This window comes from Athene noctua, chromosome 3 (assembly GCF_965140245.1).
Source record: "Athene noctua chromosome 3, bAthNoc1.hap1.1, whole genome shotgun sequence".
NCBI classification, from domain to species: domain Eukaryota; kingdom Metazoa; phylum Chordata; class Aves; order Strigiformes; family Strigidae; genus Athene; species Athene noctua.
The window spans coordinates 84,470,965-84,543,053 of record NC_134039.1 but is presented as its reverse complement, the minus strand read 5'-3'; the positions used below and the strand labels follow the sequence as shown (position 1 = coordinate 84,543,053).

Sequence of the window (72,089 nt, the reverse complement as noted above, 5' to 3'; positions counted from 1 at the left end):
CAGGGAAAGGCTTTATCTCTTCTTTGACTGTTTCTGATAAAATTTGAAGAATCAGACCTGCAGGAGCACGGGAAGAGCTGGAAGGGGCTTTGGGTCTCCAAAGCTTGTTAGTATTCTCAATAATATCAGCTGGTGTAAAAAAACCTTTAACCTTACTTTAGGGCTGCTGCAGTTGGCTGAGTATTTCTGAATATATTAAAAATATTTACTTGAGAGTACTGTATGTGTTTATGGTTTAGCACAGAAGTCTTTCCCATTTTGGTCAAGAAATCAGGATGTTTTCCAGTGGTATTTTAGATAGCAAGCCTTACAGATCGTCCTGATTCACTCGTAGTAGGCAATGGCAAATTTTAAAGATAGATGCTTTTAACTGTCTTGAGCAGAGCATGTACTATGTGATAACAACATCTATATTAAAATTGTAATAACAAAACCTAAGAGTATTCTGAATTTGGTTTCACACTGGCTGACAAGTGGACTCATTAAAAGATTTGCATGAGGTTTTCTATGTATAGTTGACTCAACTTTAAAATATGTTTAAGTCTGCAAACTGTGTCTCAGCCTGCTTACTAAGGGATGAGTTTTTAGCACACAGGTTTTGAAATTATCGATGACTCCAGTTTGTCAAACAGCCTTTGTGTGGTGCTTTATTTATAATTTTCCTATTAATTATATGAATGTCACTTTAATTTATACCTGTGTCTCTTTTTTCTGAAAAGTTTAAGTAATTCTACAGACTTGCTTTTTATAGATACTTTCTATTTAAAAAAAAAAAAAAAAAAGTGGTAGAACATGTGTCAGGCATATGCAATTCCTTCAGCATCATGTTTTCCACACTGATTTAATAGCTATTGAGTCTCCTCAAATATTCTTGTTTCCAAGACCTGTTTTATGGTAATAAATCTTCTTGGCTGTAAAATTCTTGAAATGATTCAGTAGGACGATTGTTTCCTTAGCACATTCCCTGAGAGATCATAGTTAGAAATGGAAAAGTTCTTAACCAGGTCAACTTTTTCCCTGCAATACATACAGTCAGTGCTGGAAGTGATAACGAAGTCGCCAACGTTTGTTCTGGTGAACTGCTGTTGCCCAGTGCTCCCTGCTACCCTGATTTCTCTCTTGGTATTTTACAGTAAGCTTTTCTGTCAGAGTGTCATGTTCAACTACATTGAGAAATGCCTAGCCAGGTAAAGAACAAAAGCTGTGGTGTAGTGTGATGCAACCCTTCATATAAAGAAATGGTTTGTCTCAAAATTAATATCAAAACCATTAATGAAATGACCAAAGACTTCCCTTAATTTCCCTACCCATTTGCACATGAGGCTAGGAGATGGTGCAGTGTGCATAGTTGCCTTTTTGTCATAAATGGTGGTACAGTGAAAAAAGATTCATCCAGGAGAGTTATGAACACCTTGCTTGTATAGACTGAGTGCCATTTGTATTTATTGGGTTCTCACGGTGTGTACAAACTGTAGCAACACTTCAGTGTGTGCTGTGTTGTGTTGCCAGCCTGTGCCCGTTTGGGTTTGTCATCAGGGTGCCCTTCAGAAACAGCAGGGACCGCATGTGGGACAAATCCAAAGTGAATGCTGCAGTCCTTGAGGTAGGTTGTAATTCAATAAATTGTCGGGCGTGCAAGGATGATTAAGTTGTGATACGTGGTTTGTTGATCTCTGGAGGGTCGCCACACATCATATAACCTGTGTGGCTTTCTCACAACTGGAAAAGGCTGTTAAAATTGGGCATTACTTACTGGGAGCAGGTAAGAAAGGAATTCTGCCAGGAGCCCGTAAGGAGGCCTCAGCATTATGTTTCCAGGGCTGTCTGTTGAGTAGTTCATCTGGAACATCATGTGTGCAAAGGAAAGGGAGATGTTCTTGCCAAAAGTCTCTGCACAGCTGCAGCTCCAGGTGAAAACACCAGGTTTATACCAGGAGAGACTGAATCCCTTGATCTTAAAATTTGTTAAGTTTCCAAAATACTGTTTTCTTTTTTTGATGTTTTCCTAGTTGGACATCCAATGCTGGAATCATCCTTTAGGTTGTTCTATGCTGAGGGAAGCAGTAAGTTCTGGGGTTAGTTCCTTCACGGGCATTTCCTTGAAGTAGTCAGGCTTTGGGGTCTGGGATTCTTGATGCTCTTCCCTACCTCAGGATAGGAAATGAACCTTTGCGGTTCCCCCAAGATCTATGGCAGATTAGTGTCTTAAATCTGATTTTACCTCAGTTTTGGAAAAGGGAACCTTGTATGCTTACAGTCCTCAGCCAAATGGAGAGATTTCCATTTAAACTGTGTGTTCTAATCAGACGCTTTTACTACAAGGCATAAACCTTAGGGTTTTCAATGTTGTACTTTAAAATGATCTAAAATAGCTTTTGTTACATTCATAGATACTGCTAGTCGTGATAGGGAATAACCTCTGCACTTAAAAGGTGGGCTCAAAGATTACTTCTTCTCTGTAGGATCACAACAAGAGTTTGTTGTGCCATATCCACATACTCATTGCGGTTAATGTCTTACAGCAGAAACGGCAATGTTTGGGATTGTTTTATATACGTGTGTGTATGCACACAAACTTTTTGGGGATTGGTAGAAGTATTTGCTGCCATAGTCCTCTTTGAATTGTTGGTTGGTTGTGTGAAGATGGGGGATGGTCTAATAAATGGATCAGATGAGGAAAAGCTTTTTATTGACAGTTGAAGTTCTGCTGACTCGTGTACCTTCCACAGAGTTGCTTTGTCAGTTGTCTGTCACTTGTACCTGTGAAGTGAGGATACCATGTCTGCTTCAGGTTTCAGATACAATATTAATATTTTGACTTTTCAGCAGTAAAAGCCTAATGTCTGACCTCCTGAGGCAGCCGGCTCCTTGCACATGTGTGAGCATTTTGCCATTCAGTCTGATAGCTGAGGGACGTGAATGATGAGGAAGGCTTGAAGAGAAAAGTACAGGCAGTAATGGTAAAGAAAGCAATTTTCCTCTTCAGGTGTCTGTTTTATTCTGAGAAGGTCCACTATCTCGTGTGGCCTAAACGGAGGCAACAGAGAGGTCAGCGTTAGTGGATGTGGGTGAAGTAGCCATTAACACAGGCAGTGGGTATTCAGAAAGAAACTCCCTGTTTGACAGTGCTGTCTTCTAGATGACTTAGAAACATAAAAACACAACTTATTTTTAAAAGAGCACTTTTAATTTTTGTCAGATATGAAAGTACCTGTAAGTTTTAATGTGTGGTTTGCAAAGAGAGGAGTGCGCTAAGACTAATTTTATCAGATTTCCATTTCATGAGTGGTGTTTGTGGTATGATGGCTTCATATACAAAATTCTGGCACCACCATTAACACTGTGATATTTTTATATGCACTTTGTAGGAGCACTGCTCTTGTGCCACCTCAATAGGAGCCGTGTGCTGTAGTGATCTGTGGTGCTCACTCTGCTTCATATATAGGTTAAAGGATGGGCTGTCAATCAGTTTTGCATTCTCTGCAGCCATATTCTAGGATACAAGAAGCCCCAGAGAGTGGGACTCTTGTAGCTTCCCCCCCTCCACTTTCCCACAGTAATACAGCTGCTAAAACAACTTCTCTGCAACTGTAAATAAATAAAAAAAAAAAAGTCATGTATCAACCAGGAATATATACACCTGTATTCACAGGAGCTGGTTTATACATTCCCAAGCCAAGTGGTAAATAGGATGTGTTCTTGCCTTCCTCACCAGTGCGCTCTCTGTTAATCAGAGTCTGTCTGATAATCTAAAAATTCAGGTTTTTTAAGATTTCTAGTGTTTGAAATTGGAAGACACCTAGCAGCAAACCCTTTCTTTTTTTTTTTTAATTACTTGCTCAAAAACCAAGATAAAATTACTTCCCTTCATATCTTTTTAGATATGTAAGATACAGAATTTACCTAGAAATTGACCTTTGACCAATCTGCAACCTGAAAACGCAAATTCAGAGGTCAGTTAGGTATCCAACTTGCAGCGGTGCTCACTCTGTCTTCCTCAGTTCTCTCGGGCAGATACATCTGCACATCAACACCCACGGAGTAGCGGAGGAGTGCAGGATCTTAAATAAACTTTCTACCTGTATAAGCTGCAGCTGTATTTGTCTCTTTGTGCTGGAAAGAGTGAGCATCAGGCAGAGGATGGGGTACTGATAGTCTTAAACCTCTTTCTGTGGAAATGTTGGGTAAAAAAAAAAAAAATCTTGATTATAGAAATATTTGTGCATTTATAGTACTTGTTAACATGAAGCTCTGAGGCTAACACATCATTATTAGACTTTATTTAGATTTTATTTTCCCCTAGCTGAGGCTCGTTTCTATAGCTCAGGGGTGGGAGCCGATATCCTAAAGGCTTTATATGACTCACAGCTGTTTCCTATAGCCTACTATCACATTATTTTTTCACATTATGTACTCACATTAATACAGAGCAGTACTGACATGTTTATTAACATATGGACATGGCTTGTTAAACATGTTTAAAAGCCTTGGCCTTTAGCTAGAAAAAAAATCTCAGATGTTGCTGTGAACTGTTATATCACAACCCATTTTCACTTGCAAAGACACCAAGTGTTCATGAGCAGACTTAGTCATCGAGTTCCACCTGCGTATAAACCAGCATGGGATGGGCAGAGAAATCACTGCTCCTAACATATACTCTCTGAGGGATGGAGGCCGTACAACCTGTTTACTTCCACCTCAGAAATCACCAGTTCAGCCTTCTTGCGCCTACAGTTTCATATACTGTATTTATGTCACACAATTTAATTTGCTTTGTGCTTGGAGTCTTGCATGAAAGTAGTGGGGAAAAATGTAACTTCATACAAAAAGAAAAAAAAGAGTATTTTTAAAAATTTAAAACATCAGACCATTACAGATACATAAAGTGGTGAACATGCCTGAAGGGCACCCCTTTCTAGTCTTCTAGCACCTCTTCTGTGAGGCTGAAGTCTCTCATCTTCTATAGAAGAAATTCTTGCCTTTTTCCCCTTCACCCTGGCTGCTGTGTTGTCATGAGACAAGCCCTTTCTTCGATAAACATCCTCTTTGGTTCACCGGCTTGGAGGACTAGAGTGACTGCTCAGACTGAAAAATGACAACCAGCTCTGTCAGCCTTCCAGGAGAGCTGCTGTCCCTTTTAGTGGGGTGATTGCTACGTGGATGGTCCTCTGGGTTTCTTTCGCTGATAATCCACTGTCTGCAGTGTCTTACAATCCTTCTGGATGGGGCAGACTCTGGAGGAGACTAAGCTTGTCTGAAACAGGTGGTTTTCTCTATGTGGAATCAGCTTCCGAGTGACAGGACAAGGCAGAACAGGGGATGCAGAGGGGAAGTTCACGTCTTGGTGGATTTATCTGTCATAAATAATCACGGAGATTTCCAGTGTCTTAGGAGTTTAGGTATATATTACTACCTTCAGTGTAACATAAGAGTTTAAATAGCCCGGATGGCTTTGAAAATCAAGTACTTAATGTTGCCTTGTGTACAAACAATTATTCTGCAGATTGTTACTCTAACTCTGATAATAGGGGAGAAGAGCTTTAGAGAGAGGACTCACGGTGTAGAGGTGATGTGACAGGTATGCAGCGGTGCAGGGACCAGAACCCAAGGACGTTTTCAAATGCTCTGTGGCCAACAAAGGCACCACAAGCCATATTGTACATTCTTCAGCGTGACAAACTCTGCCCAATCTATTTTGTGTCGTTGGAAAGCCGGATATATTAGTCTGAGCAAAGCACAGTGCAGATGGCACATGTACCGCTTCTGATACCCAATCTAGCTCGTTTACAGCTAGCTGATGTCTCTGGATGCTACTGTATTAAGCTATGTAAATTCTCAGGAGGCCTGCCACCCACTGCTCTACTTGTAAGTGCAAAACTGTCTGCGTCTAAGCTACAGAATGCATGTGTAAGAAAAGTAAATCTGTTATTAAAGGGATGCTCTTAAAAATTGTCTTCATCCTTATAGTTCCCTCCAAAAGTATAACACTGATGATGTGGATTTGTCAGCATTTTTTTGTTTGTTTGTTTGTTTCATGACTGCCTGCAGTGAAATGTATATGTAACTGGACAGATAGTACATAAAATACACTCTACATCATATTAATGCGGGGAATAGGAACATTTTAAATATATACATTTAGTAACCTCTTAGTACTTTTCATTTTCCTGCAGTTTCAAAGCAGTGTTTTCTTTCCTCAGTAAGATCAGGAATGAGTGTTAGTTCAAACCTGTATTCAGTATGTCCATACAAAAAATAATTTGCTTTTCGATTTAAAATTTAGGATTGTCTGTCTTTTTTTCTCTTGGTTGTGAGATACTAAATCTCTTCTGTATTTTATGTATATAGAGTAGAAGATAATGGGTGAGGTGATGTCACATCAGAAAAAAAAAATCTCCGGAGGTGGTGTTCGGAATTAACACTTAAACCTATGTGGAAAACCTTGTTGTAGTGCATAATTTTTATTTTTATTAATAAAAGGGTAATAGGGTACAGACATGGAGCCTGGAGACCTGTATTCTGTTTGTACTTCTGTTGCATGAGCTTGGACAAATTGCTTTGCATTTTCCTGCTTCATTTCTTCTGTTAGAAAGATGTATGTTTTACTTGCTGTTGGTAAAGCAGTTTACAATCTTGAATTAGTATGGTTATAGACTTCTGTAAGCTTGCTTAAAATCCTTTTCCTCCTCACTTATGCTTTCCCAAAGACAAGAATTAAATGGGATTTTTTTTTTTTTTTTTTTTTTACAAATGGTATTGATTGACTGAGACTCTGCAGCTGCTTAAAGTAGGATTTAACTGATCCTTTCTGTTGTCCAAACATCTACTGAACAGCTTCAGATTGAGAGTACGGTTGGGTACATTGCGTCTCTAATTCTGTTAGGGGCATGGTCTGGCAAGACTTATTTCCTCGTTCATTTTACTTAGCAGGCTGGAGTTTCAAAACATCGTGGTGTAACAGACCTTTGTAGAGTGCTTTACATTAATATCAGCTAATCTTACACATCAGTCCACTAGAGCTTGGAGTATCAGGTGGCTGACCTATAGCCTGATGATGGAAATACAGATAATATCACCAGAAAGCACACTGTCAGGCTATTAATGTACTCTGCATCATCATCGGGTCCTGTGGCCCAGCACGTCAGCAGCATTCCTGAACACCTAATCACCTCCTGGCCCTCGGATGGGAAAGGCTGATGTGCCCTTACCCAGCAGCAGTGGACAGTTTGCCCAGGTGTCGTATGAATCTCTGTGCAGGGAGAAGTTCTCCTCTTTAGATGTTCCTACTGTTGCAAATGCGAGGGGTGAATTCAAGCAGGCATTAAACTGCGCGGATGCAGTGTTTAACCAGGAAAACACATCCATCTTGCACAGCCAAGTGTTGCAGAGATAATTTAGTTCAACGGAGTTAAATCTCCACGCTTAAAAGAAGCGACTATCCAGCGAAACACCCCTGTTCAGAAGCAGCCTGACACTCTGATGTGCAGCTTTGCATTCTCCGTTAACATTACCAATGTCCTGGCAAGGATCCCATGTACAGAGCTGAGGAAGTAGATGGTATAAAAGCAGAACTCTTTGGGCTTTTTGTTCTGCACTGATCCGTCCGCCTTGCTGCATCTGTACTGTGACAGAGCATCTGTATTCCACGTCTAGAAACACAGAGAGAGTGTACTCCTGAAGGGTGGCTACTGAGCATCGCTGTGTTTCAGTTCAGGGGTGTTAAAAGCCCTGCAGTATGTATACAAGCTAGCTGTCATTTATTTTAATTAAATACAATAGCTGCATACACACTGCAGAAGGGATAAGACAGGGATTCCCCACCTCCATTTGTTGTCTTGCTGTTTGGATTTTTTTGCTATTGTCTTCCCTCTCACAGATTTGTGTAGAGATGTCTCATCCTCTCCCTCCTGTGCTGTTACCGATGGCATCTGTCCTTTGAAATACAAGAAATTTTGCTAAACTTTTTCTGTTGTTGAGAAGCTATTCTTGCTGTGTGTTAGCAGAGGCACCCCTGTCCTTCCTGACACGTATACCTACACAGGATTTATTTTAATTAGAGAGCTACAGGAAGCAGAATCCCCATCCCATGGGAGCCTTCTCTTATCTGATTTTTATTTTTTGAATTAGGGAGCTTGGAGTACCCACCCTAAGGCTGGCAGGCAGCCTGGCAGGAAGCTGGACAGACTGTCCTGCCGGCCAATCTTGTTGCCTTTTATAGAGCATTTTCATGAAATAAGCACATTTCCATGCAATCAGTGTTCTGCAATGTAAAATTTGTTGTTTGGTAGGTTTTTTTGAGTGACTCTAGTTTTAGACTACAACTTGTGACTTTTGGGAAATTGTTGACTAATTTCAGTAATCGCTGTAGGTGATTTTGTGAGAAGAGGTGGTGTTTCTAATGGAGGAATGTCCTCTTGGAAGGATGTTCTTCAGCTGGTGTGAAGGATTGGCCGATGCATGTCATTGTTCAGGTAGGTGAGTTAGCTGGCAGGGACCTCATGTTCCCCATCCGCAAGTCTCGCATAACAGCTACTATTTTTGATCAAATTGCTGCCAGATGTTCTTTGTTTCCTTACCTGAGGGAAAATTCAAACCACGTAGGACCCAGATCTTCCATTTTTTTTTGGTAGGGCAAAGTGCTGAGGTAGCAGTCTGTGGGGAAGTAGAACCTGGGAGAAGCAACAGAAGCCTTTAGCTCAGGAGGACAGTGTGTAACTGCACTTCATCTGCACAGCTGTGCCTGGTGCTCAGTCGAGACATAGCTGTGCTGTATCTTGCAAGTAGAGCTTTTGAAGCAGGCTGCATTGTCTCATTGAATCACGCTAGTGCTAAACTGGGCTTGACTCTTCAGGCAGTCCAATCTCCTGCTCAAAGACTGACTTGGAAGTTAAGTTGAGCTGCTAAGGGCCTTTACAAATTGCAAATCTCCAAGGGCAGAGTTGATAACCTTTCTATTCTGTCTTCCATTGTTTTTATATTGAAGATTTTTCTTTTTTTCCTTAGGTCTAATCTGAATTTGCCTTATTGCTGTTCATGACTGTTGCTGCTTGACATTTGGGTGTGTGCTTATGAGAGGAGTCTTGGCTGTATTTTCTCAGTACCCCCTGTAGGTAACCGGAGGGCTGATGCAGGGGTTTGGCTAATAACTAGTGTTCTGTTGAGTTTGCAAGCTGGATCCAGAAATCATCTTTGGATCCCGCTTCCTCTCTTGGGCCGTGGAAGTGCTAAAAGGAAGCTGAACTTGCATTCTCATGACATAGTACTGCTTTGGGATGATACCGACATTTTCTGGACTTCTTCAGCATCTGATATAAAACCCCTCAAATCCAGTGGCACAATGGAACCAAGTGTCTAGCACTCAGACAGGTCAGACTGATCTTGAACGTATTTTCTCTCTTAGTCCTTTCAATAAATGAATCTGCCTCCTGGGAAGATTCTTTGCGTTATGAAGCATTTAAAAATTGTGAGTTTGTAGTGAATAACCAATTAGCAGTTCAGTATAAATAATTTCAAGTAAAATCATACTTTGTTTCCTTAAGTAGTTGCTGCTTTCAAAGGAAATGTGAATGTAGCTTTGTCTCTCAGAAGCTGCTCGTGTAGTAGTGGCCTTTGAGTATGTCCTTAGAACGGATCTGGTTTACAGACATTACAAATCATTCATACCATTTTGAATGAGCTAGCCTTAAATGAAATTCCATCCACTGGGGAAGTATATATTTGAAAATGCAAAAAGCTTTGTATGCTTTTTTTGTTGCCTGTTGGAGCTCCAGTATTTGCACAGTTGGTGTATGAAAGCTGAGTGTGTAAACCTCCTCAGGGGGGAACCTAAACGATAACCAAGAGCACCAGTAAAAAGAATAAAGGGAGGAGCTTTCCCATCATGTCACTAGTTGGCACAGGTTTGGTGGTTCTTGTGTACACATGGTGTTAACTTAACAGGAGCCAATCCAGATTCATAATAGGTTAAGTAGTTCATCAGAAGTCAAAGGAGGTATAATCTTATAAAACTTGCATAATAGGAAAGTTTGGCCTTTGTATCCAGAAGCTAAACTGGCTAAGCAAACATCTAATATTGACTTGATTTTTTTTTTTTTTTAGTCTGACTTCGAGTGTGAAATTTATCTCTAGCAAAATGAAACATACCTTGTTTAAAGCATATTTAGCTTCTTCCTCAGAAAACATGTATGCCATGTGCTCCTGCCTTAGCAAAAGGTAGCTATTTTAGCTCACTCTGTGCTTACTGTTTCTCCCTGTTTTCTGCTCCAGTGCTCAAGATGCATAGAGAACTAGAGGTCTGGTAACATGGCTGTTGCTTAAATAAAGCTACAGTGAGATTCAAGAGTTTACAGCCTACAGGAGTCAACTCTGCAAACTGTGTTTTTTCCATACCCAAGAAGCATGAGTCAGATTTCGCAAAGTGAGTCAAATCTATCCTCAGATTCATTTGAAGACACTGTAATGGACATATAATTTGAAACAGTATTGTGCATAGAAATGGCTTATTAAACTAATTTAGTTTCCAGTATTCCTTCTGAGTGGGAAGAGGGGACAGGGTGGGCAGAAGCGATGGGGAACCGTGGAAGGAATGGCCGTTCAGGTGGACCTCAGTCCCCGGAGACAGCGGGCAGCCCTCCTGCAGCGTGGAGCATGTAGAAAGTTTATCTTTGATTCACCGCTCTTGCAGGGGTTTGCCAAGGTGTGAGAGGTGGTTAATGGTGATCACCCTTGGTGATGCTGCTGAACTGCGGCCTCACAGCACCACTTAAATGAGGATGAGGGGTGTCCCCGGACTTGGAAAAGGCTGAGAAAGGCCTACTTGGCTCATCCTTTGAGATGGACACTGGGGATCCAGTAAGCCCTCGCCCACAAGAAGGGCAGTATTTTCCTAATACCTCCTGGAAATAAATCCCTTTCCCTTTGCTTTACATTCCTTCCCTTTATCTTCACCTGGCCAGCATTCCTCTTCATAAAGCTGCCCTCCAAGGTCAGATGTGCTGGAGCTCCAACCCTTTACCAGGATGTGACTCTTGCATGTTTTGCTGGCTGTGTCATGCAGCAACACTCCCTTTCCTCTGGAGGAATTACATGATAATTAAACTTTGGGGCACAATAACCTTCCAAGTCTCAGTTTCTTCTCTGTTCCCATGTTTAACCCTCCCTCTGAGAAATCACTTTTGATTGTGAATTTTTGACCAGGAAACAAACTTGGTGGCTCCATTCTTAAGCGTCAGTCTTGACTGGCTGCAGTCAACATCCTAATATTGTGCTCAGAAGAGTGACTAATACCTCCTGTCTGGCCTATGTCTTGAATGAACTAGTAGACAGGCATGCGTTTATTTTTCCTATTCCTGTGTGTAATCAACCTAGAAAGAATTTTTTAGATTTACTTTTCTTCCGCAATTTTTGGTGGGGACCCTGAGGAAATGAATGATGGAATTCAAATGCAGCAGTTCAAAGAACATCTTTGCCATTACTTATTTGTGGTACAAAGAGGGGTTGGCAGCATCAGATATATGGTTCCCTGACAGATACGAACAATCCCTTGTAAGTCTCTGGCTGCTTTTAATTCTTCCCATAACTCAAAACAGCTCCGAGTTGTCTTCACCCTGAAGGAAGAACGTCATGTTTTTAGAAATGTATTGGGTTTTAGATCGTTTAGATCTTTATTATCTTTTCTGAAGGATTTTGATTTATAAGAAGGTGACTGTGGAAGACTGGGATTCAGGAGTCCACCAGCAGTCATGTCACTTTTTTTTTTTTTTTTTTTTCTAGTTTAACTTCGGTCAAAGTTTTGTGAAACATCCAGTGTTTGAAAGGTGCTAAACAAACAAACCAACCAACCCAAAACAAAAAACAACAAAACACCAGACATTATTAATAAGCCACAAGTATTAGAGTGTATTTGCAGAATGAGATGGTTGGTTACGAACACATGCTGTTTCAGCCGGGGTCCTGAGGGCTGGCCCGAAGCACAGCTCGGTGCATCTCCAACTGCTGCTGGTGACACACGATGTTGCACAGAGATCAGTCCTGCTCCGGGTCTGCAGCCATGTTGGTCAGGGACACGGCATCTTTGCCTACAACTTCTGTTCTTCAGAACTGCTTCTCTGATTTTACTCCTTAAGTTTTTACTCCATACTCTTTTTTACTCCTTTTCTGTCTAGTTCCTCCCTTGAATTCCATCTGTGTGATTGTATGTCTCCATTACCCTTCTCCATCTCCAATCTGCCAGTAACTTTTGAGTTAATTAGCGAGAAACAGAGCAACAGGTTTGAGATTTTTTTTTTTTTTTCATGCTAAGATCTCTTTTTGGGAAACTCTGCATTCCAGTTGGAGAAAGTAGCTTTTGCCTAAGGGAATTCAGAAGTCTGTTTCACTGTCATGCTGACCTGCAAAGCTGTTTCTCTCTCTGATGTTCATGTAAATTTTTATTCCTAAGGAATTTAACAAGATTCACCATCGGCAGTTGCCTCTTTTTTGACAGCTGCTCAAGAATATAGTTTAAAGGAAGCCTGTAATTTTTGGCACCTGTAGCTGAGTAAGATAAACCCAATCCTGATAGCAGCTAACTCACCAGTAATCTAGTCACTGTTGTATGAATGCAGAGTCTCCCAGAAGGTTTTGTATACATAAATCCTATATCTGTTCACTGCATATGGTTAAGGGTGCTTGTGTTACTCCAGTGAAGACAGGTTTATAAATCAGCACTCACTTTTGTTCAGTATTTCTCAAACAGAACCACTTCCTGGACAGTATGATAAACAGTTACTAATTTAAAAAAAAAAAAATCATTATCTTGTTTTGAATCTTTGTTGGGGTTGCTGCCACAGATGCTGGAGACGTGTCTGACTGTTTTGAAGTGTATCAGATCCTCAGGTATTTTCCTATTTAAAGACTATCAAAAAACACTTTATGGACTGCCAGCTGTATTTTCAAGTACATACATTATTGCTCAGCTGTTTACCCAAAGCATGCCCTGTGTTCTCTTCAGACTGCCTTACTGTTCAGACAACACAGACAAATCTGTGATAATTGGCTTTTTAACGTTTTATTACTTTCTTATTAGATGCCAGTGTCATCACTTGATCTGTGTGTCATTTTAAAAATCCCATCAAAGCTACAGTCTATTTGAAACCCTTGGTAGTATCACAAAAACCCATGTATAAAATTCACCCAGTTGATTCACAGTTTGCTGCTACCATGTGTGAAATACAGATCAGGTTTCTGACTCTAGCCTAATAAAATGAATTGACATTATGGTTCTACTGCCTGCACACATAAACGTCTGTGTTTGTTTTACCAAGTGTTTGTCAAGAGGGGGTAGAGTCCTTCAGTATTTAAAAGAGGGCATCGTATTAAAAGTGTGCTTGTACTACAAAGTCTTTTCTTTTTTTCTCTCTCCTGTTTTCCATTTTTAGGTCAGATGATTCAGGTTTTCCTCAGTGCTTTTAACCTTCTGCCATCTGAGCGAGCTGCTCAAGGGATGGCAGTGCTTTGAGGCCATCACTGAAAAAAATGCTGCTCTGCTAGGATAGTTCTGTTTCACTGTCTTCCATAATGTTTGCTCTTAGTTTCTTCTCCCTTTGTTACATTCCATTTTTCTTTAGCACTCAGCCAGCACCCTAGTAAACATTCCTCTTCAGTTTTTCTTTCACCTCTAACACTTTTCCCTCTTTGTATAAAAGTCCATGCATTGAGAGGCAGAAAGAAAAATGGCCTGTAGCTCATCTAATCTACCAGCTTTTCATGGAAATGTAGACTTAATTGCTGGCAACACAGCAAAAAACAGACCATTACAGTTTCTCATTATTATTTGAACAGAAATTTCCGTATCTTGCTGGACGTTACATCCTCATATTTTGTTCCTCAAATAATAAAGTTGAGTGTACACTTTCATTAACTTCCTTTATGAAATGCAGGAGAGAGTTTCCAGTGTACTTGCAGACTGTTCCACCTTCTAGGTTTATCACAGTAGATTTTAAAACATTTACAGGAGTGTGTAGGTGCACAAGAGTGTGTAGATCAGCATAGCTGGATTGTTTGGAGACAGAGTGACAGTTGAGAGGTGGCAGAAATGTATTTAAAAATACCCTACAAGTAGATTTTGTGGTTCTTGTCCAGTACAGAATTTCTGCATTGAACAGACTTTAAACAATTGCTGTATTTGGAAAGGAGAAGCTAAATCCTGATTTAAAAATGACTTTATGTCTTTATGGAGACAGAATGTTTTACTCTGTTTTGAACGGAATAAATCTGTCAAAGGCAACACAGTTATAAGAGTTCTACATCAATGTAAATGAAAGCTGAATTTGGCCCTTCGTGTTCTGTGCTTTTTAGTCATGTCATAATCTTTCCATAAATCATGCACTTGAAAGGTTTTCTTGCTTCCTGCTTTTACCAATCAGAACATATAAAATGCAGATGAACCAAGCTTCTGGTTTATTAAGCATAAGCAGAACACCCCGTCTAAATCCCCTTTTGTCACAGCAGCCCCGTTTCCCTCATTTGAAAACAAGATCACAAGAACGACAAACTTTGACTAACATAGTGGAGTTTTTCTGGTCTCCTCCCTTTCTTATTCTGACCTGTACTTTGCTTTCGTTATAAAGTGAACATAGAAATTACCCTGTGGGAGTGGTGAAACTGCAGCAGAGAAACAAAAACTATTTGGATTCATCTGAAAGCTATTCATTCGCTTGCTCTTCTTTTTATTAACGGCTCGAAGCATGCAGTTTGTCTTGTTCTGACTACGTATCTTTCAGCAAGAACGGAGGTAATTCTTAGTGTGTCTCTTTCCTTTTAATAGTGCTTTAATTTTATCAGAAAAGATGGTTATGTTTTTATCATAATCTATTCCTTTAACTACTTTAAATGTGTGTACAGCTGCTTGATGGGCATGTTCTATCCATCTCAGCGAGCTCCTTTTCCAGTAACTTTTTTTTTTTTTTTTTTATGAGTAGAGAAATGGGATTTTAGATTCAGATCTAGGTTACACAGGTGAAAATCACAACTCTCTCCACAGGAGGAGGTTGTGAAGCTGATTCCAGCAGACATCAGCATATTTGCAGTCAAAATTTAGTCTGTAATGGGTTTTTGTTTTAATCATCCACATATACCAAGATGAACATCTCTCTGTACTGTTGGTATCGCCAGCAGGTTTTGTGTTGGGAAAGTACATTACTGTAAGCTGATGAGCAAGTTCTCGTTGCTATTTTCTCTGGCGGGATAGGATATTTTTAGTAAGTCATTTCAGAAGTGTAGGACTTCCTGATACTTTTTATTGTTAATTCGCTGCAAACTGAAAATGCAGGATTGGCAGCATTTAATTCTGAGACGATCGTTCTCACGGCGCGTGAAAAGTGTTACTGGTCCCTGGCTGCAAGTGCAGGTTGTTACAGTTAGGAGACGAGTGGTATGTTAACAGCAAAAGAAAAGTTTTGTTTGGCTGGTGACTGAAGCAGCAGTGTTAAGAATGCCTCTTAAATATCACAGAGTAATTTTATGTTTCTTAATGCTTTTGCAGGATTTTTGCATGGGGAGGGGGTGGAAGGAAGGACCAAAAGGAAATCCTTTAGATTTTGGTAATATTACCTGAGATAGCCACTTCTGGAACTCTTCCAGAAATCTCTTATTGGGTGTATTTCTGTATTCCTCAAGTGAAATATTCCCAGAGTGTTCATCCTAGCAAGTCTTCGGTCTTTTTTCTTGCACAGCACCTACAAACAGGCTGTGTGTGACCGCAAGGGGCAAGAGGAAGTGGTGGCTTTATGGGAGAGGGCAGGGTAACGAGTTTTAAAGAGACACCGGGAAAGAAGGACTCTCTGGTTACGTGTCCCGGTTTTAGAAAGCGTTATTAGATGCTTAATATATGTAAATACGGCTTCTACCGTTTTCATTTTTATGGTTGAAATTTATTTCAGTTTGTCTCTGAAAATGTAAATTTTCTGAAATGCTCTGTGGAAGCTGTGTTAACCCTGAGTACTTTCGAGAGCAGCAGTCAACTGTACTGAGCAGGGAAAATTTACATCAGAACCTTTAAGATAAAATTATAGTTCTCTGCCTGTGACCTTGGGCATGTCATTGCATTCTTCTGTGCTGCAGTTTCCCATCTGGAAAATTAGAATTAATAATACCTACTTCTCTCTACTTCCTTCACACTGTGTGAATGAAATTGAATTCATTCATTACTGCTGTTGTATTAAACATATTCTGTTAAGAATTGAGAATTGCTACAGCTGGGAATTCTTCCAAGTGACCGTAAAGATTTGATAAACAATACATGATTAGTTACAATTAATGGTTAAGCTGTATTCCTATAGCAGCTCATGCCAATACTCCAATTGCTTCTGTTGAGTTGCAAGCCGATTAGAGCCTAAAAAACTAGAATGGTTGAAGAACAGGGAGAGTTTACACGCAGAATAGTCATTAACATCTGCAAAATAAGATTGTGTGGTAGTACTTCATTGTATATTCTTGCATTTCTGCTCAGAAAATTCCGTTAAATGAGCTACCAGTTATCCAACATCAGTAGGACTCTGACACCTTCGGTGACCAACCCAAGATAAATCTCACAAGCGGATTTGCTATCGTGGCACTTCTGTTCAATGATTAACTGCACGTGTTTTTAGCGGCTTTGGGGGTTTTTTTAGTGGATATTTCTCTGGACTTAACATATAACAGCTCTTTAACAGTTGGATTTCAGCTTCTTTGCTGAAAAAGTTGTAAAAGTGCTAACATACATTTATTAGATGTGAGAAGCTAACTAAGAGATGCAGGTAGGTAAACAAGGTCATACTGTCTCCTCTTACTCTATTTCAGTTGTTTTTTTCAGTGATTAGCCAGTGAATTGTTTTTCAAATATTTGTATTCTCACCATCAATTTCCAAGTGATTAAAAGGAGGAAGGATTGTCCTCATGTATGCTGAAAAAGTGGACATGAGAAGAGCAGGCAGAGTTCTCTACTCCAGTCTTTTCTTCCTGGCTTGCTAGGTCATGCCTGGTACATACTTTATGTGCCTGTTGTCAGTAAAACCAGGCTAATATTTGGAATTGTTCACAGGATTGGAAACTCTTCAGTGATTCTAAACCCCGATGAAAACATGAGATGGAAACTTCTGTAAAAATTTGTGCCAGTGTTTTAGACTGTCTTTTATATCTGAACTAAAATTTTGCAATAATGAGTTTGCACGTACATGCAGATAAAGAACCTACCTCTTTTTTGTCCTTTCTTTCAACTCTCTCTTTAACCACAGCACACATCAAAGTATTACCAAAAGACTGAGCGTAGGAATTTATATTTGGAGAGCATTATCCGTAGATGACTTCATGTTTCTTCCAGTCTTCCCTATTTTCTGAAATGCTTTTGTAACTTTTTCCATTCACATCCCTGCTTTGAATCGAAGCCATTTTGAAAAAGAAAATGATTTTCAATTCTTTAATGAAAACTTCCAAAATTTACCTCCACCTTTAACAAAACTCGACTGCTACAGCCCTTTTTTTCCTAAACTGCAGAACACAGCAAATGAAAATAAATAGAAGCTGGCATGTTTCTTCTTGTGCAGTTTTATTGGTGTGCATGTTTGTTCATTTGTCTGTTAACTTGTAGAATTCCATGATCTTACAAAGTGGTTTGCGGTTTGGTTTGAATTGGTGAGACTTTCCTATTTTTCACATTTTAACCATTACTGACATTTTAATGCAATAGAAACAATGTGGCAGAAGAGTCACAGGGTTTTTTTTTGAAAATAGCCATTAGATGTTATGGTTCCCTGTGTCACTGCTTTTAGAAGATTTTAAAGAGTTTCTTGATGGATTTTGGAGCATAGTGTCATGAAGCATTTAAGAGGCACATCCATTTGTATTTGCATGCCCAGCTGCCAAAAGTTTGCTAGCTAATGGGGTGACAGACATATCCCAAAATGTGTATTTTATTCACAACTCTGATAAGGGTGGCTACAGCACTTGCTGGTTTTTATGTATAATATCTAGGTTGCTTGCTTTCAGGAGTTTACTCCTTACCTGCAGTTGCATGGTTCCACATTGTGTCTTTTTCATGCTTTGTATTAAAATTGAGGAGAGTGTGGCTGATATCCTAAGCATGGGATTGAGCAGCAAGACGTTGAACTTGGTTTGATCAGACCTGTGTGACTGCTGGAACATGGATGTGAGCGTGGTGGCATATCGACAGTTGTGTTTTCTGGCAAAAACCAGCATTGCGTGTGGTACATGCTGTAACAACACCACTGCTCTGAAGCAAGAGGTCACATCGATCTACACCAGAGTTCACCGGTACTGAGATTTTTACTGAGGTCAGTAATGAACTGAAACAACCTTTCCAGCATTTGCTTTTCCTATTAATGGTGCCAACAGAGGAGCTGGGAACGGCCTCCTGGAGTTTTCAGGGAAACTCATTGTTCACGTAAACCCTGAGAAGGAATTTCCCTTCCTTCTTGGCCTGCTAGGTATGCAGTGAACCATACAGTTTGCTTTAGCTACATACCATCTGTATTTTATTTTTGTTTTGTTTACTGACTTTCCACCCATGTATGTACTACTTTAGAGTATTGGTATGTTGTTGTATATTCCACCTTTGTCAACAGCTTGAGTTTTGCTGCTCTGAGCAGTCTCGCGTTATGCAAGTTATTGGTGTTTGGAACAGAGCTAGTCATGGAGAAAAATGACAGTGGAGCAAATGTTACCTGTATTGTGTCTTCAGGAGAATGGGCATTGAGCGTTTTGATTGTTTCAGGGCTGTTGCTGTTTGTCTGGTGTACATGAGGTTACGTACTTTGTACTCGTGTAGCACTGTGCACTGGACCTGCAGTCCTTGGAGGGCACCGCTCTCCTGAGGCTGAAAGTGGCTTCTTTATTCTCTATCAGCACCTGCTTTTACTCTTTTTTCTTTTTTTCTTTTTTTTTTTTTTTATTTTTTTTTTTTTCTTCTCCCTGCTTCTTTGAACAGCCAATTTCTTGCTTGCTAGAATTATTTCTTCCGGAGAGGATCTTGCCCTCAAACACCACAGTTCCCGTGGAGATCTAAAGCTGATACACTGCAAGAACAACCCCGGCCCCAGGATGCTACAGGAGTTCACTGCTGTTTGAGCTAAAGCAGTCTGGTGTGCGTGGTCAGGTCTGTGACGTCCGTAAGCAGACTGTTAGGGTGGTGACTTTACTGTGGCCAAATACCAGAGCAGTGATAGTGACTCTGGACTAAACAACCCTGATGTTGGAGGCTTTGTAATGTGCTGTGCAAAGACACAGAAACCCTTGAGGCCGAAGTGCTGTGTTAGAGGAAGGCGACCACGTTGCTTTGGGGCCCAGGCTGGATTTGTGCCTTTCTGCTATGCCATGGCCAAGCTAATAAAATCACCCAAAGATGCCAGGAGCTAGCTTTGCAAAGAACAGTATTGTTATTGATGGTTTTTCATTAACTAGGTTACCCCAGCTTCCTTGTTACTGGAGGTATTTGAGAGTTGACTGTGCTATATTGTATCAGAGTTCCTTTCTCCTGCTTCATGGTCCAGAAGTTTCACTGTTTTTTCTTTTGAGATAGCATTAAGCTGTGTATTCAGTATGACTTAGGATCCAAACATTGATAGATTTTTGAGAGACAAACCTTGAGTATCATTGCAGCCAGAGTCTAAGTCACCATACTGACTTCTTCAAAGCTAGGTGAGACTGAACACTTGGTTAATGTTCAGTGAGCAAAATTTCCTTTTTCTGTACAGAATTTGCATCCAGCAGCAATGTGATGAAAGGCCTGGATGACCACATTTAGTAAAACAGTCTCCTACCAAGAGTTCTTGCTGTTAGGTAAATCAAAACATGTTATTCAGAGGGTGACTCATGGAAAACTAAGTAAAAGTTTTATAATCGGATCCTCTGCAAATGCTAAATAGCACATCACAATAAAATCATTAAAGACTCCTTATATAAATTGTTTATATGCTGCTAATCCTTTTTTACGATGAAAAGAGCATTCAGTGGGTTTTTAGTACAGGAAATTTGTATAATCTTTTAGTTATCTATGCATTTGACTTCCGTGGTTTGGCTGAATTTGAATCTGCTACCTGATTTTAAACCTGAAGGTCCTACCTGAACCAGCTGGAAGTTTCTTCTGCAGAATAATACCTCTCAAATCTTCTATCCTGGCTGTGGAATAATCTGGATTACACTGACTCTGCAAGGGACAGATTACGCAAAGTGCGTTTTGCTGTCGGTCCTTGCAGAGTGACATTCTGTCCTTGCTTGCAGAGTGCACTACCTTTGTCCCAAAAATGATATTAATGATCCTTCTCACTATTATTTGCACACCTTCTTAAATCCTGAATCTTCATTCTTGAATATTTACATGTTGAAACCTGGAAGAGACCTTCTGTAACCTTAACCTTTACCTGCCGAGGAGAGCAGCTGACCCGTACCAAAGGACTGGTGGAGAGTTCTGGATGAGACAGCCAACATGCTTCTGTATCGGGAGCGAAATCCCTGGGCTCGGTTGGAAGAATTTAAGTAAAGGGTTTAAGATCTGTCTACTTCCACGTAGAGAAAGATGTGAAAGAGGACTAGTTTTCAAAGAACTGACAGCTTTAGAAGACGTAAAGCAGGTTCATTGAGTTACATGTACAATGCAATAACCTTCAACAAGTGCACATGTAAGTGTGTGGGCTGAAGGAGGGTGAAGTAGAGGCTAAATTGAAGTTGTGTGAAAACAGAATTAGGACTGACCAAAAGTCTGCACTCTAACTCTGGGGAATATGACGACTTAAGAGCAGTGCGGTAGGGCGGAAGCACATAGTCAAATTTTCCCTCGTACTTAAACACTCAAATGTGGATAGTAAATAAAGAACATACCGCCTTTTTTGGGTGACCTTTCTTTAGTAGTACTTGCCTGGTTGCTCTACATGCTTACTCTTTTCAAAGAGACACTCACAGGGAAATAAATAAGATACCACTGACTGTGCCAGAGTGACTTTGCTTATAGATGTGTGAACATAAATGGTATTATGAAATGGAACAAGTGAGGTGTAAGGAATTTTCAGATCCCAAGATGAAAATAATTTTAGAGAAGTATAGACAAGTTTGAAGCATTACCAGAATAAATTAAAGTTGCTAGGTCCCTTTTTGCTGCCACCCAATTCTGTACCTTTTGGCAGCAGAGAATTTGTTGGTTTGTGGGTGGTGTGGTTTTTTGATCTTTTTTGATTTGATTCCCCCCCCCCCCCCGTCGTGAGACTCAAAAAACTATGAAGCCTGCATGGATTTGTCTAACGTGACACTTGCCTCATGGAATCATAGAATAATTTAGGTTGGAAGGGACCTCAGGAGGTCTCCAGTCCAACCTCCTAATGGAGTAGGATCAGCTGTCTCTGGCATTTACCTGGTAACACTGTTGGAAATAAAATTTTTAAAAATAGTGTGGCTGTTTAGTCATTGTAGTGAAAAAATGCCTGGCAGAATTAAGGCTACCAGTCCATGCTATGAAAATTGCTCAGTCGCACTTGTCATTAAAAGTAATAAATTCTTTCCAAAAGCAGGTGTGTGTTTGGGTGATGGAGGCTGAGAGGATAAAGGGAAGATCAGACACACCTATAATGAACTTCTTTCAGCTGATCATCCCGTATTGGTTTTCATCATGTACCAAATACGCCTTAAACTAACTTGTAAGTTATTTCAGAATTGTGACTCCTCACTGAGACTCTGGTTGCAGCTCAAGAGTCAGTTCAAGGAGCCTGATGGTGTGAGACAGCTGAGTTTTGAATGACCATTTTAAGCTTGATGTGCATTCTGCCTGTTTTCAACATCAGTTGGTATCATTAATGAACCTCGTTGGAAAAAATTATACTTCAGTGTATTTTTAATGGCCTTTTTTTCTTTTTTAAATTTTTTTAATACGATGGTGATGCAGAGTTCTCTGTCTAGGCAAGGTTGCCTGTTCTGTTGTGGGCTGGTGGTTGTGGCAGAAGCTTGCTTTCTGTCACTGCCCTCTTCCGGACAGACTGTAGCTCATCTGGCCACATCTGTATTTCTCTGTTCCCTTCATAACCTTTCTCTTTTCTGGTTGCTTAGACTGTATCTTCACCATCCCCTTAATGAGGCCTGAGTCCACACTGCCACTGCTCCATCTCTTTATCCTTAACCCAGGCTTGAACCCTGCGCTGGGGGCAAGATTTATGCAGTTGGAGGGCTGCAAACTGAGTGCTAGAGTTGGCACAGAGATGGGAGAGTGTGAATGGCAGGAGGACGCGTGAGTTCCCCCTTTTCAGGGGATTTCAGAGTTGTGTTTTATACTGGACTCAGCTGGACTTTGCTGGAATTGCTGGAAGCATTAGAGATCTCCTGATAGGTCCTTATCTAGCAAAGCATTTTAGGTATGTCAGTAATCCACATGACATTAAGATGTTGTCCATTGGGGCCTTAATTTTTAGTAACATTCATTTTTGAAATTTCTCTATGAACTGAAAGAAGAACAATAAAATAATTACCAAATTTTTTTTATATACCTTCTAAAAAATTGAATTCCTGGTTTCATGTTTAGTACATAATGGACGGACCTCAAAAAGTCTGAGTACTCCCAGGGAAGACTAAGGACTGTTATTGCTGAATTTAAATGATACCTGAAATTAAAATAAAGTGACAAATATAATGGGCTTGAGAAAGAAGTGGGAGACTGAATTTTTTGTGTAACTAACGAGCTAAGGGCAGGTGAGAGTAATTCCTGGGTATTGGCTGAAGCTAGTGGAGAAACGTGGGTATAGTTATTGAAGGAAAGAAATATATGACAAATCTTAGAAATATCTAGCAAATTTGGAAGAGGAGGAATTCAGATAAGACCCTTGAAAAGCAGGAAGCTGTGCTTGTTAAAATTGGTCCTTGCTGTGAGTTGCAGTTCTCGGCACTACTTGGCACTACGGCTTGGCTGAGTAGTATCTTGGCACAAGCTGGGCTTGACCAGGAAATGGTTTTCTCTGCAGCTTAGTGTCAAGGGGAAGCAGCTTCGCTTCTCTTTGAAGGCATGCCTGGAGAAGATGATATTAAAAATTATTCTGCTTGAGCAAGTTCATAAAAAATTTGTCTGGGTGACAAGAAATGTTTTTCAGCTTTACCCTGAGCAGTCTTTTCCTTTGAAGTCATTGTAGCTTCATTATATGATGTTTGCATTACTGGGAGAAATATCTCAAACACATACATTTACAAGGCAACTTCTATGTTACAGAATACTCTCAGGAGGTGAGATACAAAGTTTTATATAAAAATGAGGACCCTGCTGCCAAAACCAGATTTACAAGATAAAATCTCATTTATCCCCATGGGTTTAGTCTGTATTTTCCTGGGCAATCTGTTGTGGTTTAACCTGGCAGGCAGCTAAACACCACACAGCCTCCACTGGGATGGGAGAGAGAATCAGAAAAAAGGTAAAACTTGTGGGCTGAGATAAGTTTAATAGGCCAGAAAAGGTAGGGAAAATAATAATGATAAAAATACACAAAACAAATGATGCACCACCCTCTGACCAAAGCCCAGCCAGTCCCCAAGCAGCAGGCCACCCCCGGCCAGCTCCCCCCAGTTTTGTTTTTCAGCGTGACACCATATGGGCTGGGACATCCCTTGGGGCAGTTGGGGTCAGCTGTCCCAGCTGTGTCCCCTCCCAGCTCCTTGTGCCCCCCCTAGACACTCACTGGTGGGCTGAGAAACTGTCAAGGCCTTGACTTCAGTGCAAGCACTGCTATGCAACAACTAGAACATCAGTGTGTTACTGACATTATTTTCATCCTAGATCCAAACCACAGCACTGTACCAGCTACCAGCAAGAAAATTAACTTTATCCCAGCTGAAACCAGGACAAATCTCAGTCATTTTCCAGTTTCAGTAAAATCTTTGTCCCTTGTAATTCAGCCTCAACCTGCAGAGGAATTTTGCTTGTTGTTCTGTCATCCCATCACTGGAATGGAAAGAAAGAGAGGGTATCTAAAACCCTGGATTATAATTTAGTTGTGGGGTCAAATAGAGGTAAAAGGGTGCATCTGAGATAACGCAAGGTTTTAGACTTACACTAGTCATAGTGGTAGCTAGTAAAAATGGGCTCTGAATCAAGGCTTCATTAAAAATTCTACTTATATGTTGATTTAAGCTGGACCTCTAATACGTAGTAAAACTTCTTGAGGGATGGACAGTGCAGAAGAAGCTTAAATTTCTAGTGTCTGAGGCTTTCACAGCCGGTAGAAATACAGACAAGGTTTCGGTAGCAGCTTTTTTCTTGGTATTTTTTTCTCCTTTATTTTTCTTTTAATTGCATGTCTGCCGTATCAGTAGTTCAGAGAAATGTGGCCTATCGTGGAGATTCATCTGCAGCACACCAGAGTTTACACTTGCTTAGGGTTTGAGCGTGCAGTACTTCTGAACTCCGTGGACAGTTGATCACAACAGCTGATGCCCTTGTTACTTTTGGCCCACAGGCACAGCAAGAACTGGGCTGGCTGAAGGGAGCGTTGAAGCAATGTGGAAACAGGTACCTGCCCCGTAGTTAGAGCTGCTTCTGTTTTTAACCATACAGCTGCAACAGGTAGCTGCAGAAATAGTGACAGGTAATAGCAATGTAGTGTTGTTAACAAGGTATTTAAAGGCAAATAGCCCTTCAGACCTCTACTTCTGCTCTCTGAAACAGCTGTTGCCATTATGCGACAGCAGAGAGATGTCGTGGCACAGACACTTTGTGGGAATCATCTGCGACCTCAAAAAAAAAAAAAAAATGTTCGGACTGGGTGTAGTGGCACTGAGGGGATCAGGTGGAAAGCCAGAGCTCCAGCCATGCGGAGCCTGATGTTATCGTTGAGAGCTGTTCTGTTACTTCAGCACATCAGTTCTTTTCTCTGTGCATTAGCCTCCTTTTTTTTTGCAAAGTAAATCTAAGGGCTTCAGTCTATAAATGTGACTGTGGACAAACAGCACAGGGATGTAGAGATGGGAAAGGTGGGTTCAGCCAAACCCCGTGTTACTCTTGTATTTAAGAGTAACATGAAGGATCACTCTCAGATACAACGGATGCTGGGGAGTCCACCGAGTCCATCCAGCTGTTGAGATGGGAATAAAACACAGCTCCTTCAAGCAGCTTTAACTCTAAAAAACAAGATTTGCCAGAGATGTCACAGAATTGAATGAAGACTTCTTTTTCTCCTGCGTTAGTGCAGAGGGAGATTTGATAAAGCCGTAACTGTCAGCCATGGGAAATGCTGAATTAGAATTGCAGGTAGGTAGGTGGATAAACAGGGAGAAAAGCTGTAATTACTGCCTGCTGTTTGGAAAGCACCCTCGTGCTCTCCAGGCCTCCTGGTGCAGCGGTGTGATGCCAACCAACTGCAGAGGAGCCGTGGTTGGGTGCCAGCGATTCATATCCATTTTGCAGAGTAGCTTTGAGATCTGCAGATGATATAACTGCTAAGTGTTGTTATGAATGATTCAGAGCTTCTGGCTCCTATTTCCATACATGGATCATCAGACTGTCTTTCTCTGCCATTTAAAAATAATTGTCTGAATGACCTGAATGTCTTCGAAGTAGCTTGAGTTTTTTGTTCAGGCACTAGCTTTAGAAATGAAATCTTTCATCTGATACACTTAATTTTACTTCTTTAATGGGATTCTCTTTACCCAAATTTACATGATTCAGCTTGCAGTCTGTTGGATATGTTCTCTTCCAGTGATGAATTTGCCCGAGCATCTCCCAGTATGTGTCGAGAAACACGTAGGTAGCTGTTTGTGTGCCATCCACTTCCACAGGCAGATAAACAATGAGGGGTTTGTTTTATTGTCGCTCGAACAATACTTGCAAAAAGCCCCGTCCCGCCTGGCTGTCAGTTCTGTTGTTGTACTTTGCTCTTGGTGACATCATTGGTGGCAGCTAAATGAAGTATATTAATTGTTAGATGCTCTTTGACCAAGGATGTTCACTTTTCCTGGCAGCCAATCGTATACCACCAGTTTTGCAGAAGAAGCTGCTAATCTACCGTAATACAGCAATTTAGTTACAAGTGTGGTGAGAGTGGAGTGGGTCTGTTTATGTAGATGGGAGATAAATAATTAAGAGAACTAAGAGCTGTATGAATGACTTTTACATTTTTGAGGTCTGATTCTGCATCAGCGGCATAGAGCTCTGAAATTAAAAACCCTCTGCTGTCTTAGAAGTTACAGTGATGCCTCTGAGGTTAGTCTTAGCATGAGGAGCAGTGCTGTACTACAGGATCTCTGCCTCTTGCAGGCGGAGGTCCAGCTCGGGCAGATTGCAGCTGGGCATAGCCAGGCGCGTACCACTGCCCCCAGGACAGGCACTCGAGTGTGAAGAGTTCACGTTACTTCCGCAGAAGTGATCCCTTTGGTCTCTCCAGTTTCTTCAGAAAGCTGTTTATATACATGTGGTTGTCTGCTGAGGAGGAGATCGACAAGGGCAGTGAGGTTAAAGAAACGCTTTCTGCTAACTCTTCTTATGCTGAAAAAAAGGCTGGTTGGCCAGGGAGTTTCCAGATCTGATAGATCATTTGAAGCAGTGCTGTAGAAGCCAGAGCAACGTCACAGGTTTCAGCTCTACTCATTAATAGCCACATCCTTGTATATTTGTCCTTCGCATCCATCCTCTTTGCAGTCAGCTTTTTGTACAAGAAGAGCTTAGCTCAGGGCTCTAGAGAAGCTGCTTCAGTGCTCATTTTATCTTCCTCGGAAGAAGAGCTGCTTCCATGACCGTGTCCTCTCCAGAAGTGTAAACCTGAGGCAGTAAACATGATGTCTGTGGCACTGAGGTGGAGTCTTAGTGGTTAACCTAAGTGGGAAATACAATCCAGAGCTAGTAGTGCACTTTGAACGTCTTGCCCTTTACTATAACCTTCCTCATAAACCTCCTTTTGTTACAGTAGATGGATATTGCATGATGAAATCCACTTTCTGCTCTTTAGGTTACTGTGTGTGCTTTTAAATTACTTACTTTAAAGAGTGAAAACGGATCAATAAATTCCACTTTGCACACTGGCCCAAATTCTTCGTCCACCTCTTGTGTACAAGGCCAGTGCTGCAAAATTTAGTTTGCAGATTGTGCAAGAGAATTCTTGAACGAAAATTGTAAGAGGCAACACTCTCAGTTGTGTTTTTTTCGCTTGGGTAAGTAGTTAAAGTCCGCACCGTAAGCCATTATCAAAAAGCTCTCGTTTTCCATCTCGCTTTTTACAGTTAGCTTAAAGCAGCATTTGAGAATTGATACCACTGTTACTCATCTGACAGGGCTGCGAAGTTCCCAGCTTCCCTTCTGTGAGGGAAAACATCCCAAGTAACTGTCTGGACTAAGTCAGATGAATCACGTCATGGAAGTGACAGTTTCTCTGCACTGACTGTAAAGGGGTTCCCTGTGACTAACTCGGATACCAACATCTATGCTGCAGGTATTTAAATAGAAGTGAGATTAATCCCACTTGTCAAGCCTCCTCCTCGCTTCCAGTTGGGACACAGTGTATGGGGGGTGTCACTGGCTTAGGAAAAAAAATCTAGAACAGAATTCCAAGGATTTTAATTTATAAATATCTGCCATTTCCCCCACCACCAAATTTTGCAGTAGAGCTTGTAATTACACTGTGAACTTAACTTCTCCGTCGGGAGTACTTGCGGTTCTCATTTAAAAGCAGTCAAAATACATGGTAGATGCGTATTTTGGAAGAGGTTCAGCATCATCCAGTGGAAACCTGCATTTTGGGACAGCCTACAGCCATTCCTTTTGGTAGCTTCGAAAACTGAGTTCAAACTATAGTAATTGCTGTAGTCCTCCCCAGACTACTGGCATCTCTGCGTTGGCGTGTCCTCGTAGGAGCAGGAGCTGCATCCAAAGTGCAGACCCAAGGGGACTGGAAAGATTCAGGTGAGGTTATTCCATCATTATGTTTGCAATTAGTTTTTCTTGAGTTGTTTGTACATTGAAAGCGGAGGCCTTCCTGCAGTAATTCTGCAGGATACTACTGCCGTGTGTTGATATCTGCAGAGTCTGTAGACGCCAACACAGAAATGTACTCTGGTGCATCTGGAGGAATATTTGCCTAGCAGGTTGATACTGTGTAAACACGAATATGTAAATACACAAATAGTGCCAGACTGATGGATCAGGAAAGAGCAGAATTCCCAAAGAGCAGTCTAGAGTGGATGGTCCTACAGTGAGCTTTCCGTGCTGCCTCAGGAGTGCGTTTTGGTCCTTGGGTGAAGCTGGTGATGGTGAGGGCAGTTCATGTCTCTGCCAGTTAGTTCCAGGCATCTTTACAGATCTGAATCCTACGTAAAGAAATGAAAACAAATTTATTTTGCCGCAGTGCTGAGGCTGAGCTATCCTTTCTTGGAAGGTGGTGTTTCTTTTTCCACTGAGACAAGGAGCACTCTTTGCCATTGCCCTTGGGGGTCTATCAACAAAATTTCTTTTCCTCCTTCAGTTTACATTGACAGTTATTTTTCCATTGACATGGATGCTGGCTCCAAGGACTGAGTCAGGTGTTGAAGCACTCATAGTAAATTGTTAATCCTTGTCTATTGAAACTGCACACACAGGGAATGCGGGGTGCGATGCCATGACAAGTACCGTCTCTGAGCGCCCGCGATCGTTACATTGGTGCTGAACTGACTTGTTCTTTTTTTGAGGGAATGTTAGTCGGGGCGGATACGTGCTTGTGCTAATGCACTTTTAAAGTGGGTTGAGTTAAATTAAGGAACTGGCAGCAAGAACAAGCAAGAAGCCTAAAGGAAGTGGTGCTGCCAAACGCTGGCATCCCTGCCAAGGCCAGTACAGCAGGGCACAACTAGGTACACTACAAAACCTGTCCAGCCCAAGAGGGGACTTGCCCGTGAAGCTGACTCAGTGGGTCATGGGCTGCTGTGTGTTTGCTTATCTTCTGTGGAACGCTTGGGTCTGTGGGACGGGAAGTGCTCGCAACCCTTTTGGAAAACCTAGATCTTGCAACGGCAAAACATGATGTTGGGGGTTTGCTGAATCTTCTTCCCCTGTTGTTTGGTCATGCCCTGAATGGTCTCCCTCCATCAGTTCATGTGTTGGGAGAGGTGGCGAATGGTTTTTATGTCTGTTGAGCTCCCGGGGATCTGTGGAGAGCGGGACGTTGCTCGACATACAGCGACAAGGCAGTGTTGTGCCCCCAACTCGAGTCCTCCTTTCCCATTTCCCTCTTGTCTCAACTCCTTCTCCAGCACACAACACTCAGATACTCTCCCAAGACATAAAATGGTTTACTAAGGCCACAGCAAGGTCAGAGTTAGAAGTGCTGGAGCTTAGATCCCTGTGGCAGTCCTGCTCTCAGCTTACTGCCGGTGCCTTCCCGCGTGGGCACATTTTTACACCGTTGTCTGCATATCTCAGTTCTGTGGCTCTTGGGGTATCATTTTACCTGTACTTTTCCATCCCAGGCGAGGCTAGCACAATAAACATGGTGTGGCGCTGAGACTTTGCTGTGATTTCACCGAGGTGCCAAGAGTTTCAAACGTGCCATCTAGTGGTATAAACTAATAGCACTCAAAATAAAGGGGATTTCCCCCCCCCCCCCCCAATCCAACTTCCTCCAGTACTTGTTATTTCTGAGATACTCCCTTGTTTTGGGCAGAAAATGAATATTTATGGCCCATACTACCATGTCAGTTTTTCTCAGTGGTGGGGAATTGAGCTCTGCAAGGATTTGTTAATCAGGAAGAGGAACGGGGAATTTTCCAGTCTATTATATGAAGTATATGTTCAACTTAAGAGGTTTGTACTTTCGTACCAAGAAAAGAGAGTTCATGCTGGTATCACCTCCCCTTTGAGGAACTGAATCAACTTTGCAAACAAAACAAATCTAAGGTTAAAACACCCTTGCTTTAGGGAGGAAGGGAGAGGGAGGTAACAATAACGTGCTTGTCTGCAGCCATGCAACAATTCATCAACGAGCCCTGTCATGAGATGCTCTGCATTTGTAGATCAGTACTAGGACACACTCCACCCCAGCTAGTAACCTGAAGTACTTCCAGCTTCCTCTCTGCTAAGGAAAGCTGCACCAAAATTACAAAGGCGCAAAAACCTTTCTAAAAAACCTACATTCATCACCAAGATAAGAATAGGCCTTACAATGAGGAGTGTTAAAAGGCATGAGGTTTATGCCACAATTTGGCATGTATACGCAGTGAATTATAGTCTGAATTAAATCTGTCTTGGGTGTTTGTCTTTACTGTTATCTTCAGTTCAAGCTCTGGCACAGAATTAAAGTTGCTCAGGTTGATGTTTATGTGTACTTGCTGTTCCTAGGATTTTTACCTAGAGGTCATCGTGTCCTTTTCTCTTATTACCAAGAAAGTTGCTGGCTGCTTGGATTGGATTATGTGATCCATCTGCTGTAGCTACCAGAGTAAGTCAGGAGAGCAATGCCGTACTGCTTCATGTGCCCCTCAAGTTATCCTTTTCGTGCCAGGGTCAGAATTCAGCCATTCCTGTCGGTGCTTACAGCTCCAGACTTTCTCTGCATGCTGCCTGTGTGCAAGCCCATGAGATGAAATCTAAAAAACCCTGACATTGCCAACACTGGAATTAGAAACTTAAAATAACACAGAAGATGCCTGTAGAAGGAATAAGAAGAGTTAAACATCTAGGAACTGCCAGCAAGCAAAGTGGGAAGAAAAAAAGTGTGCCAGTATTAAATGCTAGAAGTGTAGCTGTCCTAACTTGAGGTCTGCTTATACAGCTTGGATAAAATGCAGAAAGAGGATTAAGAAAAGAAATCGAAACCTAGACTCCCAAACGTTCAGAAAAGTCCTTTTCTCTGTAGGGTAAGGGTCAAGCTGCTCTTGCATATTCTCTCACTCCGAGTCTTTGATGTCTTTGTGAGCAGCGGCATGATTCAGAAAGAGGGTGAGAGGTCACCACTCTGCTCATAAACGTATAGTACCAAAATTACAGCACGCTGCTAGGCTGTGGGGATAGGAGGAGAAAGCAGAACATGTCTCCAGGTACCCAGGTAAGAGACTTAGCAATAGGAAGGAAGGTGCAGAAGGGTAAGTAGCATCTCCAACCGTATTTTTCAAAGAAAATTTTAGTGTAGTGCTTTGTGCTGGAACTCTGTGTTGTATTGTAGGTACCTCAGCCTCACCTTTCAGAAGGGTTCACAAGGTCAGTCCTATAACATCTTAATCTTAAGAGCAGGTTTAATTTGCATCTGGTTTAGTCCTTGAACTGCTTCTCTGCGGTAACACAAAATGGGACATAGCCGAGGGGAAAAAGCCCTGGTGTTGTCAGTGAAGTGCTGTGGAAAGTGCATGTACTAATCAGGTGGAGACCCATCGGTTTATTTGGATGTAGATACCTACATGAGGCTGAAGTGGGTATTTTTGCCTCACTGGGTGTGTGTGTCTAACTCAGGGAACCATGCACCCACTCAGGGAACCATGCTGTCCTCCCAGCCCACATAAGATGTGGATGTTTTTAGCCCAAGCAGGTTCCCTGCACCAACGCTGCAGGGTGCTTAGATCAGGCCCCCTCTGTGCAGCATAAAGACCACCAGAAGACATTATTCACCACCTTGAATTTTTCTTTAGTGGACATTATTTTGTTGTTTGGTTTCGAGTTTCTGTTGGTTGGGTGGGGGGATAGTGTTGGTTTGTGTTTTTTTTGTTTGGGTTGGGTTTTTTTCTATTTTAAAGCACATAATGCTACAGTTTTATCAGTTTGGTGGTTTTATTCAGAGTACAAGACCTTGAGTTTTGAGGCCTGATCACATACCCAGCTTCTGGTCCTAAAGACTGAGTTCAAGTTTGCTGTGGCTTGACAGTACCTGGTGCTCCTGGGAAGCGTGGATCTCGCTGGAGTGGTGTCAGGGGCCAGGGTGAGGCCGTGGGAACCAGGCCTGGGACGGGCTTGCCTGTGCTGCATCCTCACAAGGGTTCCTGGATGAGCCATCCCTGCACACACACCTGGGTGTGAGCCCTCCCGATAGAGGCCGGGGGAACAACTGAACACGGAAATACCGTGGACAACAGTTCAGAAAGCTCTGTTATTTATTAGACAAAGTGGTCGTACCTGCCAGTGGAGTGATCTGTTCAGAAAACCAAAAATACCAACAACAGACTTGTAAAAAACCACTCCAAACACTGAGAATGTTTGCATCATGCATTTGAAAATGGTTGTTTTCTGAATGTCTGTCTCTATTTTACTTCTTTTTTTTTTTTTTTTTTTTAACAAAAGTTGAATCAGACTTGGGCAAGCGATGAAGGTAAGCTGTTATAGCTACTAAATGTTTTTTATCTTAAGGAGTGTGATGTCTTTATACCAAAAAAGCAGATTCTTTCTACCTGTTGTCTTTCCTTTGGCTGGGTAGGTTTTGATTTTATGGCAGGAAATATTTGACTGTTTGCACTAGTGGGATGCAGCATTTGACTTTATGACTGCAGTGCAGGTCTTTTATTAGTAAAACTTAATGTGTAACAGGATAATTCCGTTGCACCTACTACTATACTGGCTTGGTTTCGTACAAAATAAGTTTCTACTTCCTTGAAGGCCTTATATAAGCCTTAACTGGGAACGAATCCAGCATGTTCGATCACAATAAAGGAGCTGCTTCAGAACGGGCTCTTCTTTAGAAATAGTCGTAAACAGGTTTATATATAGGCACCGCTATTATACACAAAACTTGCTGAAGAAACGTTTCCCAAGAACTGGTGGTTTTAATGTATGCCACGGGGACTCTGCTCAAGCTAATTCGTGAGCAAACCTGTTGTAGTAATTCAAGGTAAGGTTTAAAACACAAGAATATCTCTCAAATCCATATCTGCTGAAAGGGCTGGGTATTGAATGGCTTTTTGCTGTAAAAAAAGGCGTTTGATAAAAAGGCTCGGAAACTTCGGCTGGCATCCTACATATGCAAATGCAGGTACCGTACACGTTATATTTGGATTTCAGGGTTTTTCAGATCCATTTCAAGTCGGTCGGTAGCAGCCTTACGTGGTTTGATCCCTCGCTTTCATCACCCATGCCCAATTATTATACATGAGATCCATCAGCCCCCTCTCACCAATAGTGCCTGCAGCTGAGCATCAGCACGTTTGGGAACAATAAAGGGCTGTCATTTGGGAGTTTCTTTCCCTTCTTAATCGGGCAGGACCCAAAATTATTCCTTCGCAGAGCTCACGGATCAAGCTTGTGTCTTGAACAGGTACGCTTACATCTGAGCAGCGTGAGGACTGGTTTTAGGGAGCTTTGTTGCTGGTTTGCATTCAGCGTCGTCGGTTGTGTGCTCTTGTAGAGTTTCGGATAGGTACAGGACAAAACATGGGAAGACTCCTGCCTTTGTGATTGATTTTTAAGGACAATTTGCTGTTTTGTTCCTCGTCTCCTTACTAATGAGCTGAATTGTTAAATTATGTTAATGTAAGGAGACACACGAGAAAGGGTGAAGCAATATACTGACACGTTGAATAATTAGATCATCTCCTGCGCAGGAAAAAAAGTCAAGTACGAAACAGGAACAAGAAGTGCCTCCCTCCCCCACTGTAGAGGCACCAGGTCTGGCTCTTTCTGCATGCAGAAGCAGGTTAGACAATTAAATCTTTAGTATTAATTAATTTTTGTGAAATTCCTGAAGATTCTGAGTGTCGTGTTTACTAAGTGTCTTCTGTTCGTCTGCTATTTTCTGGGAGAAGTTTGGAGTCTTGTTTCGGAGGGCTGAATTCGTGAGCTGTGTAATTTGTGATGAAACAAAAAAAAAATGACTGTTGCTGGACTGAATTTGTAAATACCGTAGTGGTTAATCAGGTCTTCTCAGGCAAATTCTTGTGAATTTTGTCCTGAATAGGAGCTAGATCAAGGACATTTCGTAAAGAGGCACAGGACATTGTGGCTGCCTTTCTGATAGCGTTTGGCATTTTGGCAAAGCGGTGCTTGGTATTTCTTAAAAGATTTATTTCTTTGAAAGGACAACTGCTTAATAATCAACAAGATCCCAGCCCCATGTGAACCTGCGCCTGTGGGGAGGGCTGTGACAGTGCTCAGTCTTTACTTACATGAGTAAGCACTCTCGTGTGTTAAGTTTACTTGTTTGATAAACATAACACTTTGCTTTTGTTCTCTTACTTAATCACTTCCTTCGAAGAGTTAACTTCCTAAGCAGCCACAGATTAGTTCTCTCAGTTGTTTTAATTATTTTTCTTGTCACGCACAGTGAAGGTCTAGTGTTTGTGAAATGTCTTCTTTTTTTTTTTTTTGTCCCCCCTTCCATGGCAGCTTCAGTGATGCTGGCATTGAAAACCCAGCCAAAATTTCTCCCTGTCTGCGGTCCTGTCATTTATTCTTCTATTTTTTTCAACCAAGTTTCACCTTTTTGAATGTGAGTGCTGGAGAATAGAACACTTTTTCTCCAGGGTGATTTGAGTGCTCCAGAATTTTGTATTCCTGTAAGGGGTCCGCAAGAGTCTGTAGCAGTGGGCTTCCACGTGCTTGCTGCTGAGTAATTTCCTTTTGTATTGCTGACAGGTGACTCAAAGCAGGAGCTAGCAGATGGCTGCTTCGTTAGCTGGTGGCCACAGCCTTACGAGATGAGTTTTGGAATTTCCATCAAAGTCAGGATTAGGCTCAGGATATGCCGGTGGCACAGAGCACCCCGGGGGAGGGTGGAAGAAGAGGAAATCATTCATAGCGACTCATCTTGTGGTTGGGTGAGTCAGGGGTCTGCTGTTGGTGGTCAGAAAGGCACGTGGCTGACTATACTGTCTTTGTGTGCTCTGCAGGATGCAAACTGTCTCTGAAAATTAATTCTGCCCTTTTGATTTTTGTCCAGTGAGTTATTTCCAGAAAGGAGTTACTGTATTTTCTGGAATGAGTATTGTGAAATTCTTTTTTTTTTTTTTTTTTTTTTTTTACAGTGGGCAAGTTTTCAGCTGGTGATTTATCAGCGAAATATTTTACAGGATCCTAGTTAAAAGCTCTTCTTAAGAAAAAATATATCCTGTGCGATAGGGAAAGTAAAAGCATCTCCGTTTCCAAATGATGAAGGAATAACTGAAAGAGCTAGTTCTTGGAATAGTAGCTCCATTGGCACTCGCTGGTGATTTCCTGTGCATTTGCTGCAAGAATCACTCTGTGATGTGAGTAGGTGGTACTAAAGGGTTATTACGAAACCAATTTTCAACCAGACGTTTTGAGTCATGGATCGGGAAGAGGGATAGCAGCTTCTGAGCTTTCTCTTTGTTCGAGCAGTGCGCCTGAAATGCACATGCAGGATATTCTATGCTTGCATGGAACAAGGCAGGCTGGGCTACTACGTGAGGTGTTCTTCCTCATGCCACTCCATCTCGGGGATGGGAAACGAGAAGGTGGGCTGAGAGCCGGCAGCAGCGTGCAAGGTGCACAAGGAGCCGGTTTCCTGACTGTCTTTCAATTGTAAGTATTTTCTCGTGGTTTTTCCCAGACGTGAGAGACAAAATGGAGTTGCGTCAGGACGGATGTCTGCGCCAAAACAAGGTGGTGGTTTGGAGCAGTTTGGTTCTGTTCTGGAAGCAGATGGGCTGCCACTGGCAGGAGGCAGTTGGCTTCTCCATCAGAAAAAAAAAATGGGGTGTTTAAGGGAATTGGTCTGGCTCCTAAACCGAAGGAATTGTTGACCTACTGACTCAGTTATGAAGCATCAGGGAAGCAGTCTTACTGTGGTTTCTTTTGTTGGTGGCAGATTCAGAAGACGTCTGTGAGCGTACGGGTATGACTAGCAAAGGAGAGACGGTTCTTATACCTGCTGCCTGTGGGATTTATTTTGTGCCAGGAAGGAGCTGAGGTGCTGAATACTGAATAACACCTAAACTTTATTTCTGATGCTTCTCCTGATAAAGCATTGGTAAGTTTATGTACTTCTTATTTTCACTGTTAAGATGGTATCTTGCTAAATGTGATTTGAAAGAAAGCTCTTTAACAGCTTTTTGAACGTGGCAAGGTGTATTCATTTTTTTACTGGAGCAGCTTTTACAGAAACACTAGCTGGCCTGCCACAGTTTAGGAGTCTGGAAATAAGGGAGAAAACTGTCAATCAGGTCAACAAAAACAATCTGAAGTTGCTGTTCCCTCCCACTTTTAACCTACAAACCTTTGCTAACATTGGTACTAAGCAAAGGGGGTGGGCCAGCCCTTCAGCTTTGGTATCGTGTCATCCTGGAGTCACAGCTACGCTGTAATTTTCCTGTTACACTTCACTGAATGAACAAGGCTTCAGGCTTGAATTTCACATGAAAATCAGATGTCCGTCCCTGGAATTAAATATAATGATACCGCTCCTAAAATATGCCTAGAATAGAAACGATGTTATTTTTAAGTGGTTCTGTAAATCACAAGGAAAAAAAAAAGCTATCCATTAGTGGTTTCTCAAAAAAACCCAAATCTCTGACACATTATTGGCTAGAAGGAATCACATTGGCTGACATAGCTAGGTCTGGAAGTTATGCTGCCTGAATTTGCTCTCAACTCTGCCACTGGTTTTGTGAGGGATTTTTTTGGAGGGGTTGCTTCTTGAGCAAGTCATTATTTATTCTTAGTTGTCAATAAAATGAGGATAATGTTGTTTAACTTTCCTTCATCGCTTTACCAGTATTATCACTATGTTTTCCATTTAGAAAGGATGCTGATACGTGATACAGTAGCTCTTGGATTTCCAGAAGGTTGTTTTGAATGCATAGATAATTAGAAGATGGGGAAAGCAGAATAGTGATTTTTTTGAATTTACCATGCTCAGTGACTGGTCTCCTCCAGGCACCAGCTGTAGGAATTGCTGGTGCTGTGTCCTAACTGTCCCACCACGAAGGGAGGAATTCACTGCTGCTGTTCTTCCCTGGGCAGTGACACCAGGAGGTGACACCAGGATGCCTTGCGTTCCCAAACCCACTTGAGTTGGCAGTTGTAGTGAGGTGCTCGTGGATATGGGTTTTTTTTTCCCTCTTTTCCAAAACAGCAGCCAGGAGGGCAGTTGTACACCACACGTCCCTACAGAACTGCAAATAAACCCACTGGTTCAAAAAAAAAAAAAAAAAAAAAAAAAAAAGGTAAACCAACCAAAAACGGAAGGTTTATCATTGTACTGGATTTCCTTTTCTTAAGTGCTTCCTCTGGATCTTGGGAGAAGAGTTCCAGCACAGGGTGACTTTCTAGCGAGCAGTTGTACCAAAAGGCGTGGGAGGCAGGGTCAGGGAAGAGTCATTTGGTTGTTATGTGGGTGTGAAAAGCCTATGAAAAGGAAAGGGCGGAGGAAAATATTTTACTTGAATTAAACAAATAAAGGAGGACGTTATATGAATTCGATAATCGAAGTTAGATTTTCGCCAAGTGTCTTTGTAAATTAACTGCGTATGTTTGGAAAATCATTTATTTAACAGTAAGCTTATCAATATGTTCTCAGGGGACTTTTTTTTTTAAAAAAAAAAAAGCAACAAAAAACAACAACAAATTGTTTTCTTATCATTTCAGATAAAAAGAAAGGAAGTTGCGAATTTTTATAGCCCCTAAATTGTTAACTGTTAAACCTGTATTGAAGCTGTGGATCAAATTTGCTCAGGCTTACTCTGGAGCAATTTCATTTACTAAGAAATTACAAGCAGGCCGTGTTTGAGGGAGGAGGAGTCTTAGATGTTCAGTTCATTGTTGTGTACCCACCTGTGGGACAGGAAAATTGCTGCTCTTGAAAATCACCTGTTTCAGGGAGCAGGCTGTTACCATTGATGCAGTGAACAGGGATGTTCACACCCAAAGTAATTGAAAAAAATGTATTTTGTAACCTGATGACTTTTTTTTTTTTTTTTTTTTATTTACACGTATGTTTGTAGTATCTGCATTTCCTTGCAGCTTTTAAAATGTCATCTGATAGGGAGAATTTACAATACATGGTGTAGAAACTGCATTTTTCTGTGTTTTCTGAGATTACCTTGATAAAAAGCAGCACATGGAGGCAGCTTTAACAGCACTTTCGCTCTGAAGCAATAAAGTGCTTATTACATTAGTTAGTGAAGGGCTTGATTTTGTAAAAAAAACCCAAGCAAACGAGCAAAAAACCCCCGCAAAAAATCCCTTTTTTATCATAAATGGTAGCTTTTTAAACACAAGCCATAAACTGCATGTGAGGAAAGCGCTAACACCATCGGAAATTAGATGTGCAGGTGGGTATATGATGTCTTCTAGCAAACCAACACAATGCTTGATGATGTAGGTCTGTGCAGTTACTTGATAAGAGTTCATTTGAGCTGGTCTCTGAGGGATTCCCATGCGAAAGTTCACAGGCAAGGTATAGAGGATTAGTTGGCTTTTTCTTGTTGTTTGTTTTGTAAATTTTTAGAGTTCAATTCTTTATGGCCCGTAGCTATACAAACGCAGAGTTAGCAGCTGAAGTTTGCATGCAAAATGGTGAGCTCAAAATTGGACCTGGAAAGGAGGAGCGCTTCCTCTTCCGTTGCTCTACTAGACTGCTAATGCCAACGTTAAAAAAAAAAAAAAAAAAAAGAAAAAGTGTATGTACCAGCAACATGAGGTATGAGTAGAAGCCACTTTTATCTGTGTGTTTTCAGGGTAGAGTTCTGTGCGATGCTCTCTGGTGTCTTAATTCCCTCCCTCGCTTGTTCCCCATACGTCTGCTGGCAAACTGGGCCACCTCTAGGCAGTGCTGCCATGCCGTGCTGTGACTTCAGGGGTTTATTGGTGCAATAAATGGAAGCCAGCAGGCGTGTTTAACTTCTAATCAGAGTTTGGGCACCTGAATTGTAACTTTAAGGATCTAAGCAGGTACCTGAGATTCCCCATATGACCTGTTATTACAGGCTCTTGGGAGAGTGTATATGCAGTTTTATTGCCAAAACATGAGGTTGGCAGAAGTGAGTCATAACTGTGAAGATCTCAGCTTTGCTCTTTGATTTACTTTTATCCACCAAAAATAAAAATATTTCCAAGAATACAGGTAGGTATATGCTGCTCTCCTGTTAGGGCAGAGCTCTCACTGGCTCTTAAGTGTATTTACATAGCTCGTAGGATGTGTTTTTCAAGCTTTAGTATAAAAGGAGCTGTGTATACATTTTATCTAATCTTCAGTGCAGTAGGCATGAGCAATTCCTGGAGAAGGGACCAGAATATAGAGCTCTGCCCCATCTCCTGGGAGTCTTTCTCATGGAGTCATACTTGCCCTCCAGTGCTTTCTCTTTATGGCTTTGTGAATTTTGAATTTCTCTGAGCTGGCCCAGCTCCAGTGGGAGGGCAGAAAACAGCCTCAGCCCAAGCTCTGCTTGAAGTCTGCTGGTTCAAGGACTTTGTAGGAGGTGAGATCTGCAGGGGGAAAAGTGCCCAGCTTCCCAGGTGAGCTCCTACCATGGGGTTACTATTTAAAGGTGACAGTACTATCTTCTGTGGACATACATTTGGATTCCCGTGGTGGTTACATGTTGTCTTGCAGTTGGTGTGGTTTTAGTGTTATCAGAGTGTACATGATGGATTGAACCACTCTGCAGATTCCAGTTCCAAGGTTAGCTTCTTCCACGGTCATCGCTGATGATCATGTGGCCTTGGGGTGAGCCAGCTCAATGTGCTGATCTGGTTAAAAGAACTAGATTTTGCTTCTCCCTTTCTTTTCTTTTGGGAAGATTAAAACTGATCTAGCTCACTGCATAGCTGCATGACTGCTGGTGGCCAGAAGCAAAGGAGGAGGTGGGACTGTCGTTTTGGTGACACCTGCATGAAGTTCAGCTCAACCTCTTCAGGAAACCTCACCTCCCCTGTCTCTTAATCACGGTGGAGCTCAAGCAAGAAACCTTTTTCTCCAAAACAAGCAATCTGTTGATTTTTCATCTTCCCTGTTTTCCTTTGGCTCTGGATGTTAGGTGTCTGCATTTAACTTAAGCATCTGTGTACAATGAGTAGTTGATGTACTCCTTTTGTACTTCCGTTAAGTACTTAAGAGTAGGGTTAATAACATTGTACAGTGGTAAAGAGGAGTCCATCCCTTACTGAAATTTCTAGTCATCAGTATAAATAAATAGTACTGAAATAATATTTGTAGAGCCTGATCATCTTATGGCATTTATCAAATTGGCATTTTTTCCGACAACATCACAGATTGTTCTTCTGTTCATACTTCTCACAAAATTTAGCTTTGTCTATAATTTCAGAAATCACACCCCATCCTAGTTAGAGTTGGGATAGAATTTCTACTGGCTAGGAATAAAAAAACCCACCAAACAACATCAAAACATTCCAAAACCCAGCTCTCCAAAGAAGATTTCAGGGCAGAAATGGTTCAGGCAGTGGGCTGCCAGCAGGCACAGCACAGTTATCCATGTTGTGAAGGATTATCTATGTGCCTATTTCTTCTACTCTTCTGCTTTGGAGATTTTTTGGCTTCTTTTGCATTTGTCTCTTGATTTTTCCTGATTCTTAAATGTATTGCTGCGATCCATTTTTCTCATACACGTGCTTTAAACATAAAAGGTGTGCTCGTGCCATATCTCCTTCTGCATTTTCTTCTTTCTGCATGTATGCTTACCTAATAACGTGCAAATAGCAAACAAAACACATGATCTGAGAAACAGTCTGGTATTTTACCCTAAGGGAGGATTTTCTCAGCACACAAATCAAGAGTAAATAGTTAAAAACGCTGTATAGTATAGATCCAAACACACTAATGCTTACTTGCGTGTATAAGTAAATTTATTTGCATGCATAAATGTTACAGGGTTGAACTCTATTATCAAATCTGCTGTCAAAAGTTGACCCAGGGCATTTTGCAAGAAAGATGATGATTGTCTCTTTAATTACTTAAATTCTGTTTTGCCTGTTTAGGAGAGCTACTCACAACTCTGTAATTACTGCACGCCTGCCATTCAGATCAGGCTCTCTACTGGCAGTGTAATGCACAACTTTGAACGAGAGTGGCGTGGCATAGCTACAACATCCAACTACAAGGACCTCCTTTTAATTGAACACTTTGATTAATCACACAATAATCAGACGATTGAGTTGCTACAGAAGTTTGCCAGCCCTCTGCTAAGCGCTCCTACGGAATTACAGAATCATAGATGTTAGAGATGGAAAGTGCATTAGATCATCCAGACCATCTTCTTGCCAGTACATGTTTTCTGCTAAAGGTTTTTTTGGGTGTTTTTTTTTTTTTATTATTATTTTTTTTTTTTCCCTGCGGTTTATGGCTAGAGATACTCTAAGAACTTGGCCTTCCACTTCAATCTTCTGGAGTCTTTTCCACAAGGTTTGATGGCGAGATTTTGCTTTGCCCGATATTTGGCCTAAATTTTTCCATTTCTTTGTTTCACCATATTACTTCAAGTCTACGTTCTCATCTTTCAGTAATTCCCTCTGGTGTTAACAGCCTGTAAATATGAACAGAATAGTATTACGTGCTCTTGAATCTTAGATGTATCACTTACCTTAAGTGCTGCATGTTCAGTTTTCATGGTTTGGGAAAATTATATTGATTGAAGATAGGTTTTAAACTGAACTGATAATAGTATAATTTCTCAGATGCATATTTTATTCCAGTATAAGAGTGGTCTGTTCTGGTGTCACTTGAGAAATTGTTGAAAATTACCTGAGAAGGCCAATTTTACTCAGAAATGAAAATGTTTTTATATGGGGGAGTTATGCCAGTATAACTTAAGTGATTTCTTTTTTTTCTTAACTCTACTGTGGCATTTAAACTGCAGGGAAGAGATGTATGCAGCAAGTCTGTAGAGGGTATTACAGAGAAAATGAAAAAAATTACAGTTTTCCATTAATGACAGAAGTAGTAACGTAGTTACTAGAGTCTTCTCCCCCCACTTCCAATTATCCTGTATTTTTCTCAAAGTTTCTTCATAACTACTGTTCCTTATTACAGTTTCACTTGTTTTGGTGGAATTTGGGGATGAAACAATTGTTCATTGTTTATTCTTAAGGGCTTGGTCTTTGCTACCAGAAGCCTTGGGTGCCTAAGCACCGTTGTCTCTAAAGTTTTCCCTTGTCTTGACCACGAAGAGTTAGATCGATATCCCCCCAAAACAAATACTTTGTGGCCATAAAGAGGACGAGCAGGCGTTGGTTTGGCTGTCACCTCATGAGACCGGGTGGTTGATGTGAGCTGGCCTGGGCCAGACCCTTCAGAGCTGCCTACAGCCATGATCCAGCACCTTTACCCCAGACCACCTATGGTTTCTGAAGCATTACTACTGTTTTTCCTTTCAGAGCGCCACAAAGGCTGAGAGGGTTGTGTTGCAAGCCTCTAAATAAATTTTTTTTGTAGGGTGGGGGCAAGGGTGTGCGTGGCGTGCCCGCCTGGAAGCTGACAAAGGCACTGTGCAGTCCTCATCCCCACCATCCATCTGCAGTGTGTCAGAAGAAGGTGTTTGAGTCATTCAGAAGGGATTCCGGGAGTGAATTAGCATTGGTGTGGCACAGAGAGCTTGACCTGGTGGACTTTGGGAGCCTGGGGTGGTAAACTCTTTTCCTCAAGCCACCGGGACGCTCAGTGCAGGGTAGGGATGTTGATGAGAGAGGTGAGGAGGGGCATACCATAGGAGGTAAAATTACTATTAGTGAGTGGATTTAAGGTGTTTGAGGATCAGGTTGTGTAACTGAACGGGGAGATGAATGAAAAACATGTAAATGGGTGGGTTAGTGAGTGAGTAAGAGAAAATGTGAGTGGGCGGGTAATTAGACTGGCAAGTGAGAGAGGAGGTAGGAGTGGGTGAGTAGATGGGTAGGTATGTAGGAAAAAAGTTGGAACCAGCACTAAGGGCCGACTCGGTGATGATACCTGAAAGACTGGTAGCAACCACCCTTTTTGAGGTGTGCAGAGAGGACAGGTGGCCAGCACTGTTATACAGGGACTGTGGGGTGCACAGGTGAGCAGGCAGGCCCTCAGGACCTCTGTTGCTTTCCACTGATCTGCGCCCAACTCATTGGATGGCACGTCAGTTACTCTGCCTAAACTTCGGTGTCTGTGCATGCAGTAAATAGTGATCTTCACCGTGGATAGATGGATGCATTTTGCTAGTGTTCTGCAGAAATATGCAAGACCATAGTTGTTATTTGCTGGGTTTTTTGGCTCTAACAAGGTCGCAGAGAAAGCAGGTGAAGCACAGCAGAGGCTTTTAGTCTGTCTGGAGCATTGCAGTTTGTAGTGGTTTTATCCAAGAAGTGAAACGACCCAAGAGCTGCAGGTGGAAAGAACTAATTGACAAATAAAAGGTACAAAGATGGTGGATACGCTGGAATTACAAATGTGCAACACCTCAGCATAAAGGCATCTCCCAGACTTGAAGTTCCTTTCATTTTAATGAATGAGAGGTGAAGGTAAAGTAATTTTAAATTATTATCAAACCTTGACTGACTGGGCTTCTGTTAGGATCTACTACAGCTGCTGTAAGGCTGAACATAGTTCACCTTGACTAATATAACTGGTTTTAATTTACTATGGCAGAGTTACAGCCCTAGCTGTAGTCAGGTACAGTCAGGCTGTTTTTTAAGGTAATGGCTCTACTCTCCTGTTAAGTTACATTAAGTTGTGCGTGGTACATTTTCAATATTTATTGTAATGGAGCAAGTCCTTTTGAAGCCAGATAGAGGTGAATGACTACCGCAGGAAGTTACAGGCTTTATCAGAGCTGCCAAAAAGGTGTGTGTTTACTAAGAAATAACTTAATATGTGATGTTGCACTGAAAAATCCTACTAGGGCCTAGTCCCTGCAGGTTTTTCATTCAGTAGCTGGGTAAGGTGAGAGTTTTCCCTTGCTGGACCTACTTTTTGATGGAAACTACATTGCTCTGCCTGCACACGGGATTGACAGCAGGATGAAGACCTGGTCTATGGAGCAGCCTGCTGTGAGGAGGACTTTAACCCTACACTCACCGTTGCTTTGTACATCGGTGGTGTTGGTGCAGGTTGTGTCACTCGGAATGGCTGCACCCACGTCGTGCTCTGGAAGCAGTCTGGGGAAGGAGATGCCAGCTCAGTGTTACGGCATGTTTAATAACTCTGACCAGCTCTGTGGTGTTTGCTGCTTTTTTTTTTTTATTGCCAGGCAGAAGTCTGTAATGCTGGGTTACACAGGTGTCTGGTGTTGGTAACTTTTAAAAGTATCTCTAAGCAGTGAGTGAAATCTTGCTCATCTTGAACATGGTCACCTCTTGCAAACTGGATTTCCTATGAAGCTTGGAACTGTAGCCAAATCAGCTCATACAGTAGTCAGCGTTTACTGATTATTTTTTTTTTAATCTGAAACAAATCCAGAAATCATTTGCTGTACTTAGGCAGATGTTTATTACCATTAAAACAGAGCAGATCTCTTGCTGATGTTCAAATGCTGTAGTAACTGTGCGAAGTAAGAGACAGAGGAATGTGTGGGTATGTTTAACACAAGCCTGTTGGGTTGTAGATCTGTCAAAGCCCCAAATTTGCATTTCTTACATAAGCAGAAATCCTGGTAGTGTTTACACATGCTTTGTCTGTGCTTTAGGAACTGCAGGAATTGAATTGCTGTGTCAAATACACTGCTCTTAGTTACCATCTGTGGGATTGCATGGACACTGTTAAAATATTTACAATTGCAGCCCTAACCAGAAGTTTGTTTGCTGTTACACTTGATATTAAAACTTATCACAACAGTTTTAAGAGCAGCATGTGACCTTGATGGAAGTGCGGACAGTTGTAAAATTCTGAGAATACACGGGAACGAAAACCTTGAAGTTTCCCTTCTGTTTAATTAATTGTTTGTTTCTGTTGGTGACAAGGTTACAAAGCATTTGTAATAAGCAAAGCATTTGTAATAAGCATGCTTCGCCTTTTGCCATTTTTTTTCCATATGGGTGTGTGCTTCCTTTTCATTATGTTGTTTTTCTTTCCTTTTTTTTTTTTTTTTTTAAACACAGCCACTCCTTTCATTTTAAGAATAAGAAATGAGCTGCTTGCTGAGCTGAAAAAAAGTTTCATAAACATCGCAATTCTTATCCTTTTAATCTTTTATTAATTGTAGGGGCAGGTGTAGGAAGCTACTACAGCAGAGGAGGTTTACTGATTTTTTTTTTTTTTCCAAGGTTTGGGATTACGCAGAGGAGCAGTATACTTTAGATGCTACGGAGAAAGGTCAGAACAACGTGGTCGAAAGGTGCGTTGCTCAGTAATGCATCCCTTTTGCTTGGCTTATTTCACTTCAGTTCTGCCCCGTGGAGTTCTGAGCCCTTCAGCTAACATTTTAAACACAAAATTGCAATAGGCTGTCTGAAGTCTATACACATTATCTTATTTGTTTCCTGCTGTTGTAAAATAGATTTTATTTCTGGAGATACTATCTTCTAATGCTTTCGTTACCCAGACTTTTTCTGTTTGTTTGTTGCTCAAGAGAAAGTGAAGGGAACCACTTGCTTGATCTCAGTAAAAAAGAAAGCAATTAATGCTGTTAGCTGTATTGACTGTGCAATGCTGAGATAGCGTCTGTAGGAGAACAACCAGACAGCTTAAAGAAGAAGTAAGATTTTTTTTTTTTTTTCTAAAGCATGCTGAAACCATTTAAAACGCTGAAATGGGGGTAGGGCAAGGAGGGTGGTAAAAAATACATCACCCATCCCTTGTGATTCTGCGGTTTTGTCTGAATCTTTTTTTTTTTTTTCCCCTTCTCCCTACAATCAGCCATGCGTTTCAATTGTGATCACTGCTCTAAGACCGTAGCTGTGTGCAAGATGTCTCATTTGCCTAATATTAAAAATATGTGTGTGTAATAACATTTTTATAATGCTTCCCATCTGGAAGATACGTCACACACCTTTGTATTAAGATCCACGGCACCCATTTTACATATTACTGTGTTTAGTGGATGGAGACTCCTCTGCATGGACTTGTTAGTGTACAATTCTGGCCTGAAAAACAGTTGAAAGCAGCTGATTATTTATATATGAAATAAGTTTTCACTGTTTGTCTGTCTTGCTCAGCCTAGTAGAACCAATCCGTTTGTGAGAGAATTACTTGTCTGCTTAAAACCATTATGTTTCATTTACTAGAAGACATGCTAATGAACTAACACACAGTAAGGGATCTGAGGACCTTCTTCCTCTGATCATTCAGGAGTTTGCTGGAAGCTTTAAGGTTTTGGTCTAAAATTGTATGTGCAGATCAAATCATAGGCATATCGTAAGGTGTGAATTTCTGTCCAAAATTGTCTCAAAATGGTACGTCCGTTAAAAGGTATGTATGAGTAATTGTACTGCCATTTATATTAGCAAGGCTACGTTCTTTCTTGAATAAAACTAATAAAATTGTGTCAAAGAATGGGCTAACTGCCATACGAAATAACTGGAGATTAACCTTTTCATTCTCAAAATTTGTAACAGAGGTATTGCTACGTAAGCAGTATTACAAAAAAAAAAAAAAAAAGGAAGAATAAGAGCAGCTTTATGTGCTAGCCATACTTTGGAAAAGGGACAGTGAATTGCTGGTTTTACAGTATGTAGGTAAGCAAGCTTCTGAGCTGCTTCTGCACTTCAGATATATTTCCTTACGCTGTTCATATTTGCTGATACACACTGATTAATAAATTTCCATTTTAGCTATGTAACCATCCTTTAAAAGACCAGATTATCAAAGTGCTGGCCAGCAGACAGCACCTCTGTGCTTAATTCCAGCTGGTGGTGACACCTTTTGGATACTGAGCGCTTGGAAAAGTCATTTGGGGCAATTGATTGAAAGCTGAGTTTTTCCCAGAGCCTGGCATGATCCGCGGTCAGTGGTGTAGTAGAAGGAGAAAACAGTCTAAATCTGCTGTCTCCTAGGCTTGTTCTCTGAACTGTTATGTTTTCTTCCCAAATTGCCTTTAAAACACGACGATGCAAATTTGAATGCTCTCTGCAAATTTGACCTGTATTTATATCTGAATGTTTGGAAGAAGCCCATAAAATTATTTCCATATTGTTTTCAGTAAATCTCCAGTTTATTATTCTGAGAAAATTTGATGCATCTGCAGCGTGCACGATCTGGCTTTCTGATATGCAGATGCACAGCCTTGCATATCTAGTCAAATCAGTGTAGCAACTGCTTTTACAAACTACGTGACAATGTACAGCCTCCTATCTGAGAACCAGATCAGACTAAAATTGGGACTCAGTCCAAAAAATAAAATACTGCAATCAATCTACTTACTGTGTCAGCATTCAGATTCGTTTCTGTTACATACACTGCAGGGAAAGGAAGCGAAAAATACACGCTAGCATCCAGAAACGGATTCCTGAGTCATGGAGGATGGCTGAGGTGGGCATTGTTAGGAGGAGTTGCCTAAAGGTTCCCGTTTTTGCAGACACCGTATGGGCTAGTAGATGTTAAAGGCGATGTTTTAAGCCTGTGTGACACCGAGGAAGTCACTGCGTGACTCTGCGGATGCCATGTGACTTCCCTGTTTACACTCAGCCCAGCTGTAAATGTACATGAAATACCAGTGATAGAATCATCTGCTTGTGTCACCACATCCTCAGTCCATGGTCCTCAGCCTTCAGAGCTGCCCCTTGGTACCAGCGGGGATTTGCAGAGCTCAGTCTCGTGGAAAAAGCCTTACTTTAAATACTGAGGTGTTCAAATGGGGTTGAACTCTTGCTTAAGACCTTACGTTTCCTTTCCTTCCGCCCGCCCCGCTGCTATTCTCAGATGCTGGCTGGCACCTCTGTCCGGCGGGCATCTGCTTCTTGGGCAGGCACTGGTGGGCTTCATGGCTCACCCGTCCCTCCCTGCATGCTTGCCGCTTAACCCGTTTATTTCCAGTTCCGTAGACTTATCCTTCTGTCCTAAAATTTGCTGGATCTCAATAAAATCATTTCACTTATTCTATCGGGAGAGGAGGACCAGTGCACCCATGTAATTCTTGTCAGATCACTGTAGGCAGAGTGTGTAGCGTGTACTGCGTAGCAGCAGGGTCACTTTGGGGTTATAACAGTAAATCTTTTAAAAGTAATCGCACTTCAGAAGTGAATTAAGCACTCAAGTTTCTGGGTGAAAGCCAATTGCCAGGGTTTAATCTGCACCCTAAAGCTTTGCTGGCAATTGGGGCAGTTGTGTCAGTGTATGCATAGAGACACCAATATCAAAAGTATCTTCCCTGATAAAGAGCAGTGGGACTTTTAATGTCCACAATAAAAATATTTTAAAGGGTTTTTTAAATCATTATTACACTTTAAATGTGCAGCAGAATGCATGGCTCTGATACAAAGACCAGGCAGCATCATATACATGCACGTACATGTCTGTAAGTGCACAGGATAGGGTTCAGTTGCCTGCACGTTGGTGTCTGGTGCCTTTGAGACACCTAAAGTGATCTGGGACATACCCCTACCTGGCAGGTACAGCGTGAGTCTTATGGGAGTGTTACATGGGCCAGGCAGGACACTGTACGTCATCTAAAAATGACAGGCAGCATAGGTGCTGTGTTTAGGCAGCTAAATCTTCACATAAGTGTCCAAGCTGGTGTTGGAATTCCTGGAGATGCAATTTATCACGGAATTCTAGAGAGCAATTCTCTTCACCCAGACATTTATTTTTGGTGGGCTGAAATGCTATCCAGATGCTGCTGGGTCTCTAGTGATTAAAACAGTTTGGTTGTTTGTTGGTTTGTTGTTTTTTTTTCCTCTTACACATAATGTGAAACAAATACGAATAATAAATAGTTTGAAATATAAATCAGTTCACATTCTTGCAGTGAACATCTCAGAATTTATAATAGTAAATTGGGATACAAAGAAATTCAGTAATTTTATGCAGCAGGAACCCTGTGCAGAAGAAAATCATTAGACACAAAGCCAATAACTTTTCATGAGTGTGATTACAGCTTATTGCTTACATTTCCCATATAAGTTTGTGTCATGAACACATTTATTTAGCCATTAAGCATTTTTTCTTTTTTAAATTAGAATTTTTGGTCATGTTTTGCCGTGGCTAAGTAGTAAATAGTGAGTTATGCTTTTAGCTAAGTAGGGGACAATTTATATTTTGAACTAAAATGCTACAGCACCTAAGAAGATTGGGTTTCTGTTCTTAATTGCCAATTTCTTTCTGTCTTCTATTGTATATTGGCATTAAAAAAATCAACAAGCCCATTGTGATGCTTTTGATTAGGCTTCAGCAGAGCTAATAAAAATATAGTGTTCCCTTTGTGAAAGGAGTTTTTAATTATTGTTAGTCGTGCTTGATAACTTCATTTCTGAAGGGAGACGGAGGTGACCTCATCCTGACAGTTGTCAGTCTCATGCTGTTGTCATTCACCACCTGGAAAAGAGGTTGTTCCTTTGTTTCTTGTTGCTTCTTTTAATGAGGAGCTGTCAGCTGGCCTGATGGGCCCTGCCGCTTTGGAAACGCTGTCCAAACTCTGTTTCAGCAGCGTGCACGTTTCTGAAACGTTGCGCTGCAGAGCTGAGTTATATCTTGGGAGCAGGGAACCAGCAGTGTCAGACCTGCGGTCTGTCTCATCCAGTAACGTCTCCAACATCAGCTGCTACCAAAGACTTCAGGGAGAGGTGATGGAGTCCTTATAGAGGACAGTTAGCAAAGATTTGGGAGCTTATTCCTACTCTTTCATACTAACTGATCTAATCATCTTGGATGTTCTCATTATGCATCCAAAGACTTGGATTTCTTAACCCTTCGCAGGTCCTGGCTTTGGCATATTCTTGTGAGGTCTACACTGCATCTGTGCTTTGCACTTCATAAAACACAGAGAGATTCCCTCACCCTCTGGACTGCAAACTGTGCAGGGCAGCAGTGGCTTTGTGCATGTTTGTGCAGGTGCCAGTGTATCAGGACCAGTCAGTACTCAGTTGTGACCGTAGTGTAAATGCCTAAATACTCATAATCATTTTAGTTCATTGAACATCTCCGTACGTTGGGAGAAGGATGAATAGGAGTGCTTTTTCATCCCTCTTCACTATTCTAGATTTCTTAAGCTGTTACCTTGTTTCATCTTAAATGAACCTTCTCTAAAATACTCTGAACTTTCCAATTCCATTTCAGTTCATCCAGTGCCATCTGCCACAGTGTCTGCTATGTATTTCAGTCCTGGCGAAAATCCCCATTTCTCATCGATACCTCCGCACTCTTTCATAGGGGCGATGTGACAAGTTAAGCTGGCAAGTTGTTCCCACCTCTGTTGCCAATTACATAGCAATGTAAAGAGGCAAATTCTGACAACCCGTGTCCTTAGAGGTGTTTGAATACCTAACTCACGGTGAAATCATTAACATGAGGCTCTTGAACATCCCTGAGGCTCTAGGCTGGGCTCTCTGCTCAACTTTCGCTCAAGCAGTCTCTTGCTGACTTTACTCGCTCTACGTTTTTTGTCTGTCTCAGATGTGTATTTAAAGCTGCTCATTCTTCCTCGGTATCAAAACCAGTGACTTGGAGATAGACAGAGAGCGGAGTGCTAGGAGTTCCCTCAGCAAGGGAATCAGCATTCAGCTGTTTTGTTTTCTAGCCCTGGCCTGGAGAAACCTTCAGGGTCAGTGAGCTTGGTACATTTAATGGGTCTCCCCACCACTTTGCCAAACACATTGGGAGCTGTGGTTTGGAGCTTCCAGTTTATCTCATTCCTTTGCTTTCTGCTGCTCATTAAAAGATAGAATTAAAATCTCAGTGATGTGAGTTGTTTGGGCTGCTTGAAATGGTTTCATTCTGTGGCTCCCAGATTTTTTTTTTAGGCAAAAGGAATGGAAGTTTTCCTGAAGTAAGCCACATTTTTCAGTAAAAACACTGGACTCGGGTCACACCACACTGACTTGATTCAGTCCTTCCTTTGCTGTCTATATTGTGGGGATTACAAGTGTACCTTAAAGGAGTATTCTGAAAGCTGTGGTAGTTTGTTAGCATTTCTGCAGTCTTACCAAAACAAATGTTAAAGACAAATTTTCCTCAAACGTGTTCATCTCCTAAAGTTGGTGTCTTGCTCTACTTTGTTGGGTTTTTTTCCCCCTTCTGCTTTTAAAAAGGTGGGACTGTTGTCACCTTTGCTCTTGACATTCTCCAAATCTCAGTTACTTTACAAGGTACTCTGCATGCTGGAGGTGGATACAAAAAGGCATTTATATGATTTAGTTTCTGAAATGGTGGGTACCACGTTGGGTAGGAGGTATGTCTTTTATCAGCACTGAGTATAAACTGCTTCATCCTGAACAGAAATGCAGGAGACGGAGTCTTGTCTCTCATTCTCATACAAACTACTGCAGAAGTTTTGGCCTTTCAAAGTATTCCTTGAATCCTGGGACTGTACGTTTTGTAGTTTCACTCCCAGATTTCAAAATGGGATATAAAGAACCTGTTACCTGCCACCATCAGAGGCACTCCAGAAGCACAGCTACCCTCCTCTTGTTTCAAAGTAGTAGAGTGATTTCTTGACACGAACCTGCCCCGTGGCAAACACAAAGCAAAGCTAAATTCCCAAGTTTGGGCTGAAAAATCTTGTTTCCCTACAGAGGACCATTTTTCAAGCGCAGGAGGAGCAGCAAGCGTGGCTGCTGCGGCAGCAGATGCAAAGCTGTGCCGTGGGAGAGCGGGGCTTGTTCTCGTCTTTCACATCTCTCCGGCTTCCCGCACTGCACCACCCTGCTTTTCGGCCGTGGGCACGGAGAGCGTTTGGCACGAAGACAAGAGACACGCCGAGGACTGCCAGGCAGCAGCAAGCGTAGCGTGGCTCCTTCTCTCGTGCCAGACGAGCTTTTTGATGGCGGACTTCGGAGGCATGCATTTGACGTGGGCACAACCAGCTCTTGATTTAAAAAAAAAAAAAAAAAAAAAAAAAAACAACCAAAAAACCCACCAAAAAAACTAAACACAAAACAACCTGAAACTACCCTGGGGCAAAAATAAATGACTGCAAGAACACCAGAGGATTGAGCAACATGCAAAGGACATGTTGTTTCCTTTAAGGATTCTGACTCTAAATGACGTCACTTAGATAGTTTGGATGTTTGTGAGCACTACAGGGCTTGGAAAGGGAAAGCAAATCGGAAAAACACTGGGAAGCTGAACAATTTGTTTTGTTTTATGACTCCCTGGTAGTTTAATGAGGGAGCTATTACTCATGCACTGTCACTGCACATCTAGAAAATTCCTCTGGGTTTAAAAACTGGCAGGAAAAAGTAGTTTCCTAAAAACCACTGAATTAATGAGATGAAGCCCATTGCTCAGGAGTCCCTAACAGGAAGGGTCAGAGGCGGAGTTGTGCAGGACTCGGGGTATGTTGGAAATCTTTTCCACGGGGTGTTTCAAAGAGCAGATGGAGCTGGCGGGGATGCAGAGAAGTGACGCGGCAGGCGTGCTCAGCATCTCTCTTTTAGGATGCACTACTATGGATTTGGGAAGAAAAAAGATCCTTTTGACTGGGACATTGTAGCAAATCCTTCCCCTCCGTTCCTTTACATCTGCAAATACTTGGGACTGGGGTACTGGACCCCTCCAAAAGAGGTGAAATTTAAGGAAAGGTCTCGGACAGTGGTGCAAGGCGATGTATTGGCACTAGTGACACTTGAAATGAGGGAGATATACTTAAGGAGAAGAAAAAAAAGTATTTGTTGTGTGGGCGTAATTATACAGCTTTAAATGAATTTTCACAGTTTCATAATCCGTATTCCCATGTCTGTCAGACTTCTGACTTCCTGCTTTGTGTCTGCATTAGTTTATAGGTCTGTACAGTGCCGTTTGCATATTTACTTCAGTTATTTTAGCTTTTTTAGCCTATCTTGTCACATCCATACAGGATACACATTATCCTCATCTTAACTGGAAACCTTAATATAACTTCTATGGCCCTTAAAAGCAGAATGAATGCTGTTTCAGTTTGATGGTTTAGAGAGTACAGTAAACAGAGGACTGCTCCAGTCTAGAAATGCAAGTGAATATATTCCTCACCAACCCCTCTGACACAATTACTCTCTCATAGCATAAGTTACTGTAATTTTATTTAATTTTTTTTTTTAAATTCGGATAAAGCAGTGCCTGTTAGAAGGGAAGTCCTTAAGGAGTCTTAAAGTTTATTGTAATGATTAGTAATAGAATTAACAAGCCACTGTTAACAATTCTGCTACGATTTGTCTTAAATTACAGTACCTTAAATGTAATCATATTCATTCCTTGTGTTACTTCAGTGCTGTACTGTAGTCTGAATCAATTTTGTCTTCTCTCCCTCTGTTACCCTCCTTGTAAGGACTTCCAAAATTCTTTTCATCATTCTTTCCCCCCCCCCCCCCCCCCCCCCCCCTACATAAACTTTAATCCAGAATATTACCAGTTTTCCATGGAAATACAAAAGTAGCAGAGGAGAGGTTGTGTCTTTAAAGCTTCACATCAAAGAGATGCTTAGCTGTGTCCCCTTCTGCATGCATGCTCATACCCTGTACTGAGCTGGGTTTTAATATTTTTTATAAGCTCATAGATGCCCACTTCATGTCTTCGTGCTGGATTTTTTGCCCTTGGGTATGGAACTCGCTGCCTGGGCCAGAATTAGGAAATGCTTCCTGCATCTGCTGTGAAAAAATGTTGGGTCACTGAGTAGATCTCAGTTTTCAGCAGGATGAGAACGGGGCAGAATGAGACTGAAAAGGCTGGGGGAATGCTTCTGGTATTAACGAAGATGGTAGGGGTTTGGGCATGATGCAATTCTCATTATTTTGGAATCGATAACTAGCATAGAGGGAGACACTTCAGAGGGACCTTGTTTGTGACGCGTGAGGCCAGGGTTTGGGCGTCAGTCATTCTGAGGATATGAGTACGTGGCAGCGAGCATAGCTAAGTTCAGGTTAGCTCTGAAAAAGCCTGTTTGGGTACCAGGAGCAGCGTGACCGTTGCACAGAGGTGTTCAGCCTCGTGTTGGATCTGTACTGCTTCAGTTTTCCAGGGTAGTGTGGAGCTGAAGGCTAAGAAGACGTAAAGAGGGACTTTCCTGCTTTCAGGGTGAACGCTTCAGTGTCCAGACTCCAGTGAAAGTAGTGAGCATCAGTCCTCCTGTGCAGCCTTCTTCTGGAAAAAGCTCTGGTGTTGGCATGAATTTTGGTGAGGTTTGGGCTCTTTCAGGGGACTTACATGGTGTTCAGGCCACTTTTTGCCTAAATGGATTGCAGCAGAGTCTAAGTGAGAAGCAAGGTTCCCTCACACCAAGCAGGACACCTTCGGTGGTGCACAGGTAATACCAGGCTCTACTACAGCATGTGCTGATGCCCAGGCAGCTGCTGAGCAGAGAGTTTTACCGCTCGAGACTCCAGGCACCTAAATTCTGCCAAAATTCAGGCAGAACAGAGACAGGCCACGTGGCTGACGCCTGCAGCCTCCCAGTCTCGTGGCAAGGGGCACTTGTCGGGCAGCCGTCTGCAGAGACAGCAGTGTCTGACTGCTCGCTGCTGCATCGCCCGTTGAGCAGAGAGACTGGGCTCCCCGAAGCTCCAGTCACGTGTGTTTTGAGAAGAGAAATCTTTCGGGTTTGTTATTGATAGAAACCCAACTTAATTTCCCCGTTAACGAGGGCTTAGTAGTAGACTATTAACCTTATCATGGTTCAGCGGATTTCCCTTCTTGGCTAATTGCGTGTCCTTCACTGTTTTCTCCCTGTGCCGAAAGGAAGCTGTTAAAAGAATCAGCGTTGCTGAGAGGCAGATCCTATCTAACGGGGTGCTGCTCCCATCTTCACACCCGTGCGTGTGCGCTTCTGCACGTGCTGCCTGACCCCATCGTCCCACACCCGTTCAGAACTCTTCTGCTGGCTCCCGCTTCACCCTTGGATCGTGGTGTGGAGATGTGTGTACATACTGTGTTCAAATGACTAACAGGTTTTACATTTAAAGACTTTTTTTCTGAAACCTTACTTTGTCAGGACCTCTGCAGCTGGCGTTACATAGCACATACTTAATTACCTGGTCATCACTGTGACCATTTTATCCTCTTAACCTTCACAGTTGCTACAGTAGACATTTTTAGGGATAATCTCAAGTGAATTTCTTCGGGCAGTATTAAAACCACAAAGAAATTCAAAGTAGTTCCGTGAAAAAGGCGTCTCTTGATTAAACTATTTGCAAGGGATGGAAAGGAGGAGAGTACCAAATGAAAACTCAGTCCAACTGCAGGGAAATGGCTGTGGGGACATGCCCACGGGCTGGCAGCTGCAGCATTCCTGCACCCGTCATCTCAGACCTGTTTTAACCACAAAGCAGTTAATGCGGAATGGTCAGCAGTGCTGGGCAGGGAACGGGCCTTGCTGGCAGATGCTTACTGCTATTTATGTTGTGCATTATCTCAGCCAGTTTTGCATCTGTCTTTGTTACGATTTTGTTTCCTGCCTTCAAGTTCCCCTTTTCTCATCGTGTCTAATAAATTAAATTGAATTTGCAAAATATTACAAAGCAACATTAGGATGTGCCAGTTATGAGTAGAATAAATTAATTACACGCCGTGAACTAACTGAACTCATTTACTACTTGATGAATTAATTTAATCGTGTCTGTTACAAATAGGAGATCTCGAATGCTGGCGGAATAAAGAGCTAACTCTCTTCGCAAAATCACTAGGGCTTCATTGTCAAAATTGTAGTTTTCCTTAGTCTCGTAATGGCCACACTTTTAGAAGTAGAAAGTTACAGCAGCCATTTGCAATTTGGGGTTCTCCTCTGTGATTCCTGCACCACTTCCAGGCTGACGTCTGCCTCCTTAATTCATTTGAAACTTTGAAGTTTCTAGTTATTGTTATATATTAGCACCAATTCTTTATCCTTACCCTTTTTCACTGGTCATACATTCAAAAAAGCCATTAAGCATGTTGTCCAGCTCGAGATTCCATCCTGACAGGGTGTCTATAATTCTGGCTTTTTTCGTGATCCTTCTTAATTATATTCTTAAAGTACACAGTGGCGTTCTCTCTGTGCTCATTCTGCATATTCTGTCTCCCAGATTTCCTCTGCAAATATGTATTTGACTGTTATCTCTGTGCAGTCAAGTTCCAGATCTGCACCTCTCTGCGTCATTTTATTTCTCTTGTGAGATGTTTGCCTGACTTGGGCACATGAGAATTTATAGCAGTCAGCTGCAGCTCAGTACAGTTTCAAGAGAAAGGAGCTTTCTCCCATGCCATCCCTCCGTGAATGCCACAAAAATACATTTTTATTTAGGCCTCTATTTTAAAGCTATACCTTCCTATGATACTTAAGATAGGCCATCAAGGTTTTTATCTGCCTTTATATCAGGTTTTAGTGTCTCATTATTTCTCAGGCTTCCATCTTTTTTTGTGTCTTTTCACTCTTTCTTACCTCAGGCAGTAAACTAGAAACCAAACTCCTTTTATTCTGTTTCACATGGTGCTCCTATATCGGTGTGTCTTGGTCCCTGACAGGGACTCTGCCCTGCTACAGTAGCTTTAATATGCCTCCCTTGGAAATCACTGGGAAGGTATCTACATAGCTTCAAAATCTACACAGGCTGAGTTTCTCAGGTCCTGAAGAAACAGAACTGTAGCCTTCCTTGGTTTAATGCTCAAATTATGAGATGCTGACCTCATTTATAGCTTCAAAAGATGAAGCCAGTTACAGGGAGGAGACTAATAAAATCACAAGTAAGTTGCAGCAGAATGGATATATGCACGTTACATTTTTCTGATAGATAGGGATGTATTTTTCTAAGGCAACTAAAGTTGTTCAATTGCTGTAGTAGATGAAAGCAGAAACTACTCTGTAAAACAAAATTATTTTCAAAATCCGGCAGCCACTTTTCCCTAGCTCTTGCTTGTTTGTGTTTAATATATGAAGCATTATGCTGTGGTCCTCTAAGTAATTTTCATGGCATATGCCAGAATCAGTGTTTATTATTGAAGCACAATGTCTTTTTTATCCTGATGATGATACGTTCTGTAACTGTAGTCAGATACATGAACCGAGTAGTAAAAGGGCTTCAGGAGTAAGGATCAGTAAATATTCAAAGCTGTGAGTGGTCGGGTGGATGTAATCAGTGCTGCCAGATGCTTCGCTGGTTGATCCAGATGATCCAGTGAAGATCCCTCTCATCTCCTGGCTCCTCCAGCACAATTTACAGGCCATTGATCAGTCCCTGGAGGGGACTGGAGGTCCTGGAAGCTTATGGGGGAGCTGCTGCCGTGCCCCCCCCCGCAGCGGTGGCAAGTGTCGACCGCTCTGTTCCTCTTCCATTCTGTAATAAAATGAGGTGATCCGAAACAGAACCCAACTGGTAAAAATGTGCTGTAGCTGTGTGACCTTCTGCTTTTGTAAGAGAGAAGCTATGCAAACATGCATTTAAATAAACCATTTTATCAATTCCAGGTGCTGATCTTGTGAGAGCGCCTTGCATATTCCAAAGGAAGAACATGTTGTTTGAGGGAAAATCTATTTATAAATATGTGCAAACTGAAAGGTAAATAATTTCTGTTTCCAGTAAATTGATGGAATATGCTCTCTGCAATGGTTATGTTTCCTGTTGTGAAATACGTAGTGTAAATATATCTGGTACATACTATGTTTGTCTCTGTGAAGCACCAGCGTATCGGAAGTGGATATCTTCAAAAATTTCATTTCTGATTCCTTGTTTCTTCAGCATAACAAAGAAGGGTTCAAAGGTGGTTTGTTTTGCTCTGAAAATATTTTTGGCTTGGGTTTTGGGTTTTTTTTGCAGTGTCATGCATGATGGGAGGAGTAAAGAACATTTGTCTTCAGCTAAAAGATTCTCTGCAGTCTGTTTGTCAGGCGTGGGAATTCAGTTGGGATTAAAAACAATCACTTGTAGCGGTCTGATTGAATTTTCTATCCCTCCTAATTGCTATCTTTCTTTCTGTGTGATGATTTTAATTTCACTTCCTCTTCAATAATTGTGGAGTCTTTCAAAGTAGTCAGAGTTTGAGTTTGTACCAGGAAAAAAAATACAGATGAATAAACATTTTCATGTGCGTTTATTGTTATTTTTAAAAGATACATAACAGCAGTTCTTTCCAGGTCACGTTTCATCCTTTAACAGACAAACTAGCACAATTATTTGGGTAGTGAATGAATCCAGGGCTGAAGATAAGCAGAGGGGCAAAAAAAGTTACGGGCGCCTGGTTTTAAGAGCTCACTTTGTAGAGGCATAAGTGGATGCGATACAATGCATGGCACAAGAATATAAACAGTAGGTGTAGTTTTTGAGTGCTTCATGACAGGGGCATTTCTGTTCAGCGTTGGGATTAGCACTTCTATTGAAACTTATGTAACAGCTACGTTGCCAGGGTGGTTTCTAAAAATTATGCTCATTGCTCTTCAGAATCTGAAAGCTTTAAGTCAGAAGAAATATTTTAGGCTGAAGAAAAAAATATTTAATTTTTTTTTTTTTTTCCTAATCATCAGTTTTCTCTCAGATCCCAGTGAGATACTCTTGCATATGTAAGACAGCAGTGGGAATTTAAAAAGAAAAATGTTGTTATAATGTGAAGTCATGGACAAGCAACAGTGAGTTTTGTTGTGGGTGGCTGCTTCATTAACATACCTTTGTTAACATACCTTAGGAAACAATAGGGAATTGTTCATTATGGTTGTCCTGTATCATTTCTAAAGTATAACATTTGGTGCTTTTATCCAGAAAATTGTGATCCCCTTGGGGGGGGGGGGTAAAAAAAAAGTATATTCTTGCTTCTGTTGCCCCAAAGATTGCTGTTTGACAGAAGAGCAGTCAGCTGCTATGGTGATGGGCACAGGGTGGGAACATGGACAGAAATAGAGAGGCGAGGCTGAAGCCAGACTATTCCTGCTTCCTTCTGGTTTCAGTAGCCCTTTCTGAATTTGATCACGACTGATTTCAAGGAGGTAGCAGGTTGTTTTGCTGGTTTCCACCTCAGATTCTCAGGAATATCACAATATAATACTTGGGTTAAAAGCAGAGTGAGATACTCAAATTGATAATGTTTGTACAGGACTGCATATAATTTCCTGCAGTGCAGCTTGTGCCTGTTGTGCTTGAATTTGGATGCACAGAAATCTCCCTCCTCTCATACAAACTGAAGTCAGTTTTTTGGTAATGCATAATTCACATACTGAAGCCTTTGTCACAGAAACATCTTGCTGTTTTTCCCCCAGCTCGATAAGCCTGCTTTTGTATTTTTAGGATTTCTGTTGCCTAATAATCCCCCAAACCAGCCTGAAGAGATTTCAAAACAAGAGTTCAGAGTAAATCTAAGACAACTTGTACGTCAAGGATACTGCTCTACGCAGTAGGTGATTTTCTGGCACCTTCTATTTACAGATCCTTCCTCCACACAGAATTAGTTCCCCGTGGCATGGGGGCCCACCACTGCCATGGAGTTTGTGTGTAGGTGGGCTGCACCTCAAGGTAGTCTGCCAGGAGGCTTGCAGACCGATTTGGAAGTGTCTTACAAAGAGTGTCTGCACATACACTTCTGTATGAAACGGAGATGGCAATTTCTTTCGATGAATTTTGAAGCTGTAATTGGAAAGGACTCCTTCCATAGGGAGCATATCTGTATTCTAGTGATGGGGTTAGTGATAAACCTTGATTGCCTGTTTTGACTGTAAATGCACTCACGTAAGTTCAGATTGTGAGGAGCTGTAACTTGGCTAAAAGCCTGTATAAAAGGCTGGAGGAAGAGAAGAAATGATTATGAAGTTGCGTTTTAATTTATCTCTTTGAAGAACAACACAAAAGAGGGGACTAATTCAAACAGCTTCTGGTATTTTTTGTCTTCCAGATTCTGAGGACAAACCTGTCAATAATGAATTGTTCGAGAAATACACGGAGAAAATTGTGCATGGTGGAGGCTGTTTTTTCTGAGGTATAGCACATCTGTGTCCCTCCTTGGTATCAGCTGGTATTGTAAATACCTTGTAGCCATCTGACCTTCCCTGTTAGAAGCTTTGAAAAGCTTCTGAAATTAAAAAGATAAATGTACTGTGCATGCCTAACAGAGAAATTGGACGTTTCACTAGTGGGAAATACCGGTTTTTATTTGAGGGCTGTTCTCTTGTTCCAGAGGAATGTTCCCCAGATCACTTGGTAGCTCTTTTCAGTACAGCTAAACAAAGCACAGGAAGGAAAGCGAGGTATGCGAAGTACTGTCATCAGTGTAGGAAATTTTGACAGTAATGGTTTGTCATGTCATTAATTTCCTCCCAAATGACCCAGAAGGTTTTTCTTCTTACCTGTTTATGTCAAGCCACTGCAGACCACCTGATCATATTAAATTCCAGCTGCGGAGGCTTTGGTTGTTTCTTGCACGTTGCCAATTTTAAGATAACAAAACTGTTCAGCGAGAGAGATTTAAATGGAAAAATTCAGACAGCAGGCCTACGGGGAAAGTTAGACCTTTTATAAAAACCTAGTAAAACATGAGTAAGAATCTCAAAGTTTGGTGTATTGATTTTTCTTGTGAAAGTTCAAGAACTGTGTTTCATTGCAGGCAGAAACTCATCTCAACTCCTCATGACCAGCTGAGCAAGGGAGATGGGATTTGATGCTATCCAGGGTGTAATTCCACAGTTCGTGTCTTTTTCTAGTGCCAGCTTAATAAGTTTCTGCCTACTCCCAGCCATTCATTTCCAGCTCAGCAGCAATGCGGTGCCATCTCTTTCCTGACCGTGTGGAAAACCAGATGACTGAAAATACCTCAGTCGAGAAAAGAAACACTTCTCTAAAATTTGAATTAGAATCGTTTGAATGAACTTGTTACAGCATGGCCCGTGGGCAGTTGTACAGGTAGAGCTGAAGGTGACATGAATTGCAGCATCAGAGGCAGCAGTGAGCACTGGAGGGTGTCCCAGTGTTAAATGATCTTGCTGTCAACAAAAATCTGCTCTGGGACCCTATCCTGGATGAAGGGGTTTCACTAGCCACAGTATTATTTTGTGTTGCTTTTCATTTTATTTTTATTTTATTAAGAAAGATTAACATCTTGCTTGGGCAGGTTTGTTTTTTCTTCAGATAAACCGTCTCTGTGAGAAGTCAGTCAGCTTTGTGGACAGCCATGAATGTCAATAAAGTCTTGGCAAACACAGTAGGTATTTATTCAGCCTTGCAAATTAAAAACATTTTTCCTGCTTGTTTAGTGAAGGGAACAAAAAAAGACAAATTACATAGCAGATGAGCTCTCTTGATAGTTGGAATTCATTAAGCTGGTGGTGAAAACGCTGGGGGATTGATGGTGCAGAAAAATAAAAGATGAAGCAGCTTTTCCCCAATAGCTGTGGTTTAAGTTCAACTTGAAAATGACCAAAAAAAAAAAAAAAAAAATCCCTTAGACATCTGTAACTGACTTCACAGTCTCAATTTCTATCTTGGTAGTCAGTTCTTCCTCACTGCAGTTAGTATTAATTGGTTTTTCAGCTGACAGACAATTTCTCAATGGTTCCTTGATCTTCATCATGCCATAGGGTATCTGCAGCAGCTCATAAATGAGATACATGGCCAGGCGTTAAGTAGGAAGTTCGCACAATTGCTTCCTATGCTATAGCTGTTCTGTGAACAGAGGCTTTCTGCAGAGTTGTCAATCTGTCATCTTCCCTTGGCTCCACGTTTTATTAAAAAAAAAAAAAAAAAAAAAGGCATTTGGAAAGTTAGAATAAGTTGAGCAGTTTGTCAGACGTTAACGTACTCGCAGGCTATTGTCTGCAAATTACAGGCTGACTCGGTCTTTCAGCCTGTCATAGAAGGATCGTAAAGCTGTCATGAGTAAAGCTCTAACAGAATCCATTTACACCGCTTCTGTTATGGCAGAGCATGAGAAGGAAACACTAAGACCTATTTTTTTATGAATTTCCTGTACAGCATCATTAGTCCAGTTGGAAGTCTTTCCAAGTTGCTCCCAATAGATGTTCTCTCTGATTATCCCTGGTTAATGCGATGAAGAGCCCACAATTGTCATTTGCAGTCAAAGGTGGGATCATGGTTCACATACTATTCCAAGTGCTTAACAGCAGGAATTCATCCCTGGAAGAAGAGGGTTACCTGAATAGGTGTTTGAATGCAGCTAAACCACAAGAATTATTCAACAGCAAAACAAAGCCATTATAAACTCTAATCTTGCAGTGGTTTAATCACAGACAAAACTTTTCTCGTGTAAGTAATCCCATCAATGTCAAGTAAGTCACGTGAATTCTGAAGTATTTAAGATCAGGGCTTAAGTCAATGATACATCATTTTCTCTGGAAGATTACATAACAGTGTCGGTTTGTAACTACAGGAACAAAAATGTAATCAGGAACTCTTCCATCTAAAATTTTTATCTGTTTCTGAATTCTGGGTTTGCTCTATTTCCCAGGCTCTTGCTTTTCTGCTAAGTAGATACATAAATGTAAGGACATTATCTCCTCTGTGCCTCTTCTTCCTTTCCAGTCAAATGAGAAAATTGCTCTCAGCTTTTCTCATCATTAAATCTAGGAAGGACAGAACAGTCCAAGACCTGAAAATGTTTTAAAACTTACAGGACCTAATTAGAAGGAGGCATCTTAGAGAAGTACCAATAGCTCTCTATCTGCAGTTCATTTGTTTTTCCAATTTAGAAATGACAGTTTACAGCCCTAATGCGAGAGTGTTTCTCATTATCTGTGTTCTAGAAACATGCAGAGTTATTACAAGTTTTGAAAGATGCTTTCTTCAAAAGTGCAAATGATAATAAGTGGAAGAATTTGCTGTCTGGTCAGATGGAGGTGCTGTGGTCTGCACCCATTCTAGGGCTAGTGGTAAAGACAGGACCACGCAACTGGACCTCAGCTTCAAATCCCATGCACGTCACAAATGAAACTGCAGGGGGAAAAAGATGGGAGAAAGATATCATAGCACAATTTAGCCTTGCCTTGTCCGGGGAAGATAATGGTTGTGAAGTGCCTTTGCTTTCCTTCTTTCACAGATGGATGTCAGGTTTCTTGGACTTTTTCATGAGAATTTTCTTGGAGAGGAGTGTGTTAGTTCTGCTGTTGACAGATACCCTTGTGGGAACTGTCCACACTAATTTGAGATTTCTCTCTATTTTCAGCCATCTAGAAGTTAGGTTTCTAGTCTAAGCTTCTTGTTTTTGTTGTCAATTGTGGTAACTGAAGAGAGAGATGCATCTCTGGAGGTGATGAAACCTTAGAAACAGATGTAATTAGTTAGGTTTTTTTACATGGTTTCCTACCCCCCCTGAAGAGGAGTTTGAGAATATTTGGCTGTCCTCAGAGACCACAGATGGGTTCATCTTGGATGATGGTTTTAATCAACCAAAATCAGCTTTCACAGGACTTGCAGAGGCATGTACATTGTACACCGGCTGTACTAAACTACAGGAGGGAGAAAGGCAGATGCTTCACTCTTCTCGAATACACTACAGCAAGGCAAAGTTTGAGGTATTTGCATGGCTCGAGGAAATGGTTCGGTCCTGCCCACACTTTAAAGCTGCTTTAATTTAACCATGCTAAAGCATTAATGTTTCCTGTGCCTGCATGGAAGAATCCCAGACATCTGTGCGCTCGGGGCAGAGCCCGGGGAGGTGGGCACGAGCACAGCTCAGTCCTGCAGCTTCTGGCCAAGCTGCTTCCTGACTGCTCTGCTCCACACAGACATTTTCTGGACAGAAAAGCTGCATAATAAATCCAAGGCTGATGTGGCCTGGCATGGTTATAGCTCTTCCAGTAACTGAAGCAGCTGCCCACTTTCAGAGGCCCAGCCTACTCCGTTCGGTTGTTTTCCTTAAAATTATGTTGTTTTACACCCGCACCAGGCACGCTGTCTCATTGTGCCTCCCCTCTGCCCTGCCATCAAAACACACTGTGCCTGTTGCTGCTTCGGGTAATTTGTTCCTTGCTGAGAGGCTGTGATGTACCTATCGAGTACTTCCCAGAACGTATCACCATGAGCGTGGCTGGAGCCGTGTAGTCTGTGCAAACACTCAAAACTTGCTTGATATGATTCTGCAGATGTGATTTTGGGTATGTTTGTTCTGCCAGCTGAGATGAGAAGTTGCAGACAGGTTATAAAAAAATACATCTGTTTGAAAGGAGTAAATTGTCTAAAACACGCTTCAGTAGCAGACTTCCAGGAAAAAACCCTGTGTCAGACTTCTTAGAAGTAGTGCTGGGACCAGGTGGTAAGTTGCCAGATCTGAATAGTCCATAATTAATGCAATCCTCAACGTTATTTGGGCACGCTCTTTTTTTTCCTAATGTTGCAAATACCACCTCAGCGAGAGCTAGCAGACAGGTGGGCTGGTTTTCAGACTATCCGCGTGACCTTTTGAATGAATATTCATCTAGGCATTAATATATAGCTTCTGTCACACACCGATACTTCTGTTGCTGCTGTTAAAAATAAAACACATTAGCATCTTGCAGGAGACCTTTCACATGTTTTGCCATCACTAGAGGGAGTTTGCAGCAGTGCTTCCCTTACTGATTTGTTCGGTGGTGGTTGTGCTGTGGGCAGACCTCAGCAGAGACAGTGTGTTAATAGAAGACAGTAACAAAAGTGGGATGAAGGTCCTTCTTTCCTGGTTAAACCCTTGTACATGTTTTCCAAGCTTGACTAACAAAATTCTTCAGAGAGACACTGCCGCAAGCAATTCTCTTTCTGTTGGTAGCACTATAATAGAAAACAGAAATGAACATTTGGTGACTCAATCCAAAATCTAGGGTAAGAACAAGAAAAAAAAGCATCAGCTATTTAATAGGAAAAATAATGATAAAAACCCAAGATGGATAGGTATTCTTTTGTGGCGCTTCCAGTTTATTGTTACAGGATTATCATCCCAGCTAGAAATAAGCTCCCTCAGGAAGCTGGTTTCATATGGTGGTTTAGATTTAACTATTCATTGTCTAGCACCATTTGAAATCAGTGTTCTTGGAGGAAGAATGCCTGCCTTCGTCAGTGAAACAGATCCTTGGAAACGTCGGTGGAAAAGAAAAGAAGGTTGAGATCTTTGCGTGCTCCTGGTATTAGAATTGGCTCCACCACCAAACAAAGTCCCTCGGTAGTCTGGGACTGCAGAGTCATGGCCCAGATGCCCCTTGGGAGAGCAGTGTAATGTGCAGTTTCAAAGGCAGAAATTCTGCTGTAATACTGCTGAGCAACAGCATGTTTATAGTTTTCGTAGGTGCTGAAGCAGAACTTTGGAAGCAGAGAAGGGCTTACGAGACATGAACAATGCAAAAAAAAAGCGTAATGCAGAATTGCAACACAATGTGGAAGGCGTTAGCGCACCGACTAGTAAATCTAGTACAAACAACTAGTTTGTACAACATGGTGAGGAATAAGGAAGAACATTTGCTGCATTCTTCTCAACTCGAAGCCTGTTTCAGCCTTACGTAGATACGTTTTTGTTAGTTCTTTACCACCCTTGTAAATACCTTGCCCATGTATCATACAGGACACACGATACGATTTAGAACAGATCATTTTAACTGTAAGCACTGGGAGTTCTAGATGCTGTTTACATCCCTGCTGTGTGTTTGCTTTTTCATTGTGGCGTGCTTGGCAGATCTGAATATGCTTATTTATTTTGTGTGGCTTCACTTTCCAGTGGACAGGTTGCAAGCTGATAGCCTGGTAAGCTAGGCGTAGCTAATGGATATGGCCAGCATTAGCTTGTGTGAGAATTGGACCACTCATGCTAGGCCAAGGCTACTGAAATTTGGAGAATTTCAAGTGGTTTAAGATGGGCTTTATTGTATTAAAAGATCTGTGTAGCTAATGATTGATTTTGGCAGCTTTCACCTTCTAAATCATTGTCTTCTCACAGGCATTCTAATAATATTTATAACATTTTTAGTGAATAATACCAGAGAGGTTATCCATTAACACCTACCAAGTATTTGGGGATCCTACAATGTAAAATACTGTCCAGCACTTAACTCTTTATCCTTGCAGATCTCAGTAACCCCTTTAGAGGATGACTGATTTCTTTTGGTGTTCAGAGTCAATAATATTTTCTAGCACCATTTGAAATCGGTTATAGTGATTGGGGAATTGCTCCTTGTGAATTTTATACAAGAGGCTCCAAAGAGTATCTTTAATGGTATTATCTAGGACTGAAAAGAGTAAAGTTTATTATTTTAGTGAACAGAGTTGCTGAATGCAGAAATACTACGTGCCTAAACTCTAGAGGTGTTAGGTGCTTTTATATAGGTGGAGACTTCCTAGGAGAAAATACAGTCTCTAGTAGATAGAGTATGTAAAATATGTGACCTGAGGTCTTGATTTAGGTCATCTGTGTAAAGATGGTACTTGGAATGGCTTGGAAAGTCACAGTGCTGAGAGTGAAGATGGAGGGAGATGGTTTTCTCAATCAGAATAATCAATGTGGACTGAAAAAAAAAAAACAAACCCAAACACCCTGTTGGTTTAATGGTCTGTCCGTGAGGTATGAAGAAATAAAAGTCGGCGGCAGGAAGCCAATCTCCAATTACTGCACTCAGGACATGCTGAAAGGGAGATCTTGTGAAAGATTTCATTGCCAGCCTGAGAGTTTTTTGCATTCTCCTCTTATACTCTTAACAGTGTAAGCCACAAAACTTGAGTCATCTTCCCAAAGACGTTATAGTATCTAAGAAGTTTTCTCTGAAAATTCAGCTCTTCAGAGAAACAAAACTGCCCAGAGACGGAGAGTCAGAGTGTGGGTTGTGTCCCCGATTGCAGCAGGATCTCATTATCCATGAAGATAATTTCTGAAAATCATCCTTGAACCAGCTTGTCATACTACATCTGTTTTTTGGGGAGTTAATAATACAGACCAACCTGCAGCGAGGCATCCCTGTAGCAGAGAATGTTTTCCTAGATATGCTGGTGAAAATAGCAATATCCTTCCCTTCCCTTCTGTTTTGCACAAGGAAACTAAAAAATAACTACAGACTGTAAACAACTGGAGCAGCTTTTGAGTATTCGGAGGTATTTCTAAAGTTGTGCCTGGTTGTTGACAATGAATTTATCTTTCTTTTCTCCCCTTCCTCTGTCTTTTCATTGGTATGTGCTCCCGTTACTTTTTTTTCTGTTTAACTAAAAAGGGGTCAGATAATCACAAGCCAAAAGAGACTATATAAAAAGTACGTGGCCTCTTTCTAGTCTTTCACTTCATCCCTTTGTGAAATGCACCCTCATGACACCTTTTTTAGATGAAACTCAGAAGTGGGTAGTACTGTGTTGAGTACAAAAGGTTAGCCCTTAAATAAATTAAAAAAAAAAAAAAAGATACTGAAAATGTAGAATGGCTAGCAGCATATTTTTTACAGCATGAGGCGGAGAGCTGACACCTGCCCACATACGTATTTTTGGGAGGGTGGACACGTGCTTGTCAGGGTTAAAAGCTATACAGAATGAAGTATTGCACTCTGGAAACGTGGCTTACAAGTAATCGGCGCGTTTTAAGTACATCCACCGCTTAAGTAGCTCCCATACAGACTGTTGCTTAAATGATTTCTTGTGCAACATCTTTGAATGAGCACATCGATCTATTTGGAGTTTAGCTGCTTGTACTGGGCTTGTCAAGGTCAGATCTAAATGTCTAGACTGCTTTACAGTTAAAGGAAACTTGTTAGCACAAAAACTAATCTTAAGGTAAGAATCGATTCCAGAGTAATACAAAGTGATCACACACACAAACAGCTGAAGGAGATTATTAAAGTTTTAATTATTTCCATTGAAAGGTAAGAGGGTTTCAAGCTGTAGTAATTTTCTCTTTTTGCACCATATAGTGAGAAAAGACAGAGCTGCCAAGTGCTTGGATCTCATGACGGGCTTTTCAGACATGAGTACTGCTGCTGGTGTGCCCAGGACTGGGTCCTGTTCCTTGTTGGATCTTTCCTGCAGCAACAGGGAAAGAAGGAAGAAAAATGCTTCATGACAACAGAAACATTGGACTGTAAAATATACATATGTATGAGGAAGAGAGAAGCATGTGTAATGGTTTTGTTGTTTTTTTTTTTTTATCCTCTTTACTCACAGCTCTTGGCCTTTTTAAAAAGGGAAGCTACCAGAAGACAAGTCTTCCCTGTCACACAGCCAGGTTTAGATGCAAAATTGTGTTTACAAAAATTGCACCAGTCTCAAAATGCTGATCAGGTACCGCAGTATATAACTTAACCTATTTGTTTGCAAGTCTGCTCTATCCTCCTGCTTGATACCCTGCAGCAATTGCAAAATGTGACATGCAGGGGGATTGCTTCATGGTCAGCAGTGTTTGTCTAGTTGCTGGTGTTCTGGAACAACGTTAAAATAAAATAAATGTTTGGACTAAGCCAAAACCAGTGCTGGAAGTCAACAGCTCCTCTTCCCCCAAATTCTCACTTTTGGACTAAAGTAAAAGGTGTGTGGTGGTGGTGGTGTGGTGTAACCCCAGCCCCCAGCTGAGCCCCACACAGCCCCTCGCTCATCCTCCCCGGTGGGATGGGGTTGTGAATCCGAAGGGTAAAAGTGAGAAAACTCCTGGGTTGAGATAAAGACAGTTTAATAGGTAAAGCAAAAGCCACCCACCCAAGCAAAGCAAACCAAGGGATTCATTCCCCACTTCCCATGGGCAGGCGGGCGCTCAGCCAGCTCCAGGACATCAGGGCTCCATCACACGTAACGGTGACTTGGGCAGACAAACACCATCACTCTGAACGTCTCCCCCTTTCCTTATTTTTTCTCCCAGATTTATATGCTGAGCATGACGCTGTAGGGGCTGGGACATCCCTTGGGTCAGTTGGGGTCAGCTGTCCCGGCTGTGTCCCCTCCCAGCTCCTTGTGCCCCCCCAGCCACTCGCTGGTGGGGTGGGGTGAGGAGCAGAAAAGGCCTTGGCTCTGTGTGAGAGCTGCTCAGTGATAACTAATAGAACATTCCTGAATTACCAACACTCTTTTCAGCACAAATACAAACTGCAGCCCCATACTAGCTACTGTGAATAAAATTAACTCCAGCCCAGCCAAAACCAGCACAGGTGGGTTGAGAGGGAGAAAAAGATGGTGTTTATTGGAAAACTTTTAATACAAAAATACTTCGTATGATGTAGTGTACCCATTCTCTCTTAATGAGGCATTAAACCAATTCATTTTACTACACCAATCCTACATTTCAATTGTCACGTTAATTTGAAACTTTTGTCATCTCGCATCATAATCTTGCAATGTCTGGCTTCTACGTAAGTGAGTTCTGTGAAATCTGTGAAAAGGGGGGCACGTACCCTGAACACATTGAGTAGGAGCTTGGGATGATGGTGGAGAACTGCTTTGTTTTCACAGCAAATAAATTGAGGGTCAGAACTGTAATTTGCAGCAGCTTCATCTTTAATTGATGAAACAACGCAGGCATAAAATGCTTGTGGAACAGGAAGCAAAACAAAATTTTGATACTCTAGAAGATGCTTCCTGATTTCTTCAAGCCAGTTTGAGACTTGGTAGCCAAAAATAACCTGGTTGTGAGGGATCTGTCATGGCCTTAGCATACGTTTTCACTGCCTTAATGTACAGCAGAGGTACAACCAGAATGAACCCGGGTAGAGTGGCTTTTCCTGCAGCCCGGCTGAGTCCAGCTGGGTCCTTTGCTAAGTATGAAACAGCAGAGGCTTATGTTGGCAGAGTTTTGCTATGCTGTAAAACAGACTATTAAAGCTCACAGCAATTTAAAGATGCCAGGAGAGCAAATTCTTACTTGTTTGGGTAATCCTAACAAAAATAGTGCTGTAATTTCTAGATATTTTCTCTGGTAAATAGATCCAGTGAGGACAGCGAAGGGAAACTACAGTGAAGCAACCTTAGTTAAGCTGCCTACATACACGAGAGGGTTTTTACTTCACACATCATTCAAGGCAGCTGTGCTCTTTGCAGAGAGCTGTCCTGTTCTCTGACAACGGTTCATCAAACTGGTGGCTTCTGTTTAACGGTCGGTGTGAGGTTAATGGTTGGACTAGATCATCTTCAGGGTCTTTTCCAACCTAGATAATACTGTGCTTCTGTTCTCCAGCAGTGCCCTTCAGGTGCATCTTCCCCTTGAAACATCCAAGAGCTTTTGGGTTCCAGGTATAAAAGCTGGACCCAGCCTATGTGCTCCCACCTCTGCTGTTGAGCAGGCAAGAGGATGTTCTGTGGGTTCGTACCTGTCAGGATGGTGGTTACAGGCCTTTGCTCAGGAGCTGTTCCCATTCAGTTTCTTGAAATTAAAGGCAACAAATGTTTTCCCTGTGTGTTTCTCACTCTTCTCTTGCTTTCCTACAACAGTCTATGACGAGACATGTGGCTGCCTTCTCTGCTACCTGGATTGCTGCCTGTTCGAGCCGTGTTCTATGCAGCTTCTGTCTCTGCTGCCTTCTCAGCACCATGGTCTGTCTCTTCTCAAGGTTTCCTCTCTGGAGAACCTCCTGTGGCATCAGGTGACTTGGTTTCAGCCGGGGGGGGTGTCCATAAAACCAGTTTTTCCTTGTTTCAAGGAATAGTTTTTCAGTAGCCACTTGCCATAAAAAGGAGAGGTGAGCCTTGGAATCACAAGGATTTGAGTTCTCTGGTTTGGTGCTAGGGGTGTTCATGTGATTGCCACAAAGATTTTCTTGGGCTCTACTTTCCAAAGCAGTTAACATGTCAAGCCCTCCATGTCCTGGCTGATGCGAGTCTGCAAAGCCTGATGCTTGCACGCCTTTGGAGCAGCACAGCCTGGGATGAAGTGGCTGGGAGGGGATGTCCAGACACGGTCTGGAGGAGCCAGCTCTGGTACGACTGGTACACACTGCATGGCAGAGAAGGGCATGGGCCTCACCAGGGAACATCAGGCATTTCCTTTGACTTTCTCATTTCTTCAGATATCATTACTTTTTGTACTACCATAACGTTACTGTGTGCGGGGGTGTTAACATGAAACCCAGTAGGATTTAGTTGTAATTAATTATTCTATTTGGAAGATACTCAAATGCCACTGTGCAGGATAAAACTAAAGCAGATTGGCAGTTGTAAAAGTCGTAAGCACAGGTGAGTTAGCCAATCTTTTAATAGCCTCCAGAGGACCACAAAGTGGTTTTCTCAACTAGCTTTTGCCATTATTTAATCTTTAGCCTTGCCTGTCCTTACTGCGGAACAGACTGGAAGTGGGTTGTTTAGTCTAGAGAAGAGGAGGCTGAGGGGAAACCTCATTGCCCCCTACAGCTCCCTGAAAGGAGGGTGCAGAGAGGGGGGATGAGTCTCTTTCAACGAAGTAACAAGCGATAGGACAAGAGGGAATGGCCTCAAGTTGCGCCAGGGAAGGTTTAGACTGGATATCAGGAAGCATTTCTTTCCAGAAGGGGCTGTTGGGCGTTGGAATGGGCTGCCCAGGGAGGTGGTGGAGTCCCCATCCCTGGAGGGTTTTGAGTTGAGTTGACCCAGCGCTGAGGGATCTGTTAGAGTTGAGAACTGTCAGTGTTAGGTTAAGGGTTGGACTGGAGGAGCTTCGAGGTCTTTTCCAACCTTGATGAATCTGTGAGAACAGCTCGATAGTCTCCCAAATAGTTTTTCATTACCAGAAACAGCTTGGGCTGATGGCACCAAAAGGTGCCAAAACCCTTACAGATCAGAACCTGCTCAAAAATCACATCTGGGAAAACTTAAATTTCTCAGGAAATTCGTTAAGATTATCACAGATTCCTAGACTTTCAAATAAGCTGTCATGTAAAGACTCTCCATTACGTTTCCAGTGTAAGGACTGAAATCACAACTGAGGCGTTTATGAAGGAAAGAGAAATTACCTTCAGTGCAAGTAAATTTGCAGATTTCACTGTGCAAATCAAAATTCCAATCAGAGAACTTTTGAGTGAAACAACGGTGTAAAAAACCGCTTTTTAGTTGAGATTAGCCTGGAAATTTTAAGACACTCATGAATAATGTATAAACCATCCTTCCCACGGATGAGCGGCAGTACCAAAGCATGGCTACGTTTGTCACTGTATTGAGATGTTTTCTGGCAATCGTGGAATTTTTATGGTGTTCTTGTTCATAATGGAGTTGTTGCTTAGCTTTTAATTTCCCAAATGTAAACAGATCTGAGGAAGCAGATCATTAAAAACGTTTGGAAAGGGCGAGTGAAAAAGCAAAGTACTTGTATGCTGTGTTCTGAGCAAAGCATATAAATCACCAGCGTCGGAATTAGGCTGCCAGCCCAGAAATG

The 72,089-nt window shown here is 41.7% G+C and overlaps 1 long non-coding RNA gene across 1 annotated transcript; it reads left to right on the top strand.

Annotated features, from left to right (window-relative positions):
- Positions 1 to 35,466: 35,466 nt before the first annotated feature.
- Positions 35,467 to 57,428, top strand: LOC141959445 (uncharacterized). Its single transcript, XR_012633441.1, has 3 exons — positions 35,467 to 35,861; positions 45,071 to 45,141; positions 57,307 to 57,428. It is a non-coding gene; the product is annotated as an uncharacterized LOC141959445 (long non-coding RNA).
- The last annotated feature ends 14,661 nt before the right edge of the window (positions 57,429 to 72,089 follow it).